Below are 71,505 nucleotides of genomic sequence, written 5' to 3'. Positions count from 1 at the left end.
CACTCTTGGCTGTGAGGGTCCAGTGTCTCCTCACTCTTGCCTGTGAGGGACCTGTGTCTCCTTAATCTCTGCTGTGAGGGTCCAGTGTCTCCTCAATGTTTGCTGTGAGGGTCCAGTGTCTCCTCACTCTCAGCTGTGAGGGTCCAGTGTCTCCAAACTATCGACTGTGAGGGTCCAGTGTCTCCTCTTTCTCGTCTGTGAGGGTCCAGTGTCTCCTCGCTCTCTGCTGTGAGGGTCCAGTGTCTCCTCACTCCCAGCTGTGAGGGCCCAATGTCTCCTCAATCTCAGCTGTGAGGGTCCAGTGTATCCTCAATCTCGGCTGCGAGGGTCCAGTTTCTCCTCAATCTCCCTGCTTTTTAGGGTCCAGTGTCTCCTCACTCTCAGCTGTGAGGGTCCAGTGTCTCTTCACTTTCTCCTGTGAGGGTCCAGTGTCTCCTCTTTCTCTGCTGTGAGGGGTCAGTGTCCCCTCATCTCACTCTCAGCTGCGGGGGTCACGTGTCTCCTCACTCTCAGCTGCGGGGGTCACGTGTCTCCTCACTCTCAGCTGCGGGGGTCACGTGTCTCCTCACTCTCAGCTGCGGGGGTCATGTGTCTCCTCACTCTCTGCTGTGAGGGTCCAGTGTCTCCTCACTTTCGCCTGTGAGGGTCCAGTGTCTCATTACTCTCTGGTGGGAGGGTCCAGTGTCTCCTCATTCTCGGGTGTGAGCATCCAGTGTCTCCTCTTTCTCTGCTGTGAGGGGTCAGTGTCCACACACTCTCTGCTGTGAGGTTCCAGTGTCTTCTCACTCTCAGTTGTGAGGGTCCAGTTGTTGCAATAATCCTGTCAAAATTATGGAAAAATATATCTTAGTTTATTGACAGCAGGAATAAAATCTATCAGTTATCTATGTCCAGCTTGCACTGAACTTTAACAGACCTAGGGCCCAATGTAGGTCGCCAATTACCGGTCGGTAACGGACGATTTCGGCCGTTACCGACCGGTATTTGGGAATTGACATGTAGGTGGGCAAAATGCACAGAATCAGTATATTTACCGAATCGGTAAATACAGATGTAGGTGGCACTGAAAACAGTGCCACAGGCCATTACCTATTTGTTATTTACCATGTAATACTATTACATGGTAAATAACGAATTCCAGTGTACATGCACATCTGTGCATGTACACCTGTGCTATGTGGCACACAGACATGCCCTAAGGGCATGTATGTGCGTCACATGGCACACAATCCAGAAACAGGGGTGCAACAGGGTGTCAAAGTGACACCCTGTCCCCCTTGGCAATTCGGTATTTTTACCGATTCGGTAATTACCGAATCGGTATTTGCCATTGATTCCTATGGGCTTTAAGGCCCATAGGAATCAATGGCAAATACCGATTCGGTAATTACCGAATTCGTAAATACCGAATCATACCGATTCGGTATTTTTTACCGATTTTCTACCTACATTTGATTTACCCGATTCATGAATACCGAATTGGTAAGATTCGGTATTTATGAATCGGTAAATCACATTTACCTACATCTAGGCCCAAGGGCCAGATGTAGGTCGCCAATTACCGGTCGGTAACGGCCGAATTTACCAATTTTCGGCCGTTACCGACCGGTATTGTGCATTTGGAATGTAGGGGACCCAAAAACATCCGAATCGGTAAATTTACCGAATCAGTACATTTACCGAATCGGTAAAGTTACCGAATCGGAAAATATACCGATTCGGAAAATATACCGATTCGCTAAAGTTTCCGAATCGGTAAATTTACCGAATCGGAAAATATACCGAATCCGTAAATTTACCGATTCGGAAACATTACCGAATCGGTACATTTACCGAATCGGAAAATAAGAAATGGTAAAAATGAGTATTTGAGAAGTAGGTAACCTCAGAAATACTGAATTTGCATGAAGTTCGGTATTTAAGAGTCGGTATTTACTATGGATTCAAATCGGGTGGTAAACAGGTGCAGCGTATAAAAAAGGCCCCAAAATGCAACATTTTCACTAGAATGGCGGCATTCTATGTCATTGCGAGACGGCTACGGCTACAGGCAGAAGGAGAGAGGGTCTGGAGGAGGGAGGAGCAGGTGTACAGGCAGAGGATCACTCTATTCCAGCTAACTGAGCCAGAGATCCTACAAAGGTACAGGCTGGCTCCCCAAACTGTCCTGGACCTAATCAGGGACCTTCACCCACTATTGGAATATCCAACCACAAGGGCACATGCCATCCCACCCCATGTGCAGGTGCTGTGCAGCCTACACCTGCTTGCATCTGGGAGTTACCAGAGTGTGGTTGCTGCGGTAGGTGGGGTGTCCCAGAGTTGTCTGTCACGTTTCTTAAAAAAATTCCTTGATGTCATGTTGCAGAGAATGCATTTCTACATCAGCTTCCCTGCAACGCATGCTGAACTGCTAAGGACAAAGACAGACTTTTATCAGATGGCGCATTTCCCAAACATAATTGGCTGTATTGATGGTACCCACATACCAATATGCCCACCGGCTGGCACAGAGTACATTTATCGGAACCGGAAGTCCACCCACACCATAAATGTACAGGTGATCTGTGATTCCAAGTACAGGATCACTGACCTAGTAGCCAAATTCCCCGGGAGTACCCACGACTCATACATCTTCCAAAACAATGGGATCTACGCACGCCTGACAGCGGGGGAATTTGGCAAAGGATACTTGCTATGTGACACACTGTGTGAAACTCCCTTGATACGTATTACAGGTGGATGTGTGTGTGTGCATGTGAGTAATTATTTTTCTCTTACTATTAGGGGACAGTGCATATGCCCTCCGGTCCTTCATCCTCACTCCCTACCTCAACCCTACAACACCAAGCCAGAGGAGATACAACAGGACACACAAAACAACCCGAAACATTGTGGAGCGCACCTTTGGCATGTGGAAGAGCAGGTTCCGCTGCCTCCATAAGAGTGGAGATGCCCGCCAGTACACACCAATCACCTGCTGCAAGATGATTGCAGCCTGTGCAATGCTGCACAACCTTGCGGTCAAGAAGGGCACAGCAGTGGAACTCTCAGATTATGAGGACCATGATGATGAGGAAGCAGTGCCTGAACCACATGCATCTGGAGTTGCAACACCAACTGATGGCAGACACAGACGGGATGAGATCACACGCAACTACTTTTAAGTAAGTAAAGAGACACAGACAGGTGGAGTATGCACCAAATGTAGTTTCATTTGGCAATGAGGTAGGTTATTAAAGCACAACTGTGCAACAAAAAGTATTTAACTGCAATGATGTCAGGCCTGGTTCACCTCACCATGAACTGTAAAAGTCATTTCCTTCCTCGCTTCCCTGTAACACCTGTAGGTTGCTCACCCTGCTCACTGTCTTGCTGGCCTGTGGCCTCAGCGTGGCGCCTGCTCCTCCTTGTTTCAGGGACAAGGGTGCTTCCAATGCTGCTCCTGCTTGTGCTCTCCTCACTTACAGGCACTGCCAGAGCAGCTGTATGTGCAGTTTGGGCATTCAACAGCGCCTCAAGAGCACTGGTCATCCTGCCCATGCCCCTAGTGACCTCATTGGTGTTTTGGGTCATAGCCTCCTGCATGTTACTGCATCTCCTGCATAAGAGGGACGTGGCAGTGGCCAGGTGGTTGATGGCTTTATTTTGGCCATGAGTGCGCTGCCTTTCCTTGCGACTTGCCTCAAAATCAGCGTCTAGTTTGGTGCATAGCAGCTGCACCGAGTGGCTAATTCCGCGCATCCCTGCTGCCATCTCTTTATTGACTTGTACCAGCTCACTGATGCTCTTTCCTATTTCTCCTATGTTGCTGTTCAGGGGCCTCATTTGTCGTTGGCATGCCTGGATGGCTCTTCCCTGCATCCTCTGTATTCTCACCATGCTCCCCTCCAGACCACGGAACACACTCGGACCCTCAACTGTTGCATCTGCTGGCCTCTCCTGGACTCTGCGTCGTCCTGCACCACTATGGGCCACCCCTGCACTGGAGTGCATTGTACCAGAGCTGACATCTGCAGGCAAGTTGTGTGTTTCGTCCCCCTCAATGTCAGCTGCTGCTGACTCCATTTCTAGGAGTGGGGCCACAACATGCCTCCTGCTTGGTTGTGATGCAGGTGTGGTATCATGCTGTGAATCTGGTATTTCCGGGGATGACAGCAACAGAGGGGATTGAGATCTGCCAGGGGACGCCAGGAAATCATGAGGCATGTCTGTGTCTTGTGCTGGAGGATGGCTACTTGATGCACCTGTGTCCTGTGGTACGGTGTGGGTAGTTGGACCTGCTTCCTGACTCTCCTCCCTCTCAGGTGGTGTGCCTTCAGTCTCCTGCGAACGCCTGCGAGACGTTTCACCTGTGGACATATGAGCGTACATTAGCTAAGCGCTACTGTATCACAGTCACTACCATTAAATATGTATCACATTGGCTATATTCTCTATGCTGTCATTTCCTTCACTAGTTGGTTGTTGTGCTCTATGACATGCTATTACATTTCCTGACTACATATCGCATCATGCATTGGCCCTGTATAGTGCTAGCAGTACTGGACTGGGGTTCACTTGGCCACAAAGGGTACAGGTAAGGATGATGGTATGGGGGGAATGCTGTGCATTTGTCTTACCTTTTTTGCTTGCAGCTCTGGCTGAGTTGTCTACTTCTCCCAGTCCGCAGACGCTGTCTGGTTCAATGGTTGAGGCCACCATCTCCTCCAGGTCAGTAAGGGGGGGTGCTGGGTTCTTGCCTCCACCAGTTTTTGATGCCTGCTTGTGATGTTCAGCCAATTTCTTTTTGGTTTGGCTCCTGAGGTCATAAAATCGTTTTTCAGGTCCTCTGTGTCTCTGGTGGTCACCCCAACTGCATTTACTTTGTCCAAAATTTCCAGAAAGATTTTTCTTTTGGCAGATTCTGCCACAGTGAGGGACTGCTTGCCAAACAGTTTGTGGTGCACCTTCACCACCTCCTCAATAAGGACCTGCAACTCCATGCTGCTGAATTTGAGTTTCCTCCTCCTCTCAGGCTGCTCTTTTTCCTTGCTGCTTGCCATTTTACACTTTTAAAAGTGCACCAAACCCTTTCTGCTGCTCAGTGACTCAGCTCAGCTCCATCTGCCTTTCCAGAAGCTTCTAATTAGTTGCAGCTGCCTGTGTAGCCACTTCCTGGGAGGGAGGGGGGTGGGGGGGGGGGGGGGGTGGTAGCACCTGATTGGCTGCCTACTTAAGTTCCACTTTTGTTTGCTTTCCGATTCGGTATTTACCGATTCGGTATTTACCGAATCGGTATTCCCCATGCATTCCCATGGGCCAAAAGGCCCATAGGAATACATGGGGAATACTGAATCGGTAAATACAGAATCAGTAAATACCGAATCGGTATTTTCCGATTGTCCGATACCGAATTTTACCGATTCAGTATTTTTTACCGATTTTTTTTCTACATACCATTTACCGATTCTAAAATACCGATTCGGTAAAATTCGGTATTTTAGAATCGGTAAAATCGGATTACCTACATCCGGCCCCTAGTCCTCCATTACAGCTATTAGAATTTAGAACATACTTGAAGCAAAACATGTCACATGCACTGGCATGCGACCACAGGATTACATTTAAAGAGATATGCAAAATAATAAGAATGTAACACATCTCCCTTATTACAAATAAAACAAACAAACAAAATAAAATCAATTAATATATTTATATATCTTTCAGGCATATTAATGACACGTTTGGTATCTTTAACTTTATGAGCAATAGATTCATTTACAGTCAAATCACTTTGCTTATTAGATAAATTCAACTCATTACTCTAACAAAATAACATTTTGCTAATTTCTTAATATTCCAAAATTTGCCATCTTGTGCCATAACACTATTTGAAAATACTTTCCTTATCTGAATAGAATCACTAAATGTATTAGATCCTTTGGATACTAAACCTGGTCTAAGAATTCTCACCCTCTCTCCTACATGAAATTCTTGAGGTTGTGTGTTCCATTTCCTGTCATACCACACCTTAGTTTTAAACTGCTTATTCTCCACACGTCTGGCCACATCATCAATGTCTTCTTTATTCACCAAAAACTGATTGCATCTCTCCTTTACCCACCATGGTAACATCCTTGATGCAGGATTACAACCTTTGAACAACTTAAAAGGACTCACCTCAGTAGTAGTATGGGGTGTAATACGGTAAGTCCATAACCATTCCCTCAAAGCACTTATCCAATTTACTCCAAACTTGACTGATTCAACCACAAAATTGATCAAAACTCGATTGAATCTTTCAACTTGGCCGTTTTCATGTGGTTTGTATAATGAAGTCAACCTGTGAACAATGTTACACTCCTTAAGAAATTAGGCCATTTCTATAGACGTCAATTGAACACCATTGTCAGAAACGAATACAGATGGACATCCTTCTCTAGTAAAAATGTAATTAAAAAATGTAATAACTGCTTCAGTGGTGGCCGTGGGGCCAAATTTTACTTCAGGCCACTTGGAATGATAATCCACCATTACTAAAGCATACCGTGAAGATTCTGGTGGCATATTGGAAGGGTCTGATATATCAAACGCAATTTTCTCCCTCGGCGCAGAAGGCCATTTAACTGTTTTGAGCGGTGGTACATATACCTTTAACATTCTCTCCTTACACACACATTCTTGACACTCTCTAACCGTCCTATCAATGAATCTGTCAATACCTGGCCACCAAAAAAAGATCTAACTAACCATTTCATAGACGAAATTCCAGGATGAGTGTCATGTGCAACCTGTAAAATGGCCTCCTGCATGCTTTCTGGAGGTATGCATTTGCCTGACTTGAAAATAAATCCACTGTCAAACTCCAATTCATCCAAAACTTTGTAAAATGGCATTAGTTCCGACTTGATATTATCTTTGTTTGGCCAGCCATTTTGTATATAATTTACCAACTCTTCCCACTTGGAATCTTTTTTCACACCTTCTTGCCAATTTGATTCAGTAAATCTTTTAAATCTCTCCTGCAACACATCTTGAATGTCTAACACAACATCACATTCATTAACTACACTGACGTCATCCACTTTGCACGGTAAACGTGACAAACAGTCAGCTGTGACGTTCTTTTTGCCAGGTACATATACCGTGATGAAATTATATTCCTGTAACCTGGATGTTAATCTCGCAATTCTGGCTGTGGAATTCCACCCACCACCAACAGATAAAATATTTACCACGGGTTTGTGATCCGTCCTTAATGTGAATTTGGATCCCCACACATAAAGCCTAAAATGTTCAATCGCCCAAACGCACGCTAGTAATTCTTTTTCTATCACGGCATATTTGCGCTCACATTCATTTAAAGTTCTCGAAGCAAATGCCACGTTCCATTCCTCACTGCCTTCTCTTTGTGACAATACTCCACCCGAACCATACAGGCTTGAGGCAACTGTGATGATACATTCTTTGTTAATTCTAATAGGTTTTAGAGTGGGAGTTTTAACTATGTCTCTTTTAATTTCATCAAAGGCTTGTTGTTGTACATCAGACCATGTATACTCCACTCCCTGCCTTAACAACCTTCTTAACGGTTCCATCTTATTAGCAAAATTCACTAAAAACTGGCTATAGTACTCGCACATGCCAGCAAAAGATAACAATTGATCCTTGGTTTTTGGAACAGGAGCTTTGATAATAGCTTCCACATTGGATTTCTTGGGGAAAACACCCTTACCCGATAGTGTATGTGTTAGAATTGGGGGTCTCTGGTTGGCACAGGTATTCACTTGTGACAAGCAGGGACCCTCTCCTCTAGTCAGGGCAAGGGAACTACCCTTCCAGGATAACCCCTGCTCACCCTCTAGGTTGCGTGGCACGAGCAGACAAGGCTAATCCCCAGGGCGCAAAGTCAGTTAAGCATTTATGATTGCACACAGGAAGAATACCGCTCCCCCACAAAGGGACACCAGACTGTAAATTGTATCAAAAATACGGGTACTTTATGTAAAAGATAGCTTTAATTTCTGCAAGGAAAGAAAACGCTGCGGACCCTGTGTCCTGAAAGAGGCGAGGTGCACAAGTCTCTGTGGTGCGCAGGCAGGGAAAGAAAACGTTACGGACCGTGTCTGGAAAGAGGAGCGAGGCGCACCAGCCTGTAGAAGAGATGTGCGGGGAATTGTGGAGTAAAGCGTGGGGGAGGCGGCGTGGCACTCAGCAGCTTGTACCCCCTTGGGGTGCGGCGCGAATCTGTACGGCGCACCATCTTACGCGTCGGTCTCCACGCGTCTCAGCTGCTGGGCTAATGCGGGGGACTCTAGGCAGCTGGAAGCGGGGAGAGGTAACGTCCCTGATTAGTATTCCAGCGGTGGGGGCTGCAGTGAGGAGCAGGCGGGGAGAGGCAATGTCAGATGTCTCGCTGCGATCCCAGCCTGTCGTTTCCAGCGGTGGGGGCTTCTGGGGGAGTGCGGCTCAGAGGAGAGTGCGAGGCAGGGATCGGGGCAGTCCGGCTGAGCAGGCATGGCTCCTGGAGGGAGCGGTGGGGGCTCAAGGCGGGGGCGGCCTGGCACCGGCTGCCGAGGCAAGAACAGGGTGTGGGGCGAGCCGGCCGAGCAGGCACGGCTCCTGGAGGGAGCGGTGGGGGCTCAAGGCGGGAGGGGCCAGGCACGGGCTGCCGCATCAAGGACAGGGTGCGGGGCGATCCGGCAAAGCAGGCACGGCTCCTGGAGGGAGCGGTGGGGGCTCAAGACGGGAGTGGCCAGGCACGGGCTGCCGAGGGGCCAGTGAGGCACTCCAGAGGGGTGACCCGGCAGCGGGTCAGAGAGGATCAGGCAGAGTCCAATGGTCCTGGGACTCTAGTCAGGGGACCAGCTCAGTTACAGGCCCTTGGAGATTGTCAGAGGCCCCGTGGTTTACAGGAATAAGGCAAGGGGGGTCAAGGGGTCCTTGCAGGTTTCTTCCTGTTTTCTTTGGCAGCAAGGTCCTTTTTCTCCGGCAGAGATTCTACTTTGGGCTGACAGGATCTGAGGTTTTGGGAGCAGGCCTCCTTCTTTTACACAGTGTTTCTTTTGTCTTGCCAGGCCAGGGGGGCCTTTGCATAGTTTCTTTCAGTACTGGAGCACTTTGTTGTGCAGGGTGGGACTTCTACTTTCAGTGTGTGGGGCAGGGCAGCAGACGCTCCGCAGAAGGTGGAGCAGGCATTGAGATGATAAGGACAGCCAGGATCACTTTGTTGACAGTCTCCCCCCTTCCTGGGCTAGGTGTCGGGCAGAGTCATCAGTCGCTCCCACGGAGGTGGAGCCAGCATTGTGGTGGCAGAGCACAGCCATATTCAGAGTCAAGGGGCACTCCCACCACCCACCTTGGTGTCCTCCCTCCATTCACTACCTGTCATCCCTAGCCCTGTCACTCCCACAACCCAGACAGCAGATATACATCCTGGCAGAGGCGGGCTGAAATGGTTAGGCAAGCAAATGCTAACTTTCTAAAAGTAGCATTTGCAAACACAGGATATTAAAATAAACTTTACTAGAAGAAGTATTTTATTATTCTGAGCTCAGACATACTAAATACGACCTCCTACCATGTTCCCTGAGCTTGCTGGGATTATAGGGTGCAATAATTCCAGCAGCCCATCTTGGCCTATGAGAACAGGTAGCCTTACAATAGTGAAAAACGAAAATGGCTGTAATTCACTATTAGGACATGCCACACACATCAGGGCTTGTCCTACCTTATGCTTACAATGCACCCTGCCCTTGGGCCTATCATAGGGGTGACTAATATGAAGTAAAGGGAAGGTTTAGAGGCTGGCAAGTGGGTTCACTTGCCCAGCCAGCATGACAGTACCAGACTGCACGCAGGTTCTGCATGGCAGACCCTAGGCACAAATTTTAAAAGGCTGCTTCTGTGGGTGGCGCAAATAGCGCTGCAGGCCCGCTAGCAGTATTGGCATTCACAAGCCCTGGCACTCCTGGTGCACATTACTGGGGGCTGACAGTAAATCCAATGAGCCAATAATGGAAATCAATTTTAGGTACAGTTTACTTTGGGAGCACTTGCACTGCGGCACGGATTGGCCGTGGCGCAGTGCCCTGAGCAGCGAACACCATCAAAACATCCGAGGCACATCAGAAAGAAGTGGAAGGGAGACTCACACCAAGGTGCCAGGTCTAACAGTATGTCCCAGATATTCGACTGAATATTGAAAAAGTTTGCACTTATGTGCTTTCACTGTTAACCCATTTCTCTGTAATCTTTTACATAATTCTTGCAAATGGCGTTCATGTTCGCTTGTACTTTTTGAAAAAACAAGAATATCGTCCTGAAAGCATTTCACATATGAATCTATGTCTCTAAAGTTATGGAACATAATTCTTTGAAAAACCGATGCGGCGGACGCTAGTCCAAACGGCAAACGTATATATTGAACTAGACCCTGAGGCGTTATAAATGCCGTAAGCTTCCTAGACTCTTCCGTTAACTCGATCTGATGGTAGGCAGATCTGAGATCTAACGTAGAGAAAATGTTTGCACCATCAAAAAATGAAACTAACTCATTTATGTTTGGCAAGGGATGGCAATCAATAACTATGTTGGAATTCAATGCTCTCAGGTCTACACACAATCTTAACTTTCGATCCGGTTTTCTTACTAAAACTATGGGAGATACCCACTCTGAGGACTCTATCGGTTCAATAATTCCTTCTTTCAACAAATAATCTAACATGGTTTTGAGTTCTTCTCTTATGTTGATAGGAACTCCCCTGAGTTTTTGAATAACAGGTGTATGATCTTTTTTTAATATAATTTTATGTGAAATGAGAAATAATTTGGGGCAGAGATCTAAAAATTTCCTGACCCTCTGAGCAAAGACAATGAAGAAGAATGCTCTTTTTCCTTTCTGAACCCATCCTCTCACCATCAATAGTTTTCATGTAGTTCATAAATTCTTCTTTCCATCTTGCCCATGGCATAGGTGGATCACCTTTTACTTGCAAAAATTTAGTTGGAGGATTAAATTGCATCGTACTAAAAAAAACAGTAGAAATATATATATATCGAATAATGTATCAAATAAATTTGTCACATTCAATGGATTCAATGGTAAAACATCTTTCCTCAAATTGTATTTTATATATAACAAGTTTGTCTCATTAATGGATTCAAGGGTTAAATGTCTTTCCTCAAATTGTATTTTATATATAGCAATGCAGCTGGTGAATAATGGATAAAATAAATAAGTTCACTTACATCCGCTTCATAAAAAGAAAGTAGACCGTACGTTATGAATAAAAGCAAAAAAAACAGAAAAAACGATGTCTCCGTGAAATCATCCGGTGACCATAGCAACTGACAAACATTGAAATTAAAATCGCCGTCAGCGTTTTACGCTGTACGTGATGAGCGTGATGAGCGTCTCCACGTATGCGCGTCACAAGCGTACTGATGTCGTCCTGAGCTCTGGCAAGGCTGAAAATTCCAGAAAACAACAGTAAGACGCGCACTTTAAAAACAAACAAACACTGCTCTCCTTTAAATATTCGCTGCGCTCCTTCATGAACGCTGCTCTCCTTTAAGTATTCGTTGCACTCCTTCACAAAAAATAATTAGAAACATTTAAAACAAAAACGAAAAACTGCAGAAAGTCACAAAGTACAGCCGTAGAGCTAATGATGATCACAATTGACGTTAAAATGTTCAGAGTCACCAAAAATTACTGCCGCAGGTGCAATCCAAGCACAATATTACATTTCAGCCACTGGCACAATCAACATGCTTATATTAAAATTTGGTACATACCAGTAGAAATTCACAAAATGAAGAAATACCTCTGAAATGGGTTCAAAACACCACTTGAATTTGTGCTGTAAAGTGGTGATCCCATCCTCGTCGCCAAAATTGTTGCAATAATCCAGTCAAAATTATGGAAAAATGTATCTTAGTTTATTGACAGCACTAGTAACATCTATCAGTTATCTATGTCCAGCTTGCACTGAACTTTAACAGACCCAGTCCTCGATTACAGCTATTAGAATTTAGAACATACTTGAAGGAAAACATGTCGCATGCACTGGTATGCGACCACAGGATTACATTTAAAGAGATATGCAATAATAATAAGAATGTAACACCAGTGTCCCCACACTCTCGGCTGTGAGGGTCCTGTGTCTACTTGCTCTCTGCTGTGAGGGTCCAGCATCTCTTCACTCTTGCTGTGAGGGTCCAGTGTCTCCTTGCATTCTGCTGTGAGGGTCTAGTGCCCATTCTCAAATCTCTCAACCTTGAAGGTTTAGTGTCTCTTCACTCTCAGCTGTGATGGTTCAGTGTCTCCTCACTCTCTGCTCTGAGGGTCCAGTGTCTCCTCACTCTCAGCTGTGAGGGTCCAGTGTCTCCTCACTCTCGACTGCGAAGGTCCAGCATCTCCTCACTCTCAGCTGTGAGGGTCCAGCGTCTCCTCACTCTCAGCTGTGAGGGTCCAGTGTCTCCTCACTCTCAGCTGTGAGGGTCCAGTGTCTCCTCACTCTCAGCTGTGAGGGTCCAGTGTCTCCTCACTCTCAGCTGTGAGGGTCCAGTGTCTCCTCACTTTCAGCTGTGAGGATCCAGTGTCGCCTCATCTCTCTCCCAGCTGTGAGGGTCCAGTGTCTCCTCATTCTCTGCTGTGAGGGTCCAGTGTCTCCTCACTCTCGGCTGTGAGGGTCCAGTGTCTCCTCACTCTCAGCTGTGAGGGTCCAGTGTCTCCTCACTCTCAGCTGTGAGGGTTCAGTGTATCCTCACTCTTGACTGTGAGGGACCAGTGTCTCCTCACTCTCATCTGTGAGGGTCCAGTGTCTCCTCACTCTCGGCTGTGAGGGTTCAGTGTCTCCTCACTCTTGGCTGTGAGGGACCAGTGTCTCCTCACTCTCGGCTGTGAGGGTCCAGTGTATCCTCACTCTCATCTATGAGGGTCCAGTGTCTCCTCACTCTCATCTGTGAGGGTCCAGTGTATCCTCACTCTCGGCTGTAAGGGCCCAGTATCTTCTCACTCTTGTTGGACTTTGGCCCTTCTGGCAGGTTCACCACTAAATGTTTTGCTTTGATATGTGACTTTGTGTTTGTTGTTTTTGGCTTCTGCGCACTTTAACACTGTGTCTCAGTGTAAAGTGTGTGCGCACTCTTGAGTGCGTGTGGTGAGATTGGCCTGCCCTCCCAAAGGAATGCATGGGGAATATGTGTGTCCATGGTAGTTCCTGATGTGTGGGGAGTGCAGGCTCGAGTTTGGTATGTGCGAACTCGTGAGATTAAATGCTGCGCGATGATGTGTGCCGCTTAAATGTGTCTAGTGTGGAAGTGCCACTTCTAGAAGTTGGCATGTCTGTGCAATAAATGTGAAATGACTATCTGGCTTGTGATTGGCTGTAGCTGGCTGGTGTGCCTGGCTCCAGGAGTCAGGATGGGTCTGCCCCGGTGGTGAATAGAGAGATTGACAGCCATATGGGTGGGAGGAGTGCACCTGGGACCTGAATAGGGCTGGGCCTTACCTACACAATGCTGGCTCTGCCCCCTGTGAAGCGACTGATGACCCTAGCTTGTCCTGTGAATAGGGAGAGGGGCTGAGTATTGGACTTGGCCCTGCTGGCAGGTTCACCCCTAAACTTTTTGCTTATTAAGAGGAATTGGTGGTAGTGATTTTTGGTTTCTGCGCACTTTACTCCTGTGTCCCAGGGTAAAGCGCGTGTGTGTTGTGAGGTTGGCCTGCCCTCCCATAGGAATGCATGGGGAATGTATGTGTCCCTGGTAGTTCCTGATGCTTGGGGAGTGCAAGCTCGAGTTTGGTATGTGCGGACTCGTGTGATTAAATGCCGCGCGATGATGTGTGCGGCATGATTGTGTCTAGTGTGGAAGTGCCACTTCTAGAAGTTGGTGTGCCTGTGCAGTGAATGTGCTGGCGTGTGATTGGCTGGAGCTACCTGGTGTGCCTGGCTCCAGGAGTCAGGATGGGTGTGCCCCGGTGGTGAATGGGAGATCTGCATGTTGATAGCTGGGGAGGAGTGCACCTGGGACCTGAATAGGGCTGGGCTTTCCCCCACACAATGCAGGCTCCGCCCCCTGTGGTGCGACTGATCACCCTACCGATCCTGTGAATAGGCAGAGGGACTGAGCAAAAACAAAGTGCTCAGGAACCAGTTGTATCTGGATTACCCCTTGCCTGCAACTTTAGACAAAGTGAGTTTCTGTATAAAAAGGGGCTCTGGCCACATGAATGTTGTTCTCTTATTCCTGATCTGAAGAGGGGGGCCTGCTGCTGCTGGGCACCAGGAGGACCGCCACTAGGACTGCCTCCCTGCCTGGAGGGCCCAGTGAGCTGGCCCCTGGGCACAGCCTTGCCCTCCCCACCACTGCCTACCTTCCTAAAGGACTTTGCCTGGACTTGTGGCTGAGTTTCATTCTAGCGCTTGGGAGTGCTTTATTTTGCCTCTAGCGCTTGGGAACACTTTATTTTGCCACTAGCACTTGGGAGCGCTGTAATTATCCCCCTAGCGCTCGGGATCACTTTCTGTTCACAGCCGGTTCCCCCTCGGCATTTCCCCGCTAGATTGCTGCATCACGGGAGCCCACCCCGTGTTATTTATTATCTATTTTCGAAGGGTGCCCACCCCTCGTCTGCACGGCAAAATCACCGCCGCGGCCCCAAGTCCGAGTTCCACCTGAAGAAGGCAGTCTCTGGCAACACCCGAAGGCCGCGCTGGGATTGGCCCAGCCGGCCGAGCCTCCCGCCGCGTCATTGGTGGAGGGAGCGGAAGTAAACAGGAAGTTAAAACGGCTTGGCGAGGGTCCCAGTACCCGAGGGTAAATTAAATTTTAATAACTGAGCCCCCATCAGTGGTTAAAATAAGTCATGGGGATGTTTAAGGGAGGCGAGTTACTACCTCCTACATCCATCAGTTGGTCGACATGTTTCAGCCAGTGCCTTAAACTAAATTTGGCTTTCCTCAGGACCTTTTTTAAAAAAGAGTGTAGTGCAGGTTAAAAAGGAGTGTAATCCAGGCTATGTGTTACACTCGCTAAGGTGTTTCTCTAAGTGTGAGAGGGGGGATTCCCTTCTCATATATGCGCTTAGATTATGCAGCCAATGCTTCCGGGAGTGAAGCGGTAAGGGGTTGACCAGCTTTCCTGGTCAGAGGCAGCCTTGTACCTGTTGCACCGTCCTCGTACTCCGGTAGGAACCCTCGCCAAGCCGTTTTAACTCACACTTCATTTTACACCTCACACTGCACTCTCAGTAAAATACCAGCTCCGCTGTAATCAGGCGTCACAGCACACCCGGGACACATTAGGTGTCACTGGGTGGGCCCGATGATGAAGCATGCCACCAACCAGGTTGGTGGGTGAGGGCTTCATGAACTCACCAACGAGGTGTCCATGACAAATCTAATCAGAGTCCTAACAATATTGGGTATATTTAAGCTAGTCTCTTTTGATAACACATACAAACTACGGGGACTCAGACTAGCTTTCTAGTCCTCTCTCTCTCTCTTGATACGCGGTTACTTATTTGTTACCAGTGATTACTGGTTGTATGCTCTATTTTCTATTTTATGCTACAGTGATTATTATTCTATGACCCACAAAGTGCTATTTCTAACAAGTATTCTAGTTCTAAAAGTGCTCATTCCTGACAGTGGTCCATGTGGCCCTGTCCCATGTACATAATCCCCTGTAAATTCTGCCCGTGCCTGTTGGCACATTGTAAAGTATGTGTTTTCATCTAATGTGTTTTGGTGTAATACAAAGACTATTTTTATATATAACCTTGTGTGGAGTTTCCTTTCTGGTGGGTCCTGGGTGTTGTTGCTGAGTGCGCGCGCAAACACTTAACTCACATTGCCTCCAAAATTAGCCTTGCTGCTCGCGTCACGTTACCTAGAGGGTGAACAGGGGTTATCTTTGGCGTGTAACTCCCTTGCCCTGACTAGAGTGGTGGTTTCTGCCTGACTTTGGAGCAAGCCTTAGCCAACTGGAAATCCCATTTCTAACACTGAGCACAACAAAGTGCTCCAGAACCAGCTGCGACTGGTTCTCCTCCTGCCCTGCAGCCTGAGACAAAGGATTGAGGTGTATAAAAGAGGAGCTGTGACGCCATGAAAATGTTCATTCCCTGATCCTAACTTGAGGGGGGTCTGCTGCTGCTGGGCGCCAGGAGGAACCGCCACTGGGGACTGCCTCAATGCCTGGAGGGCCCTGTGAGCTGGCCCCTGGGCCCAGCCTTTGTACCCCCGCCTTCCTAAGGACTGCTCCAGAACTTTGGCCTGCCAAGCGCCTGGGGGAGCGCTTTATTTACACTGTTCACGGAGCGCTTTAGTTTTCCTTTTCTAGGGGCCCTGTATGTCTAACCCCCCAGAAGAAGTGGAGTGTGAGGGGGCTTTTGCTGCCCTGTGCTGCCTTTCCTCGAGAGGGAATCCCGGGCCTAGGGATTACCCCCTCCTCTCTCTCTTTCTCTCTTTCTCTCTCTCTCTCTCTCTCTCTCTCTCTCTCTCTCTCTCTTCTTATCCATCTCTCTCTCTCTTTTATTTTCTCTCTTTCTCCCTCTCTCTCTTTCCATCATCCATATATCTCTCTCTCTTCCTATCATACATCTCTCTCTCCATTGTGCAAGGGTTTCTGCATTGCATGGAGTATTGTTTATGTTGGGGTTGGTGGGTGGATGATGCCGGGGTACACACGCAATGGGACAAGTCCCAATTCAATGGTTGCCACGTACCTGTTAATTAGCTACCCTCAAGAGCCACCAAATTCTATTGGGAATGAGAAAGGTTAGTGCCTGATATATACATATAATAGTAACTGGGGTAAGAAATCCCAAAGTCCGATGTACTGTTTAAGCATAACAGGCTATATTTATTTCATGCCAGAAATACAGGTACCCAACGAACAGCTGACACGTCTTTTGCCCAAATGGCTGGCAGCCAAAGGTCTTTCCCAAGGCACAGCTTTTTGCTAGTTGTCATGTAGTTGTCGTGCTTTGTATCTGTCCGAGATACGAGAACGGTCTCTGCGGTCATGAAGAAGGTTGCTGTGAAGGAAGGGTCACCTTTATTAATAAGCAATCATTAAAGGCAGTTTGCTCCTTCTGTGTGTGCTGCAGAATACAGTACATACAGAAAGAGCAAAAACGAGGAGAAATAAAAGTGCTCGTTGCGTCAGTGTAACACCTGCTCTTTAGTGGCGTTAGTTTTTTGAGCTGACTCAGATTTACACATCCCGTTAAAACTGGTGCAGCGTCAAAAAGCAATGGGTGTTGCGTTGGAATGCCCACAGTAACACCCATTGCACCCCCCTCTCACACAGATACCTGCGTCAAAGGGTGCGATATGTACAAAGCAGCATTAAGCCATGCAAAGTGACTTAACACTGCTTTGAAAATATGGAGCGGCGCATTGTGCCACCGGAGCGTCGTAAAAAGTGGCCCTCCAGTGGGGCAATGCCCTTGTAAATATGCCCCCCTCCATGTGTATGCTGAGAGTGCGTTCGCAAATAGCACATGTGCGGTGATAGGACCCTGAGTGTGAATGAACCAGAGCACTGGAGCCAGTTGAACCCACCAGTCTGGTGCAGGCCACTTCACTAGGGTTAATCAATTATATTTTATTGACAACAACAGTTTATCAATCAGGACCAGGTCTCCCAGCTTAGGCTATTTATTTTTCAGACATTTCTGGCTGTATTTATCCATGTTTACATTTTTGCTGATTCTATCTGTGTTTAGCTATATTTATTCTGTATTTTATAAAAAAAATTAACCTTAAATTAGTATTTTTCCACATTTATTAAACTAATAAATAGACCCCCACAGATGGATGCGTGTTTGATTTTAGTGATATAAGAATCCATATATAATGCACTACTCATTCTCAATCGATTCGCATGACTGTTGAACTTGGCCCTTCTGGCAGGTTCACCCCTAAACTTTTTGCTTTTGAATGTGACCCAGTAGTGGTGATTTTTAGTTTCTGCGCACTTTCACTGTGTCCCAGTGGAAAGTGCGTGCGCACTCTGAGTGCATGTGGTGGGATAGGCCTGCCCTCCCATAGGAATGCATGGGGAATGTATGTGTCCCTGGTAGTTCATGATGCGTGGGGTGTGCAGGCTCGAGTCAGGTATGTGCGGACTCGTGTGATTGAATGCTGCGCAATGATGTATGCGGCGTGTATGTGTCTAGTGTGGAAGTGCCACTTCTAGACATGGCTGTGCGTGTGCTGTAAAGGCGCTGGCGTGTGATTAGCTGAAGCTGGCTGGGGTGCCAGGCTCCATGAGTCATGATGGGTCTGCCCGGTGGTGAGTGTGGAGATTAGCATGCTGATGGCTGGGGAGGAGTGCACCTGGGTCCTGAATAAGGCTGTGCTTTCCCCACAAAATGCTGGCTCCGCCCTCTGTGGTGCGTCTAATGACCCTAGCCTCCCTAAGGGTGGTTGAGCACATCAAGGGTGCTCCAAAACCAGCTGCGACTGGTTTCTCCCTCACCCTGAAGCCAGACAAAGAATTTCATGTATAAAAAGGGCCTGTGTCTCCTTGAAAATTGTTCTCTTCCAGGATCCTATCTGAGGGGGGCTGCTGCTGCTGCTGGGCGCCAGGAGGACCGCCACTTGGACTGCCTCCCTGCCTAGGGGCCCAGTGAGCTGGCTCTGGGCCCAGCCTTGCCCCCCCCAATCTTGCTGCAGTCCTAGGAGGACTTTTTCTGGACTGGTGGACCTTTGTTTGCCTATAGCGCTGGGAGCGCTTTATTTTCCCATTATAGCGCTTGAGAGCGCTGTAATTATCTGCTAAGCGCCTGGGAGCGCTTCTATATGCCACAAGCGCCTGGTAGAGCTTTATCGTGTCACTAGCGCTTGGGAGCGCTTTTAATTTCCACAAAGCGCTGGGGAGCGATTTCCGTTCATCGCGGCTGCCCACGCCGCACTTGTGCCAATTCTCGTGCCCACACGGGTGCCACCCCGCCTTGCAGCACAAGAAGAGAGGGAGAGAGGAGCCAGCGCCCGCGCCTGAAGGTGGGCGAAGCCGGCTGGGACAAAGAAGAGCCTCGCGGGCTCCATTTCCGCTGTTCCCCCGCTCGAGGGCAGCGCTGTGCAGCTCCGGTCTCAGGAGCGGACCAGGCCAGAGATCAGCACTAGCGGGGGCTCTCCTGTGTCAAAAGAGCCCCGCTCTCCGCCTGCAGCTTACCTGGCGCGTGACGGACCGGGCTCCGCAGAAGACCTCCGTCAGCCCACGTCGGGAAGAGTGGTGCCTCCCCAGAGGAGACAGACCGGAGGAGACGTCCCCCAGATATCCGTTGAGTGGAGCCCGGTGTTGTTTGGTACAGAGGGGGGCGTAGAGGCACATTGCCGGTGCCCGCCCCCCCCCCGGCTAAAGGGGTACCTGCATTTTGTTTACTTGGAGCCCACTAGGCTCACGGGCAATTGCGAGTTCCGAGTCCCCAGTGGGGGACTCCTACGACGGGGGCATTGAATTCTTTAGAGCCCGAGAGGCTTGGGGCACATTTGTTCATTTCGAGTCCCCCCACGAGGGACTCCAATGATCTAGGGTGCATTTAGGGAGGTAGAGCGACCCCAGCTGGCAGCGGGCCGCTGCCCCCACGGTTGGCAGCAGGTTGCTCGAGCCCACGAGGCTCACAGGGCCACGGGTGTTCCTGGCCAGAGCCTGAGAGGCTCCCACGTGACTTGCCCATTGGATTCAGCTGCCCAGCACTTAGTGGGCAGCTGCCACATGTAGGCTTGGCGCATTTCCTCCTGAGGCGGAAGCCGGGAGCTTGTACTTTACATTTTATCTTTGTGTGTTACGAATATTCTGCTTTTAAAAAACCTTTGCACTTACTTGGTCCCTGATTGCCTTAGGACTTGTTACCCTCGAGCTGACCGTGCAGCCGATTTAGCGCTGCAGCGGAACTGCCGCTTTGAAAACAATTCTTGCCGCCATTGACAGCGTGCTGTGAGGACACGCCCACTTCTAGGCCACGCCCCCCGCCCATCGCTCACTTCCTGATAAACATGTGTTTCCACCGGACGAGCAGCGGGCGCGCCTAGGGCAAGCCAGTCTGCGCCCGTCATCGCCACGACATCGCCTTTCGCCAGTCCCCCTGGTCGAACTTTGACTCAGGTACCTCTTCATTACGATAGAGAACACCTCCTTGCCTTGAATTCTGGGCAGAGATGTGTTGACATTACAGGTACTCTTGGTTACACACGCCTCCAATGTAACTCCTGCCACTTTACTGCTACTAGCCCTCGCTGCACTTTAGGAAAGCGAGACTCCCCTACTACTACCCCCCTCACGATTCTTCAGCTTAATGTCAGGTCTCTCACCAAACATCATCTTGAGGTTAACTCCCTCATACTTGATGAAAACCCAGACATTTTCTTCCTCTGTGAAACTTGGCTACGTGATGGCACATCTGCCATACCCAACCTTACGCTTCCAGACGACTATCACATGTTAACTTTAAATTGTGACGCAAGAGGCGGTGGCATTGCTGTAATTTATAAAAAGCAATTTTCTTGCTCATTCACAAAAGAGGATCTCCCAGGCGTTGAATGCGCTCGCTTTAAAATTACAACCAGCCCTCACTTTGCCTTGGCTGGCCTTTACATCTACCGCCCACCGGGACCAGCTTCTAGATTTATCGAAGCCCTTCTTGAGGTAGCTAACGCACTTGTGACCAAATCTGCTAATTCCACCATATTAGGTGATCTCAATCTTCATTTTGATTTGTCTAACGACTCCACTATTAAAAATCTCCTCGCTGATCTGTCTGCCCTTCAGCTAAATTCCCTAATTCAGGCCCCTAAACATCTAGCCGGACATACCTTAGATCCGGTTTTTACCAACCTTCAGGAAGCTACAAGAGAGCTGCCTATACCTATGGGATGGACGGACCACTACCTCATTAAACTGACTGTACTAGTCAATGGTCGTACGCGTAATATCGAACCAACCCGCCGCCTTAAAAGACCATGGCACAAATTATCCACCAGTGATCTCCACGCCACCCTCAGTGAATTTCATCCGGGGTCAAACCTGGACATTAATAAGACCTATAGTGCTTTTAATGATTGGATTACGGGTGGACTGGACACTCTCATCCCAGCTAAATGGACCAAAGGGCGTACCTTACAATCTAATCCTTGGTACAATGACACCCTTAAATCCATGCGCAAGGACTGTAAAAAAGCTGAGCGTCTCTGGAGAAGAGAATTTAACAGTGATGACAAAACCAATTATATATCTAAACTAAAATGGTATCATAAAGCTATTCGCATGGCACGCGCAGCTTTCTATGCAGACAAAATCACTTCGAGTTCCAACCCTACTAAAATAGTTTTTAAACTAGTTCAAGAACTTCAGAGCACTAGGTCACCCTCCCCCAGTATTTCGTCTGCGCAACAGTGTGAGGATCTCGCCACGTATTTTATAGAGAAAATTCAAAATAGTTACAAAACATTCCCTCAACACTCCCCTAATGCTTTCAACCCCACTGATTGCACCTTTAACTGCACTCCATGAACGCAAATTCCTGACATCGCTTCTGACAACCTTATTAAATTGTGCAGAATGGTGAAATCAGTCTCCCCTGCGGATCCTATGAGTCCTACTCACTTCTTGGACTCGCTTGATTTCCTCTTGCCTCCTATGGCCGCCATACTCAATCTTTCCTTCTCCTCAGCTAGTGTTCCAATAGCCTGGAAACAAGCATGGGTTTCACCCATTTTAAAAAAAAACCACTCTAGATCCATCAAAGCCGGAAAATTTTCGACCCATATCTCTGCTCCCATGGCTGTCCAAACTTGCAGAGGCACATGTTAATAGTATCCTGTCCCAACATATGAACCAGTACAACATCCTTGACCCATCCCAAAATGGGTTCAGACCGGGCCACAGTACGGAGTCCGCCCTCCTGGCTACGTCCGAATATCTCCGGACGATCTTAGATTCCGGTCAAAGTGCTGCGCTGATTCTTCTTGATCTCAGCGCAGCCTTTGACACGGTATCCCATGACATCCTTCTAAAACGTCTGGAGATGACAGGAATTTCTGGCCTTGCCCGTTCGTTCCTAAAGGATAGATCTTTCCGGGTATCAGCTCCCCCATTCCTATCCAAACCCCACCCTTCTACACAGGGAGTCCCTCAGGGTTCTGCGTTGAGCCCCTCCCTTTTTAACCTTTACGTGCAGCCACTTGCAGCAGTGGCCAAAGAATGGGGGCTGACGCTGGTGTCGTATGCCGATGACACTCAGCTGGCCATCACCCTCTCGGAAGGTCCTTCCATCGCGGCATCTAGATTCAGGGAGGGCCTTGCGGCCGTGGCTCAATGGATGACGGATAACTAATTACAGCTTAACGTGGGAAAAACTGAAGTGCTGCTCCTTGGCAAAAACACCAGCCTTTGGAATGAGCACAGGTGGCCGTCATCCCTAGGCCCCACTCCCCCTCCTAAGTCCCTAGTAAAAAATCTAGGAGTCTGGATGGACGCATCTCTCAGTTATCAGACTCATACCAAGCGAGTGGCTGCCACCTGTGTTGGTCTATTGAGGAGCCTTAGCCCTATTCTTGGCTTCTTTGATGCTAAGGTCCGCCAACTTATCCTCCAAGCAACAATCCTTTCTCGCTTGGACTACGCTAATGTCCTCCTCTTAGGCGCCAACAAAGGAGAAATAGCACGACTACAGCGCGTGCAAAACGCGGCGGCAAGAGCTCTGGTCGGCCTTCCCCGCAGTTGCTCGGTTAGGGCTACGATCCGCAAATTGCATTGGCTACCCGTTGACTCCAGAATTCATTTTAAAGCCCTCATCATGACCTTCAAAATTTTTAAACTGGGAAGTCCCACTCTCCTACAAACCCTCCTAACTCATTACGTTCCACGACGTGATCTGCGCTCCTCTAACCAATACTTACTGAACGTTCCCCGCACTAAGCTTTGCCGCATTGGAGGACGCTCCTTTAGGGTCTTGGGAGCCAAGCTTTGGAATGCTCTGCCTCTCCATATCCGCTCCCTGGACAGCCTCCCTACTTTCCGAAAGGCTATTAAGACTTTCCTGTTCCCCTCTGCTTAGTTAATCTTCTTTTCTCCTCTCCCCGCTCAGGTGGGATTCTGTGTTTTTCATTAGCGCCGGGAAGCCTCTTCGCTGGGGCAGCTGTTTGCGCTTTACCAAAACCTTAGAATAGAATAGAATAGAATTTCTTCTTGGCTGCCTACAGCCTGCCCCTGACTTTGGGACACAGGGCGTCCTAGCCCCTACAAGGCCAGTTGGCCTAGGGACCGTCACAGGTAGTGACTTTTGTGAGTTTTGCGCAATTGTTCTTTTGCTGCACCTCTGAATGTGTTGTTTATGCATCATGTGCCTTGTTCCTACACCTCTGAATGTTTATGCATTATGTGTAATGTTCCTATGCCTATACCCCTAAATGTATGGTGATACTTAGGAGGTTGTTTTTCTCCTAGTATAGGTGGTGCTAGGGAGGTCCTGGTTTCCTGCGCAATATTTTCCTAAGGTGGTTAGGGTTGCGAAGGTGGTACTTAACATTTACCAGTGGATACTGGTTGTGTGCTTTATGTTCTAATTTGTGCTACAGTGATTTTATATTCTATGTTCTAAGTGCTAATTTTACCAAGTGCTAAGTTCTAAAACTGCTTATTCCTGACAGTGGTCCAGGTGGCCCTGTCTTGTACATATCCCCTGTAAATTCTGCCCGTGCCTGTTGGCACATTGTAAAGTGTGTGTTTTTATCTAATGTGTTTTGGTGTAATACAAAGGCTATTTGTATACATAACCTTGTGTGGAGTTTCCTTTGTGGTGGGCCTTGGGTGTTGTTGCTGGGGGTGCGTGCGCAAACACTTAACTCACGTTGCCTCCGAGGTTAGCCTTACTGCGTGGCTCAGTGGTTAGAGGCGGCAGACCCGGAAGCTGAGATCGGCCGTGGACCAGGGTTCGATTCCCCACCTCGGCGGGACTCGGGCTCAAAAATTCCACAGACTCGACAATTCTCGCTCCGGTGCCTACTCGACTCACGGGGTCACACTCTGCGACTCTGGGCAATAGCTTGCTTAATCTCCACTACGGCCCCTCGCGGCGGGATGCCTGGCTTTCACCTTGTGGATACCCTGCCGGGGTATCTCACAGGGGAATACCAGGACGGGTTCCCTAAGCAAGCGCCTTGATGCCTTCGGGTGATAAGTGCGCTATATAAGTCGCAATACATTTACATTTACATTTACGTTACCAAGGGGGTGAGCAGGGGTTATCTTGGCGTGTAACTCCCTTTCCCTGACGTGGAAGTGGTGGTCTCTGACTGACTTTGACGCAAGCCCTGGCCAGTCAGGGATCCCATTTCTAACAATGACATATGCATTTTAGCACACACTTGTGCAGATCTGCACTTATTTAATGCTCTGTTAATAAAACCGGTCACTTAAGTGTTGATAACGTCCTTGTGTTTGTGACACCAAATCAGAGCGTACCTGTGGCTCTTCAGCGTGGGCCTCGTGGTAATTGACCGGAGCCGACCCTTTATCCCCTCTCCTGAGGGGGTACCGCTATCCCACTCCACCTCTCGCCGCACCCGCTCCGCGGATGCCGCTTCGCGTGGATAGCGAGGGTCTGCTTGGGTCTTCTTTCCTTTCGGGCACAGGGTCAGAGCTGATTTGCATATAGCCAGTGTCTAACCCAGGGTGGTGTGGAGTGCAAAAAAACGATGGATTTAGGCCCAGATCCTTGTACTGGGGTGAATGTATGACATTGTTCTACATTCTATCCATCAACTGTGTTTTTTGCAATTTTCACCCCGAGTGGGCTGGGTATGCTCAGACGTGAGTCCCAGGCTCTCCACACCACTGGAGTCAAGCTATCCAGGCTGATGAAGGCTGATAGCCAGAAACCGGTCCATGGATGCTTGATTCCGGTCTGGGAAAGATATGGCTTGGTAGTTCGGCCTGGACTGTTCCCATGAGGCACAGGGTCAGAGCTGATTTGCATATAGCCAGTGTCTAACCCAGGGTGGTGTGGAGTGCAAAAAAACGATGGATTTAGGCCCAGATCATTGTACAGGGGTGAATGTTTGACATTGTTCTACATTCTGTCCATCAACTGTGTTTTTTGCAATTTTCATCCTGAGTGGGCTGGGTATGCTCAGACGTGAGTCCCAGGCTCTCCACACCACTGGAGTCAAGCTATCCAGGCTGATGAAGGCTGATAGCCAGAAACCGGTCCTTGGATGCTTGATTCCGGCCTGGCAAAGATATGGTTTGGTAGTTCGGACTGGACTGTTCCCATGAGGCACAGGGTCAGAGCTGATTTGCATATAGCCAGTGTCTAACCCAGGTTGGTGAGGAGTGCAAAAAAACGATGGATTTAGGCCCAGATCCTTGTACTGGGGTGAATGTATGACATTGTTCTACATTCTGTCCATCAACTGTGTTTTTTTATTCTTTCCTTTCGGCCATTGGGAGCAACAAGGACCTCTTGGGAGGCGGAGCAAGTGCCAGGGACTACACCGACCAGGAGCCCCTGTGCAGTGCCGGAAATTGCCGCCGCGACCCCTGGACACCAGGCCCCCTGCCTGGCCAGGTGTAAAAGGCCGGGGGCTCTGCCAAACAGGTGGGACACCAAATCAGAGCGTACCTGTGGCTCTTCAGCGTGGGCCTCATGGTAATTGACCGGAGCCGACCCTCTCCTGAGGGGGTACCGCTATTCCACTCCACCTCTCGCCGCACCCGCTCCGCGGGTGCTGCTTCGCGTGGATAGCGAGGGGCTGCTCGGGTCTTCTTTCCTTCCGGCCATTGGGAGCAACGAGGACCTCTTGGGAGGTGGAGCAAGTGCCAGGGACTACACCGACCAGGAGCCCCTGTGCAGTGCCGGAAATTGCCGCCGCGACCCCTGGACACCACTCCCCCCGCCCGCAACGCCCCTTTACTAAGGGGCGGATCTGCGTAGCGGGACGCGAGCGGGACACCGAGCGAAGCCCGGGCAAAGGGCGGGCAGCCTGTGGCAGTCAGGGGCTGTCAGAGGCTGGGCTGGGCCACCCCCCTGTCATCGGATACCTCAGGTACCGAAGGTGATTGAACACTGGCTGAGGGGCTAGCTACTCCGATGTCCACTCGGTCGGGGAAAATACTAACGGGAGGGGGTGGGGGGGGTCCTGGGAGTACGACGATAGGCACAATGGACAAATTCATCACCAGAGTAGCTGCTGTAATAGAGAAAGAGATTGTGATGACGGAGCGACGTCTTTCACAGGAACTCTTACCGGCCAGACGCTCCTCGCTTGGGGCAATGGCGCTGGCCCAGTCGCCCACCTTTACCCACGCTACTCTCCCTCTCCCTTCGGGCTTGGTCGAACAGCCACGGGTGGCCGCTATTAGAGCAAGCATCGACAGGTTGGAGAGTTTGGTCGCACAATCGCCATCCCATACTGGCAGTCCTGCGGCCTTGGGTCTACGCACCCTAGATCCGCCGCGCCTCTCCATCGACCGGGATTTGCCCTTGCTACACCAAGGTCCTCCACAGGCTCCGACTTTGCCGTCCTTGGTCCATGACCCACCAGTCTGCATAAAAAGGAAAAGGAAAATGAAAAGGGCTGTGAGTTTGCGGAAGGGTGTTTCCACCGCACTGCACAAGCGCTCAAGGAAGCTTGTTGTAAAGGACTTGGCCCCTAAATCAGGCAATGGTTCAGCCTCGGTGAACCCCGAGATGGGAGATGGGCGTGTTTCCCTAGGCACTACACCTGAGGTTGCGCAGGTAATACTGCATGACCCAGCTTCTTTCAAACAATTTGAGGACCTGATTAATTCCCTACTAGTCCCGCTCCTTGACCAAGTTAAGGGTCTGGGGGAAAGGTTAGACAGGTTTGAGCAGACTACACTGGACAACTTCTTCTCATTGAAAACCCTTATCAAACTCCAGTCAAGAGCTAGGGAGGACAGCACGGGCGGGAACATGGGTAAGCGGGTATCCGGTGATGTAGTGCAGGCTCCACCCTCGATAATGACTGCACCTACTACTGCAGTCTGTAAGGACCCAATCATTGCTCCTACAACTCCTACCGTGGCTAATCCTGGGACCATCACCCATACTGTCCAGGTCCATTCAAGCTCCCTTGAAACACCAAAAGCTTCAACTACGAAATCCGGCCATCTTAAGTTGCCAGCTGATGGGGACTCGGCTAAGTCCAAACGATTGGTTCAGGTAGCGGCTAATGGCAGGGGAGTCGGCCCTGCTCCCCAGGCTAAACCCGCTGCGAGCCGTCTGGGAGTTGGCTCTTCAACTGCCATACCGCCGAAAGCGACTCCAAGGAGTCCACCTGTACATCTCCCCCCAGAGTGCCACCCATATGTTGCTGTTCTCATTAATGTCCCCCCTTTGAAGGATGCTCAGCTCGTAACCCACCAGGCCTTAAAGAATAAAACTCTGCACTGGTTGAAATCCAACAAACCGCTACCTGGGGCTTGGAGGGGCTGATTCTTGGAGTACGTAGGGTGGGCTGGGTAGGACATGGCAAGAAACGCCTAGAAGGAGATTGTGTGGTAGTCAACTTTAAAGACAGTAGAGTTGCACACACAATCTGTAACCATAACCATGCAACGGGCAGTCTAGGCATCGATGTGGTGGATTTAACTTATTTCTACCTGTGGCATGTTATGAATTAGATCGGTTCACCCTATGCTGAGTCACAACACAGCTATAGTGGCCGCCCAGAGTCTCCGGCGGCACCACAGTTCCACCCACAGGCAGCCTGGCCAGGTTGGAAGTGGGGCTCTTCGGGTTACTGACTTGATGTTGCCTGTGGGGTGGCCTTGGGGGATTACAAAGCGGGCGGGGTTGCCTCTCCTACTGTACTGTTGACCAGCTCATCCACCCCAACATTAAACCATATAGCCCCATCTGTCATCCGAGAACCTGGTGCGGGGCAGGGTAACAATGGAGAGGACAGTGGACCTCTCGTTCTGGTCAGGGCAGATGTCTGCTGTGATGTCGTGCCCAGCCGCATTCCAGCTGTAACGGATCCAGTTCTTAGGATTTTCAGCTGGAACGTGGCTGGAATTGACAGGAAGCTGGCACTGCCGGACTGGAATGCCCTTGTGGAAGAGTACCCAATCTGCATCTTTCAGGCGACATGGAGCAGGGAGCCCACCCATAAGGTGGGATATTCTTCCTACTCTATCTCTGCTGTCTATCCGGCATCTGGGAGGGGACGCCCCTCGGGTGGCCTCCTCATTTGGGTGGCAACTTCCTTAAACTGTAGAGTCGAGGAGCACCAGACCAATTGTCCTGATCTCCTTAACATTACATTAAAAAGACGCCCGGGGTCGTGCCATCTTGAACATTTATAACATCTATGCCCGGGGCACAAAGGGAGGTAGACAGTCGCCCACTATTGCTCTCCTGGAGGGCCTGCTAAGGTCATCTCCATTTAAATCATGTACCCTGGTTGCGGGCGACCTAAACTGCACGTTCGAGCCCTTGGGCTCGGACAATACCATGGATCTGGAGGAGGAGGACCAAAGGAGGGGGATCCCGGCCTTAGAGCTAACCCCGATCAAGAGGTGGACTGAAGTGGCACTCCAGATTAACACTCTTAGCATGGAATTCGATCTGAGGGCCCTCAATGGGAGGACAAGATCCGATAAGGTGGGAGCCCACACTTATAACAGGCCCAACCACACGTCAAGAATTGACTACATCTTGCTTGACGTGTGCCTATGGAGCTCGGTGAGGGACATGGAAATTATCACGTCCGTTGAGAGCGATCACAACCTGCTCTCTCTCGCTTTGACTCCCTGGTGGTCGGAGGGCAAAAGGGGCCCCTGGCCCGCACCATCGCTAAATTCGGGGAACCATCTGTCTCGAACTGCGGCAGGCGGCTGAAGTGGGCAAAGCTCACCCTAGGTTGCAGCTATAACACTTCTTCTGGCAACAGCCCAATGTAAATTGGACTCTCTCGAGGGTGGGCCTGAGGAAGTGTTTGGGACTTTTTGTGACTTGACCACTGCTATAAGCAAATTGTTTATTGCTCCAATTAGACATACTGGGGTCAATACTCGGGCCCGCCCATTGAAAAGAGAGGGCTGGTATACTCATAAATGTGGGGCTAGTAAGAAAGCACTGGTGGAAGCAGTCAAATCAAAGTCCCAAACTAGGACCAGGTCGGCTAGAAAGATTTACACCCAAACCTTAAAAATAGCAAAAAAGGAGTGGGAGGAAAAGTTCTGGGCGGACCTTTTGCATGCTAGTCAAGGAAAGGATGCCAGGGGCTTTTGGAATCTGGTGGGATCCAGGAACAGACCTGAGGGCACGTTGAGGACTTGTACTATCCCGGCCCAGATCTGGTTTAACCACTTCAGGTCCTTATATTCACCGGTAGAAGGGTCCCTCAATGAGCCATTTTCCCTTGCACTCTTCGCAGAGGACAGCGTTCTCGACCCCTTTACTTCACGGGAGGTTGCGAATGTAATTAAGTCCCTGGTACCCCTGAAGGCAGCCGGTCCTGATGGGCTCCCAGGGGACCTACTTCGAGCCTACCCGACTGAATGGGGTAAATTGGTAACCGCCCTTCTGAATGCCATCTTGGAGGGAGGACCTGTCCCTGAATCTTGGAAAGGGGCAGAGATTGTCCCCATATTTAAAAAGGGATGTCGGGACAACCCTGGGAACTATAGGCCGATAAGCCTGATTGACTCGACACAAAAGGTGGCGGGGAAGGTGATTCTGGGGAGGATTCTTCATTGGGTGGATGAAAACCATATCCTGTCTGATTTTCAGGCGGGATTCCGCTCAGGCACAGGGACCATTGAACAGGTCTTCAGACTGATGCTATTGCATTGGAAGGTGGTGTTGCTGGGCAAAGGCAGTCTTTACTTGGCCTTTATTGACCTGAAGACTGCCTTTGACCTGGTTCCTAGGGAGGAACTCTGGAGGGTTCTACATGGTCTTGAGATGCCCCCCTACATTCTGTCGCTCATGATCAAACTCCACACAGATAATTATGCCCAGGTGCGTTGGGGCCAGAATGGGGAAAAGACTGACAGGATCCCGATCTGCAGGGGCGTCCGACAGGGATGTGTGCTAGCCCCCACACTATTCTCCTTGTACGTTAATGGTGTGGTAGAGCACCTGCTTCAAGAACCAGCAGATGCACCCTCCCTGGGGGGCGTACGGATCCCTACCCTGCTGTTTGCGGACGACACCTTTCTCATTGCCAAGACTCCCAGGGTCTCCAGAAGCTTCTGAATCGATTCCAGGAATTTTGTTCAGCAAGGGGTTTGGTGATTAATGTGGACAAGACTAAATACCTGATCATGCACCCACCACGGAAACTAGGACGTGCTCCAGTCTTGAACTCTGTCCCTCTCGAGAAAGTCTCTGAGTTCGACTACTTGGGAATACGCATGAGCGATGCTATGAGCTGGTCACCCCATATCAACAAGATGGTTCTTAGCCATAAAAGGGTGGGGGGTGCGCTGTTAATGGAGTATCGCGCCTCATCCAAACAGTCCGTGGCACCAGCAATTGACATCTATAAAGCAAGAGGAGTCACTGCAGCGTTATACGGGGCGGAGCTATGGGGTCTCTGTAACTTGGAGGCTCTATCCAAGTCGGAGAGCAAATTTTTGAAAGACCTATTGGCTCTCCCCTTGGGCACCCCAACAGTTCCGGTGTTCTTGGACGTGGGCTGTAAATCAATCAGGGACCAGGCTCGCCTCCGGCCGCTGCTTTTATGGGCCCCCTTATGGAGGGTCCCAGAACTGAAATCCTATGCCGATGGGCTGTCTGAGGTGATGGGAATGGGGGGGCTGGCACAAGATTAAGTGCTTAAGGGATATCAAAAACCTCCTGGGGGAACTGGGTTTGTGGGCTTCTTGGGCTACAAAGTCTGCCCCACCCAAAGCTACCCTGAAAAAACTATATTGGGAATGGCTCTCCTCTCAACTTATCGGTAACCCCCGTCACTGCAACTCCACCGCAGCCTTTCTAAGAATCAAGGACGTGGTGGCCTATGAACCCTATCTGGACTTGATCACCATGCCAGTTGATAGGGCTCTTTACTTTAAGTTCAGAGTGGGCACTCTTCCGATAGGGGTTCTCCTTTCCAGATGGAAAATGCCTGTGCAGCTATCGCTATTTTGTGCCCTCTGTTCTACAAGGCCCGAGACGGTGACACATATCCTTTTTGAATGCCCTGATTATTCCCGTCCAAGGAGGTGTTGGCTCAAACCTCTATTTAGACTACTAGGGACACGCCAGCATTTGGTGGCGTTACGTATCTTATTAACTGACACTTCCCCCCCTATAGTTTGTGGTGTCTCAAAACTTTTAAGATGGGCTTGGTTGATTCGCTCCAAAAGACTGTCTATTTCAATTTAATCCATTTTTAATTAACTTATTTGTATGTATCATCGGTATTTTGTACTTGTTTTAAATTCTTGAATGTATTTTTAAATTGATGATCTGCAGTTTTAAATATGTATGTAATGCTTTTAGGATATATCTGCATATCGAAATAAAGCTATCAACCAACCTTGTGTTTCTGTCTTTGCATTTATTGGCCAAGTAGTCATGCCTGACACCATCAAAATTCACTCACAAAATAAATAAAGACAGAGAAATAGGTGGTGTTCTCTATATATGTACCTCTAAAAATCTGTGAAAGTGGAAAACTGGGAGCCTTGATAATAATACAATAATCTCTGTGTAACCGTCTACAGATAGCTGGAGCCCACCTCAGACCACCCATCACTCACAGACCACACAACTTCACTGTGGGTTCATTAATGATTCTTTATTAACACCACCAGTTTATCAATCATAACATAAGCATCGCTGGGTAACGCACAATGATCCAATGTTGGGCAACAGAAACAAAATATGTTATTTACAAAAGAACAAAACACCATCAGACGCTCTGTGGGGCACACAGAATACTGATCTTGTTTTGCTAAAGTTTTTTAATGCTGAGGCTCTATGTGTGTTATTTACTTCTGCATAACTCATTCTAAAGGAACATGTAGGGCTGGATGTGCCTCCTGCCCTCTACCAACGCTCGCACTATGCTTCTGGGAGCTATATGGTAAATCACACTTAGGGCCTCATTGCAGGGCAGCACCACAAGTCTTCTGGCTGCACTGCCCTACGCCAGCATGAAATGGCAGGAAGGCACTGTTTTCATGAAGTACGGAGCATTCCTGTCCTTTCCCCGTGCGCAGACGCACACAATTTGCTGCCTAGCGCCAACGCAGGCACCCTAGCGCCAACGCAGGCACCCTTGCACCAACGCAGGCACCCTTGCACCAACGCAGGCACCCTTGCACCAACGCAGGCACCCTTGCGCCAACGCAGGCACCCTAGCGCCAACGCAGGCACCCTTGCACCTTTTGTAATTGAGCCTCCGTTGCAGGCGGGATTGTTTTTCTGCAGAAAGGGACACCCCGCACAAAAGCAATCCCTCGTGTTCATTTTCATGCAGATTACCACCCACGCACAATTCTGGAAATACATGTAGTTTTACTTGTGAAATAAATAATGAGGTTTGGTCCACCCCTAATGCCGTCGCACTCTTCAGGAGTGGCACAGACAGGGTGGCAAGGCAGGAGCTTCGCCTGTTCTCCACATCTGCAAGGGCTCAGCATCTGGGACTCACGGCTGAGAGCGAATCTTGCGGAAGATGGACTGAAAAAGAATGATGTAAAAGGGTTAGCAAACAGTCTCAACATCCACACGTATCACAGGGCAGGGTGGGTAGAGGGGGGTGGTCCAGGCGTGGTAAGAGCGGCATAGCCCACCCCCACCAGGAGTTACAGCCACTGGGCAACCACAGGGGCAGGTTTCACAGCTCTGGGCTGACTTTAGATATGAGACCAGCCCAGGCGCGGCCCGTGCAGGTAAGAGCGGAACAGCCCTCCCCTCCCCTCCCCCACCAGGAGTTACGGTCACTGGGCAACCACAGGGGCAGGTTTCACAGCTCTGGGCTGACTTTAGGTATGAGACCAGCCCAGGCGCGGCCCGTGCAGGTAAGAGCGGCATAGCCCTCCCCTCCCCTCCCCCACCAGGAGCTACAGTCACTGGGCAACCACAGGGGCAGGTTTCACAGCTCTGGGCGGACTTTAGATATGAGACAAGCCCAGGCACGGCCCGTGCAGGTAAGAGCGGCATAGCCCACCCCCACCAGGAGTTACAGCCACTGGGCAACCACAGGAGTAAGTTTCACAGCTCTGGGCTGACTTTAGATATGAGACCAGCCCAGGCGCGGCCCGTGCAGGTAAGAGCGGAACAGCCCTCCCCTCCCCTCCCCCACCAGGAGTTACAGTCACTGGGCAACCACAGGGGCAGGTTTCACAGCTCTGGGCGGACTTTAGATATGAGACCAGCCCAGGCGCGGCCCGTGCAGGTAAGAGCGGCATAGCCCTCCCCTCCCCTCCCCCACCAGGAGTTACAGTCACTGGGCAACCACAGGAGTAAGTTTCACAGCTCTGGGCGGACTTTAGATATGAGACCAGCCCAGGCGCGGCCCGTGCAGGTAAGAGCGGCATAGCCCTCCCCTCCCCTCCCCCACCAAGGGTTACAGCTACTGGGCAACCACAGGGGCAGGTTTCACAGCTCTGTGCTGACTTTAGGTATGAGGCCAGCCCAGGCGCGGCCCGTGCAGGTAAGAGCGGCATAGCCCTCCCCTCCCCCACCAGGAGTTACAGCCACTGGGCATCCACGGGGGCAGGTTTCACAGCTCTGGGCAGACTTTAGATATGAGACCAGCCCAGGAGCAGCCCACGCCTGGTCCCTTTATTACGGGCACTGCACTGGCTGCTGTTATGTTTTGGGTTCATAATCCGCCCCTGGCGTAAGGGGCGTGTAGTGTGGAAGTCATGTGACCGCCTATAATAAAGAAAGGCTCCGCACGCACGTACGCCATTCTGAGACGGGCGCACGGAGAGCCAACAAGTTATTTCCCGTGTCGGCATCCTTTATTCCTAGGGCCACGTGTCAGGCCTAGTGCCGATTAGCTAAGTTGGTCCAACCTGTCTGCAGGACACAACAATTGGCGACGAGGGTGGCTGCTGGATCCTCGCTGGGTGAGAGTACCTGCCTCCTGCCCCGTGTGGCGGCCGCGAGCCTGTCCCTCGGCTCGTGGTGCTCGTGCCGTGCGGCGGACCCCACCTCCGCGCAAGCGTGCCTGGGAGGATGGCGACGATTCCGCCCATCGAACCCTTTGTGGTGGAGGGTGCGCCCTCAGCGCTCGCTCCCAAATGGAAGGAGTGGGTGGATAGACTACTAGTGTTCTTTGAAGCTACGAAGACGCACAAGGAACAGAAACGGGCCATGGTGTTACATCTCGGCGGCAAGGACATACACTCCATTGCTCGGACCCTCCCGGAGGCGACCCCCAGAACTCATCACACGCTGATTAATGCCCTCAATGCCCATTTTGAGCCCATGGCCAATCAAGATTATGAACGATTTGTGTTTAGACAAGCGCGCCAGCTGCCCGAGGAATCGCTGGACACATATCACACCAGGCTCAAAAGGTTGGCGCTCACGTGTGGGTTTCAAGATACCACTGAGGAAATTCGGGGGCAAATCATACAGGGATGTGCGTCGGCCAAATTAAGGGAACGGATTCTGGAGGAGTCTGGCAAGCCGCTGACGGACATCTTAACTCTTGGCCGCACGAAAGAACTCTCCAAAGCTAGGGCTGCGCACATGGAAGCTGCGTTGCAGGCATCGGTCAAAGTGGAACCGGTCAACAAGATACAGACACACACGCCCACCAAGTGGCCCAAGAGACCGCCCATTCAGGGTGGAGCGTCGGGACAGTCATGTGGGTATTGTGGAGGTCCGCGACACCAGATGGCAGAATGCCCAGCACGGGGCAAGCGGTGTTCGGGATGTGGCCGGCAGAATCACTTTGAAAAGGTGTGCCGATCGAAGAACTTCCGTAAACCACGCCCCGCTGTGCAGGCCATAGTGGAGGGGGAACAGAGTCGCAGTGACATGGATGATGACAAAGAAGAAGAACGGTCGGTGCACAAGGTGCACATGATTGGCACCGCTGCCCGCCGCACCAGGCCCCTGCCTCAATGCGCCATACAGGTAGCGGACCAAGATCTTATAGCCGTGGTGGACACGGGCGCATCCATAAACTTGATGAGTATTTCCCTCTACAGGACCATGACCACGCCTCCAGCACTGCGTCCCACCCCCATCACTGTCTTCGCGTATGGGCAAGACACCCCTCTCGAGATTAGAGGAAAGTTCAAAGCGGTAATCCGCCATGGGAACAAGACGATCAAAACCAATGTCTTCGTGTCAGAAGAAGGCCAAGGCATGCTGCTGAGTTGCAGAGCGGCTGAAGACCTGGGAGTGGTGACATTCGCCTTCGGGGTCCATGAGGAATCTGTCCAACATCTCCTCATGGAGTACCCGGACCTTTTCGAGGGCATTGGCAAGTTCAAAGGCCGAGAAATTCATCTGCACATTGACCCAACGGTGCAGCCGGTGGCTCTGCGACACCGCCGCATTGCGTTCCATCTACGGCCGCTGGTGGAAGAAGAACTGCACAAACTGGAAGCGGCAGGCATAATCGAAAAAGTTTCGGGTCCCACCCCATGGGTTTCGCCCATCGTGGTCACCCGGAAACCGAAGCAACCCGGAGCGGTCAGGATATGCGTGGACATGCGCCTCCCGAATGCTGCCATAAAACGGGAGCGCCACATCACGCCCACCATAGATGACCTCATCGGAGAGATGGCAGGTGCCCGTTGGTTTTCCAAGCTGGACTTGCGGTCAGGGTACCACCAGTTGGTGTTGGACATGGAGTCGCGCAACATCACTACTTTCTCCACTCACATCGGCCTTCGAAGATACACTCGCCTCAGCTTCGGGATCTCCAGTGCAGCGGAGGTGTTCCAGAATGTCATCCAGGAGCTAATCGCTGGAATACCTGGAGTGATAAATGTCAGTGATGACATAATGATACATGCCCGCACCATCCCGGAGCACAATCAAAGGCTGGCCCAAGTGTTTCGGAGACTCAAAGACGCAGGACTAACGCTCCACCGAGAAAAGTGTGAATTCCTGCGGGACCGGCTAGGGTTCTTTGGTTACGTCTTCTCAGCCGAGGGTGTCAATCCGGACCCGGATAAGGTGAAGGACATTAAAGATGCGCCACCCCCGCAGACCGTTACTGAAGTCCGGAGTTTCCTGGGCATGGTCAACTATTGTGGCCGGTTCATCAGAGACTTGGCTAACCTCACGCTCCCCCTGCGGGACCTCACCAAAGACTCCACTCCCTGGCACTGGGGGCCTGAGCAAGAGAAAGCTTTCCGAGACATCAAAGAGTCTCTGTCCAACAACACCACTCTCGCTTTCTTTGATCCCCGCAACTTCACGCTTATTGCTGTGGATGCGGGGCCTGCTGGACTGGGAGCGGTTCTCATGCAAAGGAAGAGAGACGACATCGACTGGACGCCTGTTGCTTTTGCGAGCAGATCTCTCACGGACACGGAACAGAGGTACTCGCAGATTGAGAAGGAAGCGATTGCCACTCATTGGGGGTGTCGACATTTTCACCTCTACGTATATGGCAAGCCATTCACTGTGGTGACCGATCACAAACCCCTGCTGTCCCTGTTTGCGGGAACCTCATCCAAACCCCCGCCTCGCATAGAAAAGTGGCTGCTTCAACTGCAGGAGTACAACTGTACAATCGAGTATCAGCCCGGAGCCAAGAACCCGGCAGATTATCTGTCCCGACATCCCAGACCAGCCACGGCTGAGGAGATGGAGGAAGCTGAAGAAACAGAGGCCTATGTCAGGTGGGTGGTGGCGCGATCTTGCCCTCGTCCCATCTCTCTCAGCGACATTGTGAGTGTCACAGCGCAGGACGCCTGCCTCCAGAGGGCCAAAGAACTTGTTCACACGACTAACTGGAATCGGGCCAAGGAGGGGTGGAAGATGCTCACGCCCGAAGCTCAGAAAATAATGGAGAGTCTGTACCATGTCCGAGAGGAGCTCAATGAAGATGAGGCCGGATGCCTTCTGCGGGGGCATCGCTTGGTGATACCCTCAGCCCTCACTGATCAAGTCATACAGTTAGCGCACGTAGGTCACCAAGGCATGGTTAAAACCAAGGCACGCTTACGGACAAAGGTGTGGTTTCCTCTGATGGATGACATGGTGGAGCAGGTGGTGAGGGCATGCGCTGCGTGTCAGGTGACGGGGGAAGCTCCTCGGGAAGCCCCGATTGCCGTGGAACCTCGTCCACAACAGCCATGGGACAAGGTCAGCATGGACTTTGGCAGCCTCCCGGATGGGAACTACACGCTGGTCATGATTGATGACCATTCCAAGTATCCGGAAGTGGAAATAATAGCCAGCACCAGCGCAGAGTGTGTGATCCCGAAGGTAGAGAAGATTATTGCCACCCATGGAGCTATGTGCGAAATCCGCACAGACAATGGACCCCCATTTCAAGGACAGGAACTGGCCACCTATCTGTCATCTCTGGGCATTCGGCATCGACGCATCACTCCCCGATGGCCACAAGCGAATGGGGAAGCGGAACGCTTCATGAGGACCCTTAATAAAGTGATTCGCATTGCTCATGACAAAGGACAGTCCGTGGAGATGGCCATTTTCACGTTTCTTCGCAGCTACCGACAAACCCCCCATTCAACTACCGGGATAGCCCCGGCGCATCTCCTGATGGGACGGATTGTACCTGATTCCATTCCTCACCACCCTCAATGGGCCCCTGCCCCCGTGAATGAAGAAATAATTGCCCGCAAGCGAGAGACTGCATTTGCTAAAATCAGCCACAAGAGAAGAGCCATGGTGACACAATTCAGCAGAGGAGATGTGGTGCTTCTCCGTAACAGGGTGACGAGCGGAAAGTTTCGTTTGAATTATGAGAGAAGACCCTGGCGAGTGGTTGGTGTTAAAGGAACACGCATCACTGTGGTCCGCGGAAGGGAGACTGTAACCAGGAATGTGTCGCACTTTAAACATTTCCATGGGGGTTTGAGCGCCTCGGATTCACCACCTCTGGTAACAGAAACTGAAACTGCCCAGGACTTGCCAGGCAGGGAGCCGACGCCCAGTCTCGAGATCACACAGAGTAGCACTCCGAGGGCGGTGATCAAGGAAACAGAAGGCGGTGCGGAGGCCCAGGAAGGGGTGTCAGATCCGGAGGAGCCCGACATGGAGGCGCCTGAGACCGGCTCCGCCCCAGAGACAGACTGTTCAAGCCAGAGGGGCGTGGATCAAAGGCTGAGACGTAACCCGACGCCTTCCTGTCGACTACGCGATTATCTCACGTAAGACTGTTCTATGTATCAGAGTTAAATACAATGTTCCGTAATGTGTCCTACGGGTTGGGAGCAGTTTTTGAAAGTGAACTTGAAGTCTATGAAGATTAGTACAATAGACTACCCCTCAAGACGGAAGGGTGCAGCTGTCTGAGAATTATTGTTTTGAGTTTTTCTTGTTTTAGGAGGAATGTTATGTTTTGGGTTCATAATCCGCCCCGGGCGTAAGGGGCGTGTAGTGTGGAAGTCATGTGACCGCCTATAATAAAGAAAGGCTCCGCACGCACGTACGCCATTCTGAGACGGGCGCACGGAGAGCCAACAAGTTATTTCCCGTGTCGGCATCCTTTATTCCTAGGGCCACGTGTCAGGCCTAGTGCCGATTAGCTAAGTTGGTCCAACCTGTCTGCAGGACACAACAGCTGCCAGTGCGGAAGCGTATCACCTTTAAAATCTGTTGTCTAGCGCACAAAGCGCTTAATGGTAAGGGAGTGAGCTACTTGAAGGAGAAACGTATCCTCTATCGACCTACAAGGCCTTTGAGAGCTACGAATAAGTCTCTTCTTACTATACCACGCATTAAGAAAACGCGTTCAGGTGGCCATGCTACTTCTTTCCTCGCCCCCATATTTGGAACAAACTTCCCCTACACCTCCGCGAATGCACTGCCCACTACAATTTTAGGAAATTATTAAAAACTGAATTATTTGAAACTTTTAGGCTCTTCGCCTTACTTCGCCAAGATATCTCTTTGGGGATGATTCAAACGCATTACAAAATAAATAAATACAATTAAAATCAAATTCAGGTGAGAGCGGTGGTTTGACTCTAGTCTGTCGCCTCCCTCCCCAGCCATCCCCACCGCTCTCACCTGCATGGGCCGCGCCTGGACTGGACTCATATCTAAAGTCAGCCCAGAGCTGTGAAACTTACTCCTGTGGTTGCACAGCGGCTCTAACTCCAGGGGCGGGGGCAGGGCAGTGCAGTTAGACAGGCTAAACCTGGAGTGAGTGGCCTGAGCTCTGGTGAAATGAGCCCAATGGCCTCTCCCTTCCCAACCCCACCCCTAGTAATGGACTGATCTCAACCTCACCCTACCCAGGCAGGTTAAAACTATATGACAAGTTGGTGCCAGAATAACTAACTCAGCAGCACTCTGACTCTCTATATTTAACTCATAGCGCTCTCACTGTCAGTCAATATATCTAACTCGCAGCGCCCTCAATGTCAGTCAATATATCTAACCTCGCAGCGCTCTCACTGTCAGTCAATATATCTAACCTCGCAGCACTCTGTCAGTCAATATATCTAACCTCACAGCCCTCTCGCTGTCAGTCAATATATCTAACCTCGCAGCGCTCTCACTGTCAGTCAATATATCTAACCTCGCAGCACTCTGTCAGTCAATATATCTAACCTCACAGCCCTCTCGCTGTCAGTCAATATATCTAACCTCGCAGCGCTCTCACTGTCAGTCAATATATCTAACCTCGCAGCACTCTGTCAGTCAATATATCTAACCTCACAGCCCTCTCGCTGTCAGTCAATATATCTAACCTCGCAGCGCTCTCACTGTCAGTCAATATATCTAACCTCGCAGCACTCTGTCAGTCAATATATCTAACCTCACAGCCCTCTCGCTGTCAGTCAATATATCTCACCTCGCAGCGCTCTCACTGTCAGTCAATATATCTAACCTTGCAGCGCCCTCACTGTCAGTCAATATATCTAACCTCGCAGCACTCTGTCAGTCAATATATCTAACCTCACAGCCCTCTCGCTGTCAGTCAATATATCTAACCTCGCAGCGCTCTCACTGTCAGTCAATATATCTAACCTTGCAGCGCCCTCACTGTCAGTCAATATATCTAACTCGCAGCGCCCTCAATGTCAGTCAATATATCTAACCTTGCAGCGCCCTCACTGTCAGTCAATATATCTAACTCGCAGCGCTCTCAATGTTAGTCAATACATCTAACCTTGCAGCACCCTCACTGTCAGTCAATATATATTACCTCGCAGCGCTCTGTCAGTCAATATATCAAACCTCGCAGTGCTCTTGCTGTCAGTCAATATATCTAACCTCGCAGCGCTCTGTCAGTAAATATATCTAACCTCCGAGTGATCTCGCTGTCAGTCAATATATCTAACCACGCAGCACTCTGTCAGTCAATATACCTAACCTCGCAGCACCCTCACTGTCAGTCAATATATCTAACCTCGCAGCACTCTCACTGTCAGTCAATATATCTAACCTCCGAGTGATCTCGCTGTCAGTCAATATATCTAACCACGCAGCACTCTGTCAGTCAATATACCTAACCTCACAGCGCCCTCACTGTCAGTCAATATATCTAACCTCGCAGCACTCTGTCAGTCAATATATCTAACCTCACAGTGCTCTCGCTGTCAGTCAATATATCTTACCTCGCAGCGCTTTCACTGTCAGTCAATATATCTAACCTCGCATCGCTCTCACTGTCAGACAATATATCTAGCCTCGCTGCGCTCTCACTGTCAGTCAATATATCTAACCTCGCAGCACTATCACTGTCAGTCAATATATCTAACCTCGCAGCGCTCTCACTGTCAGTCAATATATCTAACCTCGCAGCGCTCTCACTGTCACTCAATATATCTAACCTCGCAGCCCTCTCGCTGCCAGTCAATATATCTAACCTCGCAGTGCTCTCGCTGTCAGTCAATATATCTAAGCAATAGGGAGACATAGGGCAATATATCTAACCTCACAGCGCTCTCACTCTCACTGTCAGTCAATACATCTAACATCATTAACCCCTTTAAGTCACATTGGTACCCACGCAAGGGGCAAATGGATCATGAACCCCTTCCCAGACACTACTACTCACCGCGATGCACATGGTCAGCACCGCTGCCAGGGTCAGTGCTAACAGCACGATAATGGCAATGTGATAGCCCCTCATGTCGTCTCTGTCCCTCCTCCGGGTGGTGTAGGTGGTCGTTGTAGTTGTAGTGGTCGGTGACACTGAGGAGAACGAGGGTAAAAAGTGAGTTAGCAAACGCTGGACTTAAATACTCATGTGTAGTAATAATATTGCTGCTGCTCATAGAATCACTTGGATAATAAATATACCTAGAGACACGCGGCACTCATAATAATACTGCTGACTTTAGAGATATGTGGTAAGTAGTCCTAATAGCAGGGCCCTTGGGGCACTTAGGTAGTAATAATATTAATGCTGCTCACGGACACACATGAATAGTATTAATATTAATGCTGTTCACGGACACACATGGATAGTATTAATATTAATGCTGCTCACCGACACACATGGATAGCATTGATATTAATGCTGCTCACGGACACACATGGAAAGCCTTAATATTAATGCTGCTCACGGACACACATGGATAGCATTAATATTAATGCTGCTCACGAACACACATGGATAGCATTAATATTAATGCTGCTCACGAACACACATGGAAAGCCTTAATATTAATGCTGCTCATACACACACATGGATAGCATTAATATTAATGCTGCTCTTGGACACACATGGATAGCATTAATATTAATGCTGCTCACGAACACACATGGATAGCATTAATATTAATGCTGCTCACGAACACACATGGAAAGCCTTAATATTAATGCTGCTCATACACACACATGGATAGCATTAATATTAATGCTGCTCTTGGACACACATGGATAGCATTAATATTAATGCTGCTCACGGACACACATGGACAGCATTGATATTAATGCTGCTCACAGACACACATGGAAAGCCTTAATATTAATGCTGTTCATACACACACATGGATAGCATTAATATTAATGCTGCTCACGGACACACATGGAAAGCCTTAATATTAATGCTGCTCATACACACACATGGATAGCATTAATATTAATGCTGCTCTTGGACACACATGGATAGCATTAATATTAATGCTGCTCACGGACACACATGGATAGCATTAATATTAATGCTGCTCACGGACACACATGGATAGTATGAATATTAATGCTGCTCACGGACACACATGGAAAGCCTTAATATTAATGCTGCTCATACACACACATGGATAGCATTAATATTAATGCTGCTCACGGACACACAAGGATAGTATTAATATTAATGCTGCTCACGGACACACATGGATGGCCTTAATATTAATGTTGCTCACGGACACACATGGATAGCATTAATATTAATGCTCCTCACGGACACACAGGGATAGCATTACTATTAGTGCTGCTCACGGACACACATGGATAGTATTAATATTAATGCTGCTCACGGACACACATGGATAGTATTAATATTAATGCTGCTCACGGACACACATGGATTGTATTAATATTAATGCTGCTCACGGACACACATGGAAAGCCTTAATATGAATGCTGCTCATACACACACATGGATAGCAATAATATTAATGCTGCTCATGGACACACATGGATGCCATTAATATTAATGCTGCTCACGGACACACGTGGATAGCATTAATATTAATGCTGCTCACGGACACACATGGATAGCATTAATATTAATGCTGTTCACGGACAAACATGGATAGCATTAATATTAATGCTGTTCACGGACAAACACGGATAGTATTAATATTAATGCTGCTCACGGACACACAGGGATAGCATTACTATTAATGCTGCTCACGGACACACATGGATAGTATTAATATTAATGCTGCTCACGGACACACATGGATAGTATTAATATTAATGCTGCTCACGGACACACATGGATAGCATTAATATTAATGCTGCTCACGGACACACATGGAAAGCCTTAATATTAATGCTGCTCATACACACACATGGATAGCATTAATATTAATGCTTCTCACGGACACACATGGATGGCATTAATATTAATGCTGCTCACGGACACACATGGATAGCATTAATATTAATGCTGCTCACGGACACACATTGATAGTAATAATATTAATGCTGCTCATACACAGACAAGGATAGTATTAATATTAATGCTGCTCACGGACACACATGGATAGTATTAATATTAATGCTGCTCACGAACACACATGGATAGCATTAATATTAATGCTGTTCACGGACACACACGGATGGGAGAGGTGTGGCGCAGCGGCCAGGGCGACTGACGCTGGAATCTGGGGACCACGGTTCGATCCCCAGCTCCGGCGGCAGGTCAGCCCAGCACCATGTGACTCTGGGCAATAGCTCGCTTAATCTTCCCGACGGCCCCCAGCGCCTAGAGACCCTTACGGGTGATTGTGCGCTTTACAAATGTGGACTTGACACGGATAGTATTAATAATAAAGCTGCTCACGGACACACATGGATAGCATTAATATTAATGCTGCTCACGGACACACATAGATAGCATTAATATTAATGCTGTTCACGGACACACATGGATAGTATTAATATTAATGCTTTTCATGGACACACATGGATAGCATTAATATTAATGCTGCTCACGGACACACATGGATAGCATTAATATTAATGCTGCTCTTGGACGCACATGGATAGCATTAATATTAATGCTGTTCACGGACACACATGGATAGCATTAATATTAATGCTGCTCTTGGACACACATGGATAGCATTAATATTAATGCTGTTCACGGACGCACACGGATAGCATTAATGTTAATGCTTCTCACGGACACGCATGGATAGCATTAATATTAATGCTCCTCACAGACACACATGGATAGCATTAATATTAATGCTGCTCATACACAGACAAGGATAGTATTAATATTAATGCTGCTCACGGACACGCATGGATCTCATTAATATTAATGCTGCTCTTGGACACACATGGATAGTATTAATATTAATGCTGTTCATGGACGCACACGGATAGCATTAATATTAATGCTGCTCATGGACACACATGGATAGCATTAATTTTAATGTTGCTCACGGACACATATGGATAGTATTAATTTTAATGTTGCTCACGGACACACATGGATAGCCTTAATGTTAATGCTTCTCACGGACACACATGGATAGCATTAATATTAATGCTGCTCACGGACACACATGGATAGCATTAATATTAATGCTGCTCTTGGACACACACGGATAGCATTAATATTAATGCTTCTCACGGACACGCGTGGATACTATTAATATTACTGCTGCTGATTTACACGCATGGATAGTATTAATGTTATTGCTGCTTTTAGAGACGGCCAGACAGTAATCATATTAATGCTGACTTTAGAAATATGTGGGTTATAATGACATTAATGCGGCTCTTAGGAACACTTAAGTAGTAATAATATTAATCCTGTTCACGGACACACATGGATAGCATTAATATTAATGCTGCTGATTTACACACATGGATAGTATTAATATTAATGCTTCTCACGGACACACATGGATAGTATTAATATTACAGCTTCTCATGGACACACATGGATAGCATTAATATTAATGCTGCTCACGGACACACATGGATAGCATTAATATTAATGCTGCTCACGGACACACATGGATAGTATTAATATTAAGGCTGCTCTTGGACACACATGGATAGTATTAATATTAATGCTGCTCACGGACACACATGGATAGTATTAATATTAATGCTGCTCACTGACACACATGGATAGCATTAATATTAATGCTCCTCACGGACACACAAGGATAGTATTAATATTAATGCTGCTCTTGGACACACATGGATAGTATTAATATTAATGCTGCTCACGGACACACATGGATAGTATTAATATTAATGCTGCTCTTGGACACACATGGATAGTATTAATATTAATGCTGCTCACGGACACACATGGATAGCATTAATATTAATACTGCTGATGGACACACATGGATAGTATTAATATTAATGCTGCTCACGGACACACATGGATAGTATTAATATTACTACTGCTCACGGACACACAAGGAAAGTACTAACATTGGGCTCGATTCACAAAAGTGATCTGAGAAAAAATCTTAACTTTACAACTTTCGGTATTCACAAAAGGCCTTTAGGAGTTGTAAAGTTTGGATTTTGTCTTTTGTCTTATGTTTTGGTCTTAAGACAAAATCTTAACTTAAGTTAAACTTAAGTTATACTTTCCCATAGGAAATGCCTTTTTTGAATTGCTAATAACTTTAGCATTGTTTGTCAAATCTTTACAAAACTTTCCTTTCATGGAAAGTTTGGGAATGATCTGTTAAGCGCAGGCAGAGAAAAAGGGGTAAATCCTAAAATGCTAAATCCACATGCATTTTCCATAAACTTTTTTGGAAAGCGAAGGTGTGAAAATGACTGAACGGAATTACACAAAATTTGATAGTAAGCTTTAACTTGGCCCAGAAAGCATGATTTTTGTGAGTTAGTGTGAATCCGTTCAGTACTTTTTGAGAAATTAAGGTTTAAAATATATTTGCATATCTGGATGATTGGGTTCACTAGAATCTCGTGGGAGTTCAGTGGTCTCTCAAATTGAAAAATGAAGCCATCAGATTGGTTGAGGGAATTTTTTCCTGCAGGCCAGTGCCCTCCCGCGGGAGCAAGAGGCTCCTGTGAGTCCGCCCAGAGCTCATGCTCTGATTGGCTGGCCACAACATGAAGAGATAAGTTGCAGCTGCCATTTCAGGACACAGGAATTCATGCAAACTATAACTGGCGCCCTCACCATGCACTGCTAACTAATACCCATATTACATCACTCAAGAGATGCTCTATGACATCATTGATAACGTGACTGCAGCACCTGAAATGTCATTATTGAGGACAACACTGTGCCTGGCCGGGGCCCGAGTTATAGTTACTTTACTGCATGAGTATTTACTTGAGATAACTATAACTAGTGGATTTCAATTTGTTTTTTTATATGATTAAACTGGCAATTGTACCTAACTATAACGTTACTTTAACCTTTCTTTTTTTCAGTGAGTTTCTAAGGCTTTTTCTAATGTAAAATAAGTTATAATTACTCTGGGCTGGAGTCAAAAAGGTCAACTGAGAGGAAAGTGTAACTGTACGGCTTCCGGTGTTCACAAAGGGTATTTATGGGTAGTACAGCTAAACTTTTGTCTCAGTTAAAGTTAAGATTTGGTCTTAAGCTTTACTGAGAAAAAAGCCTAACTTTACTTCTCGTAAATGCCCTTTGTGAATACCGAAAGACGTAAAGTTAGACTTACGGTTCAGTTTACCTTTGTGGATTGGGCCCATTATCTTTAATCTCTACTGTAACCTTTGTTTTTTTTAGTGACTTTCTGTTTTTTTAACATAAACCCATTTATACATGCTATACACATGCACATATAGACATATACACACATACATACATATATACACATACACACACACATGTATTTACACACACACATAGACACACAAGCAGCAATAGGGAGACGCAGGGCATGGCTGAAGGCTGCTACTGTACCTGTAGAGCTGGCAGGAAATAAAGTAATGGGTGGCAAAAGAGTAATCTGGCAATCTGTAACAGAGGAAGAGAAAGTTTATTAGTAACATTTGCATGGGTGGTTTCACATTCTCTCTGTTTCACATACATACTGTATGTGCGTCACAGGACCCAACATTAACCTTAAATCCAGACTGCACCCTAAAAACGCATGACCAGCTTATTCAACGTCTCACCCCTACCCTACACAGTCTTCATCCGTAGTAAAACCACAACGACCGACACCAAACCCTAACACCTAATGCAGATGGTACTCTTAGATCCATTCCGAAGAAGAGGAACAAGACCAGTGAAAGCTAACCGTAAACCCAACATTTACCCAAACCCTGCATCCAAATGTTCCCGTGACTCCAGTCATGACCACTCTTTCTGGGCTGCATGTAGGAGTTTTACACTCACTATCACAAAACCAATAAGCCCAAGTCTACTACTGACCAAAACCAATCATCGTTCATGTGAGTGAACATCTCAGCTGGACACCACTTCTAACCCTAACCCCCACCAAACCCAAGGTCTGCCTAAACCCTCAGTCAGACTGTGCTCCTGATCCCAACCATAACTCTGCCTCCAACCTGACCCTTACTTCAACCACAACCAGTCCTCTAGCCGTGATCCGTTAACAACCTCACACCTAGCGCTAACTTTCACTACTCTACCCTAGCCTTGAGCATGACACTAACCCCACAAAAGACCTCTAAACTATAGACTTTAACTCAGATGAAATTCCAAACCCTCACCCCAATGCTACGCTTCCTCGTCTCTCAGTCTCTCCAACCTGTAACCCTAACCAGTGTCCACAACCGCAAGCCCAGCACCAACAGGAAGTCCTCACACTTGCTGTACTGCTGACATCAGAGCACTTTTACTGTCATGCAGTCAATATATCTAACACCGGATCACTCTCACTGTCACACTGTTTGTGTATGAAACCTCAGAGAGCGCTCACTGTCACACACTGAGTATGTCTAACACAGGATCACTCTCACTGTCACACTGTTTGTGTATGAAACCTCAGAGAGTGCTCACTGTCACACACTGAGTATGTCTAACACCGGATCACTCTCACTGTCACACTCTTTGTGTATGAAACCTCAGAGAGCGCTCACTGCCACACACTGAGTATATCTAACACCGGATCACTCTCACTGTCACACTCTTTGTGTATGAAACCTCAGAGAGCGCTCACTGTCACACACTGAGTATATCTAACACCGGATCACTCTCACTGTCACACTGTTTGTGTATGAAACCTCAGAGAGCGCTCACTGGCACACACTGAGTATGTCTAACACCGGATCACTCTCACTGTCACACTGTTTGTATATGAAACCTCAGAGAGCGCTCACTGGCACACACTGAGTATGTCTAACACCGGATCACTCTCACTGTCACACTGTTTGTATATGAAACCTCAGAGAGCGCTCACTGGCACACACTGAGTATATCTAACACCGGACCACTCTCACTGTCACACTGAGTATATCTAACACTGCAGCACTCTCAATATCACACACTGAGTATATCTAACACTGCAGGGCTCTCACTGTCCCGCAGTCAGTATATCCAACTCTGGAGAGCTCTCGCTGTCACACACTGAGTAGGTGTGACATCGCAGCACTCTGACTGTCACACTGTTTGTGTATGAAACCTCAGAGAGTGCTCACTGTCACACACTGAGTATATCTAACACCGGATCACTCTCACTGTCACACTGTTTGTGTATGAAACCTCAGAGAGCGCTCACTGTCACACACTGAGTATATCTAACACCGGATCACTCTCACTGTCACACTGTTTGTGTATGAAACCTCAGAGAGCGCTCACTGTCACACACTGAGTATATCTAACACCGGATCACTCTCACTGTCACACTGTTTGTGTATGAAACCTCAGAGAGCGCTCACTGTCACACACTGAGTATGTCTAACACAGGATCACTCTCACTGTCACACTGTTTGTATATGAATCCTCAGAGAGCGCTCACTGCCACACACTGAGTATGTCTAACACCGGATCACTCTCACTGTCACACTCTTTGTGTATGAAACCTCAGATAATGCTCACTGTCACACACTGAGTATATCTCTCACTTCAGCGCTCTCTCTCTGCCACAGGTTGTATATCAACTTCTAAAGAACTCTCACCATCGCACACTGAGTATATCTAACACTGCAGCACTCTCAGTGTCACACTGCTTGTATATCACCCTCCAGAGAGCTCTCGCTGTCACACACTGAGTATATCTAACACTGCAGGGCTCTCAAAGGCACACTGCCTGCATATCACCCTCCAGGGAGATCACACTATCACACACTGAGTATATCTAACACTGCAGGGCTCTCACTGTCACACTGCTTACATATCACCTTCCACAGAGCTCCAGGCCCGGACTGGCCGTTGCAGGCACCGGGCAATCCCCCGGTCGGCCGCGAGGGTGGGGGCCGGTTTCGGGCCCCAGGGGGCCGGTTTTGTTACAGGGTCGTTTTTTGCAGCATAGCTGAAAAAACGGCACTGTGACAAAATCGGCCGAAAACCGGCCCTAGCAAAGAGCGCGGTCGCACCCCCTAACCCCCCGGGGGGAGGGGGGGGACGGCCGAGCACTTTGCCAGGGCCGGTTTCGGTTACCAGTCCGGCCCTGCAGAGCTCTCACTATCACACACTGAGTATATCTAACACTGCTGGTCTCTCACTGGCACACTGTTTATATATCACGTTCCAGAGAGCTCTCGCTATCACACACTGAGTATATCTAACACTGCAGGGCTCTCACTGGCACACTGCTTTTATATCACCCTCCAGAGAGCTCTCACTATCACACACTGAGTATATCTAACACTGCAGGGCTCTCACTGGCACACTGCTTGCATATCACCCTCCAGAGAGCTCTCACTATCACACACTGAGCATATCTAACACTGCAGTGCTCTCACTGGCACACTGCTTGTATATCACCCTCCAGGGAGCTCTCACTATCACACACTGAGTATATCTAACACTGCAGGGCTCTCACTGGCACACTGCTTATATATCACCCTCCAGAGAGCTCTCGCTATAACACACTGAGCATATCTAACGCTGCAGGGCTCTCACTGGCACACTGCTTATATATCACCTTCCACAGAGCTCTCACTATCACACACTGAGTATATCTAACACTGCAGGGCTCTCACTGGCACACTGCTTATATATCACCCTCCAGAGAGCTCTCGCTATAACACACTGAGCATATCTAACGCTGCAGGGCTCTCACTGGCACACTGCTTGCATATCACCCTCCAGAGAGCTCTCACTAACACACACTGAGTATATCTAACACTGCAGGGCTCTCACTGGCACACTGCTAGCATATCACCCTCCAGAGATCTCACTATCACACACTGAGTATATCTAACACTGCAGGGCTCTCACTGGCACACTGCTTGCATATCACCCTCTAGAGAGCTCTCACTATCACACACTGAGTATATCTAACACTGCAGGGCTCTCACTGGCACACTGCTAGCATATCACCCTCCAGAGATCTCACTATTACACACTGAGTATATCTAACGCTGCAGGGCTCTCACTGGCACACTGCTTGCATATCACCCTCCAGAGAGCTCTCACTATCACACACTGAGTATATCTAACGCTGCAGGGCTCTCACTGGCACACTGCTAGCATATCACCCTCCAGAGATCTCACTATTACACACTGAGTATATCTAATGCTGCAGGGCTCCCACTGGCATACAGTTTGTATATTTCTAACTCTGGAGAGTTTTCACTGTCGTACACTGAGTACATCTATCGCTGAAGATCTCACTGTTGCACGTCTTGTATACCAATCTCCAGAGAGGTCTTACTGTCTAACACTGAGTATGTCTAACACTGCAGGGCTTTCCCTTTCAACTGTCACTTAATCAGTATATGTAACCCCACAGTGCTCCCACTGTCACATACTCAGTATGTCTGACTTCACAACACCCTCGCTGCTCTACAGTCAGTATATCTGACCCCTTCGGGCTCTCACCAGCAGACAGTCAGTCTAAGGCTGGTCTTCTCAGTTCATTCACTATCCTCAAGGGCTTTACTCTTCTGACAGCTGGTTTCTCCACCCCTTACCAAGCTCCACCTCTGAGGTCTCTTACCTGCTGTCTGGAGGTACACGACCATGAATAGTGCCAGGACCCTGAGGGCGCAGCCGGGTCCCATCCATGCTGGTGCCATGCTGAGTTTTGTTCGGAGATGTCTCAGGTCACACAGTGCGTCTGGGTACCTTAGAGAGAGGTTGTGTGCATCCCTTGCACACCGAAGCCTTTATACCTGTCCGTGGACAGTAAAGAGGGTGTTCCTCACGTTTCATGGACTGGTCATCGAGTAGTTGTCTGCTCCTGTCACTCTCTGTCACTGAGCCACCAGTGCTGCCCGCACATTCCTGGGTGAATTTGTCTTAGATACTGCAGAAGCTGTGATGAAACAAGTGCTTACCCATAAACTTTAATTAGACTTTTATTGGGATGGGAGTGTCCCCCAGTGTCTCAGGATAATGCTCACCTCACTGCTTCCAGGCCAGTGACGAATCCACTGACCCAGGTCTTACCTGGCAGTCAGCAGGGTCAAGTCCAGGTCTTTGGGTAACGCCGCACGTGCTGTCATTCAAGGCGCCGTCTGCACTCTCAGCTGTGAGGACTCTGTCTCAGCCGTGGACGACCAGTGTAACCCCATCTCACTCTCAGCTGTGAGGGCCCAGTGTACCCCCATCTCACTCTCAGCTGTGAGGGTCCAGTGTCCTCTCATCTCACTCTCAGCTGTGAGGGTCCAGTGTCCTCTCATCTCACTCTCAGCTGTGAGGGCCCAGTGTCCCCTCATCTCACTCTCAGCTATGAGGGCCCAGTGTCCTCCCATCTCACTCTCAGCTGTGAGACCCCAGTGTCCTCCCATCTCACTCTCAGCTGTGAGAGCCCAGTGTCCCGTCATCTCACTCTCAGCTGTGAGGGGCCAGTGTCCGCTCATCTCACTCCCAGCTGTGAGGGCCCAGTGTCCCCTCATCTCACTCCCAGCTGTGAGGGCCCAGTGTCCCCTCATCTCACTCTCAGCTGTGAGGGTCCAGTGTCCTCTCATCTCACTCTCAGCTGTGAGAGCCCAGTGTCCCCTCATCTCACTCTCAGCTGTGAGGGCCCAGTGTCCCCTCATCTCACTCTCAGCTGTGAGGACTCTGTCTCAGCCGTGGACGACCAGTGTAACCCCATCTCACTCTCAGCTGTGAGGGCCCAGTGTACCCCCATCTCACTCTCAGCTGTGAGGGTCCAGTGTCCTCTCATCTCACTCTCAGCTGTGAGGGCCAATGTACCCCCATCTCACTCTCAGCTGTGAGGGGCCAGTGTCCTCTCATCTCACTCTCAGCTGTGAGGGCCCAGTGTCCCCTCATCTCACTCTCAGCTGTGAGGGCCCAGTGTCCCCTCATCTCACTCTCAGCTGTGAGGGCCCAGTGTCCTCTCATCTCACTCTCAGCTGTGAGGGCCCAGTGTCCCCTCATCTCACTCCCAGCTGTGAGGGCCCAGTGTCCCCTCATCTCACTCTCAGCTGTGAGGGCCCAGTGTCCCCTCATCTCACTCTCAGCTGTGAGGGCCCAGTGTCCTCTCATCTCACTCTCAGCTGTGAGGGCCCAGTGTCCCCTCATCTCACTCCCAGCTGTGAGGGGCCAGTGTCCCCTCATCTCACTCTCAGCTGTGAGGGTCCAGTGTCCCCTCATCTCACTCTCAGCTGTGAGGGTCCAGTGCCCCCTCATCTCACTCTCAGCTGTGAGGGGCCAGTGTCCTCTCATCTCACTCTCAGCTGTGAGAGCCCAGTGTCCCGTCATCTCACTCTCAGCTGTGAGGGGCCAGTGTCCCCTCATCTCACTCTCAGCTGTGAGGGTCCAGTGTCCCCTCATCTCACTCTCAGCTGTGAGGGTCCAGTGTCCCCTCATCTCACTCTCAGCTGTGAGGGGCCAGTGTCCTCTCATCTCACTCTCAGCTGTGAGAGCCCAGTGTCCCCTCATCTCACTCTCAGCTGTGAGAGCCCAGTGTCCCCTCATCTCACTCTCAGCTGTGAGGGTCCAGTGTCCCCTCATCTCACTCTCAGCTGTGAGGGTCCAGTGTCCCCTCATCTCACTCTCATCTGTGAGGGTCCAGTGTCCCCTCATCTCACTCTCAGCTGTGAGGGCCCAGTGTCTTCTCATCTCACTCTCAGCTGTGAGGGTCCAGTGTCCTCTCATCTCACTCTCGGCTGTGAGGGCCCAGTGTCCCCTCATCTCACTCTCAGCTGTGAGGGCCCAGAGTCCCCTCATCTCACTCTCAGCTGTGAGGGCCCAGTGTCCCCTCACTCTCAGCTGTGAGGGAGCAGTGTCCCGTCATCTCACTCTCAGCTGTGAGGGGCCAGTGTAACCCCATCTCACTCTCAGCTGTGAGGGGCCAGTGTCCTCCCATCTCACTCTCAGCTGTGAGAGCCCAGTGTAACCCCATCTCACTCTCAGCTGTGAGGGTCCAGTGTCCTCTCATCTCACTCTCAGCTGTGAGGGGCCAGTGTCCTGTCATCTCACTCTCAGCTGTGAGGGCCCCAGTGTCCCCTCATCTCACTCTCAGCTGTGAGGGCCCAGTGTCCCGTCATCTCACTCTCAGCTGTGAGGGCCCAGTGTCCCCTCATCTCACTCTCAGCTGTAAGGGCCCAGTGTCCCCTCATCTCACTCTCAGCTGTGAGGGCCCAGTGTCCCCTCATCTCACTCCCAGCAGAGAGGGGCCAGTGTCTTGTCATCTCACTCTCAGCTGTGAGGGGCCAGTGTCCCGTCATCTCACTCTCAGCTGTGAGGGACCAGTGTCCCCTCACTCTCAGCTGTGAGAGCCCAGTGTCCTCTCATCTCACTCTCAGCTGTGAGGGTCCAGTCTCCCCTCATCTCACTCTCAGCTGTGAGGGGCCAGTGTCCCCTCATCTCACTCTCAGCTGTGAGGGCCCAGTGTCCCCTCATCTCACTCTCAGCTGTGAGGGTCCAGTGTCCCCTCATCTCACTCTCAGCTGTGAGGGCCCAGTGTCCTCCCATCTCACTCTCAGCTGTGAGAGCCCAGTGTCCCCTCATCTCACTCTCAGCTGTGAGGGGTCAGTGTCCTCTCATCTCACTCTCAGCTGTGAGAGCCCAGTGTCCCCTCATCTCACTCTCAGCTGTGAGGGCCCAGTGTCCTCCCATCTCACTCTCAGCTGTGAGAGCCCAGTGTCCCCTCATCTCACTCTCAGCTGTGAGGGCCCAGTGTCCTCTCATCTCACTCCCAGCTGTGAGGGTCCAGTGTCCTCTCATCTCACTCTCAGCTGTGAGTGACCAGTGTCCTCTCATCTCACTCTCAGCTGTGAGGGTCCAGTGTCCCCTCATCTCACTCTCAGCTGTGAGGGTCCAGTGTCCCCTCATCTCACTCTCAGCTGTGAGGGTCCAGTGTCCTCTCATCTCACTCTCAGCTGTGAGGGGCCAGTGTCCCCTCATCTCACTCCCAGCTGTGAGGATCCAGTGTCCCCTCACTCTCAGCTGTGAGGGGCCAGTGTCCCCTCATCTCACTCTCAGCTGTGAGGGCCAGTGTCCTCTCATCTCACTCTCAGCTGTGAGGGTCCAGTGTCCCCTCATCTCACTCTCAGCTGTGAGGGGCCAGTGTCCCCTCATCTCACTCTCAGCTGTGAGGGTCCAGTGTCCCCTCATCTCACTCTCAGCTGTGAGGGCCCAGTGTCCTCTCATCTCACTCTCAGCTGTGAGGGGCCAGTGTCCCCTCATCTCACTCCCAGCTGTGAGGATCCAGTGTCCCCTCACTCTCAGCTGTGAGGGGCCAGTGTCCCCTCATCTCACTCTCAGCTGTGAGGGCCAGTGTCCTCTCATCTCACTCTCAGCTGTGAGGGTCCAGTGTCCCCTCATCTCACTCTCAGCTGTGAGGGTCCAGTGTCCTCTCATCTCACTCTCAGCTGCGGGGGTCACGTGTCCCCTCATCTCACACTCAGCTGTGAGGGCCCCAGTGTCCCCTCATCTCACTCTCAGCTGTGAGGGTCCAGTGTCCTCTCATCTCACTCTCAGCTATGAGGGCCCAGTGTCCCCTCATCTCACTCCCAGCTGTGAGGGCCCAGTGTCCTCACTCTCAGCTGTGAGGGCCCAGTGTCCTCTCATCTCACTCTCAGCTGTGAGGGCCCAGTGTCCCCTCATCTCACTCTCAGCTGTGAGGAGCCAGTGTCCTCTCATCTCACTCTCAGCTCTGAGGGTCCAGTGTCCCCTCATCTCACTCTCAGCTGTGAGGGTCCAGTGTCCCCTCATCTCACTCTCAGCTGTGAGGGTCCAGTGTCCCCTCATCTCACTCTCAGCTGTGAGGGTCCAGTGTCCTCTCATCTCACTCTCAGCTGTGAGGGCCCAGTGTCCTCTCATCTCACTCTCAGCTGTGAGGGTCCAGTGCCCCCTCATCTCACTCTCAGCTGTGAGGGTCCAGTGTCCTCTCATCTCACTCTCAGCTGTGAGGGCCCAGTGTCCTCTCATCTCACTCTCAGCTGTGAGGGTCCAGTGTCCTCTCATCTCACTCTCAGCTGTGAGGGTCCAGTGTCCTCTCATCTCACTCTCAGCTGTGAGAGCCCAGTGTCCTCTCATCTCACTCTCGGCTGTGAGGGCCCAGTGTCCTCTCATCTCACTCTCAGCTGTGAGGGTCCAGTGTCCTCTTATCTCACTCTCAGCTGTAAGGGTCCAGTGTCCTCTCATCTCACTCTCAGCTGTGAGAGCCCAGTGTCCTCTCATCTCACTCTCAGCTGTGAGGGTCCAGTGTCCTCTTATCTCACTCTCAGCTGTGAGGGCCTAGTGTCCCCTCATCTCACTCTCGCCTGTGAGGGTCCAGTGCCTCCTCAATCTCTCTGATGTGAGGGTCCAGTGTCTCCTCACTCTCGATTGTGAGGGTCCAGTGTCTCCTCAATCTCAGCTGTGAGGGTCCTGTGTCTCCTCAATCTCTACTGTGAGGGTCCAGTTTCTCCTCACTCTCAGCTCTGAGGGTCCAGTGTCTCCTCCCTCTCTGCTGTGAGGTTCCCGTGTCTCCTCACTCTCGGTTTGAGGGTCCAGTGTCTCCTCACTCTCGGTTTGAGGGTCCAGTGTCTCCTCACTCTCTGATGTGAGGGTCCAGTGTCTCCTCACTCTCGGTTTGAGGGTCCAGTGTCTCCTCACTCTCTGATGTGAGGGTCCAGTGTCTCCTCGCTCTCTGCTGTGAGGGTCCAGTGTCTCCTCACTCTCGCCTGTGGGGGTCCAGTTTCTCCTCATTTTCGACTGTGAGGGTCCAGTTTCTCCTCAATCTCCCTGCTTTTTAGGGTCCAGTGTCTCCTCACTCTCAGCTGTGAGGGTCCAGTGTCTCTTCACTTTCTCCTGTGAGGGTCCAGTGTCTCCTCTTTCTCTGCTGTGAGGGGTCAGTGTCACCTCATCTCACTCTCAGCTGCGGGGGTCACGTGTCCCCTCATCTCACTCTCAGCTGTGAGGGTCCACGGTCCTCTCATCTCACTCTCAGCTGTGAGGGTCCAGTGTCCTCTCATCCCACTCTCAGCTGTGAGGGTCCTGTGTCTCCTCATCTCACTCTCAGCTGTGAGGGGCCAGTGTCCCCTCATCTCACTCTCAGCTGTGAGGGTCCAGTGTCCTCTCATCTCACTCTCAGCTGTGAGGGCCCAGTGTCCCCTCATCTCACTCTCAGCTGTGAGAGCCCAGTGTCCCCTCACTCTCAGCTGTGAGGGCCCAGTGTCCCCTCATCTCACTCTCAGCTGTGAGAGCCCAGTGTCCCCTCATCTCACTCTCAGCTGTGAGGGTCCAGTGTCCCCTCATCTCACTCTCAGCTGTGAGGGCCCAGTGTCCCGTCATCTCACTCTCAGCTGTGAGGGCCCAGTGTCCCGTCATCTCACTCTCAGCTGTGAGAGCCCAGTGTCCCCTCATCTCACTCTCAGCTGTGAGGGTCCAGTGTCCTCTCATCTCACTCTCAGCTGTGAGGGCCCAGTGTCCCGTCATCTCACTCTCAGCTGTGAGGGGCCAGTGTAACCCCATCTCACTCTCAGCTGTGAGGGGCCAGTGTCCTCCCATCTCACTCTCAGCTGTGAGAGCCCAGTGTAACCCCATCTCACTCTCAGCTGTGAGAGCCCAGTGTCCCCTCATCTCACTCTCAGCTGTGAGGGCCCAGTGTCCTCTCATCTCACTCTCAGCTGTGAGGGTCCAGTGTCCTCTCATCTCACTCTCAGCTGTGAGGGTCCAGTGTCCTCTCATCTCACTCCCAGCTGTGAGGGGCCAGTGTCCCCTCATCTCACTCTCAGCTGTGAGGGCCCAGTGTCCCCTCATCTCACTCTCAGCTGTGAGGGTCCAGTGTCCTCTCATCTCACTCTCAGCTGTGAGGGCCCCAGTGTCCCCTCATCTCACTCTCAGCTGTGAGGGCCCAGTGTCCCGTCATCTCACTCTCAGCTGTGAGAGCCCAGTGTCCCCTCATCTCACTCTCAGCTGTGAGGGCCCAGTGTCCCCTCATCTCACTCTCAGCTGTGAGGGTCCAGTGTCCTCTCATCTCACTCTCAGCTGTGAGGGCCCAGTGTCCCCTCATCTCACTCTCAGCTGTAAGGGCCCAGTGTCCCCTCATCTCACTCCCAGCAGAGAGGGGCCAGTGTCTTGTCATCTCACTCTCAGCTGTGAGGGGCCAGTGTCCCGTCATCTCACTCTCAGCTGTGAGGGACCAGTGTCCCCTCACTCTCAGCTGTGAGAGCCCAGTGTCCCCTCATCTCACTCTCAGCTGTGAGGGGCCAGTGTCCTCACTCTCAGCTGTGAGGGCCCAGTGTCCCCTCATCTCACTCTCAGCTGTGAGGGCCCAGTGTCCTCTCATCTCACCCTCAGCTGTGAGTGACCAGTGTCCTCTCATCTCACTCTCAGCTGTGAGGGTCCAGTGTCCCCTCATCTCACTCTCAGCTGTGAGGGTCCAGTGTCCTCTCATCTCACTCTCAGCTGTGAGGGTCCAGTGTCGTCTCATCTCACTCTCAGCTGTGAGGGCCCAGTGTCCCCTCATCTCACTCTCAGCTGTGAGGGCCCAGTGTCCCCTCATCTCACTCTCAGCTGTGAGGGTCCAGTGTCCTCTCATCTCACTCCCAGCTGTGAGGGTCCAGTGTCCTCACTCTCAGCTGTGAGGGCCCAGTGTCCTCACTCTCAGCTGTGAGGGCCCAGTGTCCTCACTCTCAGCTGTGAGGGCCCAGTGTCCTCTCATCTCACTCTCAGCGGTGAGGGCCCAGTGTCGTCTCATCTCACTCTCAGCTGTGAGGGCCCAGTGTCCTCACTCTCAGCTGTGAGGGCCCAGTGTCCTCTCATCTCACTCCCAGCTGTGAGGGTCCAGTGTCCTCTCATCTCACTCTCAGCTGTGAGGGTCCAGTGTCCTCTCATCTCACTCTCAGCTGTGAGGGCCTAGTGTCCCCTCATCTCACTCTCAGCTGTGAGGGTCCAGTGTCCCCTCATCTCACTCTCAGCTGTGAGGGTCCAGTGTCCTCTCATCTCACTCTCAGCTGTGAGGGTCCAGTGTCCCCTCATCTCACTCTCAGCTGTGAGGGCCCAGTGTCTCCTCATCTCACTCTCAGCTGTGATGGCCCAGTGTCCTCTCATCTCACTCTCAGCTGTGAGGGCCCAGTGTCCCCTCATCTCACTCTCAGCTGTGATGGCCCAGTGTCCTCTCATCTCACTCTCAGCTGTGAGGGCCCAGTGTCTCCTCATCTCACTCTCAGCTGTGAGGGTCCAGTGTCCTCTCATCTCACTCTCAGCTGTGAGGGCCCAGTGTCCCCTCATCTCACTCTCGGCTGTGAGGGCCCAGTGTCCTCTCATCTCACTCTCAGCTGTAAGGGTCCAGTGTCCTCTCATCTCACTCTCAGCTGTGAGAGCCCAGTGTCCTCTCATCTCACTCTCAGCTGTGAGGGTCCAGTGTCCTCTTATCTCACTCTCAGCTGTGAGGGCCTAGTGTCCCCTCATCTCACTCTCGCCTGTGAGGGTCCAGTGCCTCCTCAATCTCTCTGATGTGAGGGTCCAGTGTCTCCTCACTCTCGATTGTGAGGGTCCAGTGTCTCCTCAATCTCAGCTGTGAGGGTCCTGTGTCTCCTCAATCTCTACTGTGAGGGTCCGTATTCTCCTCACTCTCAGCTCTGAGGGTCCAGTGTCTCCTCCCTCTCTGCTGTGAGGTTCCCGTGTCTCCTCACTCTCGGTTTGAGGGTCCAGTGTCTCCTCACTCTCGGTTTGAGGGTCCAGTGTCTCCTCACTCTCTGATGTGAGGGTCCAGTGTCTCCTCACTCTCGGTTTGAGGGTCCAGTGTCTCCTCACTCTCTGATGTGAGGGTCCAGTGTCTCCTCGCTCTCTGCTGTGAGGGTCCAGTGTCTCCTCACTCTCGCCTGTGGGGGTCCAGTTTCTCCTCATTTTCGACTGTGAGGGTCCAGTTTCTCCTCAATCTCCCTGCTTTTTAGGGTCCAGTGTCTCCTCACTCTCAGCTGTGAGGGTCCAGTGTCTCTTCACTTTCTCCTGTGAGGGTCCAGTGTCTCCTCTTTCTCTGCTGTGAGGGGTCAGTGTCACCTCATCTCACTCTCAGCTGCGGGGGTCACGTGTCCCCTCATCTCACTCTCAGCTGTGAGAGCCCAGTGTCCTCTCATCTCACTCTCAGCTGCGGGGGTCACGTGTCCCCTCATCTCACTCTCAGCTGTGAGAGCCCAGTGTCCTCTCATCTCACTCTCAGCTGTGAGGGCCCAGTGTCTTCTCATCTCACTCAGCTGTGAGGGCCCAGTGTCCTCTCATCTCACTCTCAGCTGTGAGGGTCCAGTGCCCCCTCATCTCACTCTCAGCTGTGAGGGTCCAGTGTCCCCTCATCTCACTCTCAGCTGTGAGGGTCCAGTGTCCCCTCATCTCACTCTCAGCTGTGAGGGTCCAGTGTCCTCTCATCTCACTCTCAGCTGTGAGGGCCCAGTGTCCTCTCATCTCACTCTCAGCTGTGAGGGTCCAGTGCCCCCTCATCTCACTCTCAGCTGTGAGGGTCCAGTGTCCTCTCATCTCACTCTCAGCTGTGAGGGCCCAGTGTCCTCTCATCTCACTCTCAGCTGTGAGGGTCCAGTGTCCTCTCATCTCACTCTCAGCTGTGAGAGCCCAGTGTCCTCTCATCTCACTCTCGGCTGTGAGGGCCCAGTGTCCTCTCATCTCACTCTCAGCTGTGAGGGTCCAGTGTCCTCTTATCTCACTCTCAGCTGTAAGGGTCCAGTGTCCTCTCATCTCACTCTCAGCTGTGAGAGCCCAGTGTCCTCTCATCTCACTCTCAGCTGTGAGGGTCCAGTGTCCTCTTATCTCACTCTCAGCTGTGAGGGCCTAGTGTCCCCTCATCTCACTCTCGCCTGTGAGGGTCCAGTGCCTCCTCAATCTCTCTGATGTGAGGGTCCAGTGTCTCCTCACTCTCGATTGTGAGGGTCCAGTGTCTCCTCAATCTCAGCTGTGAGGGTCCTGTGTCTCCTCAATCTCTACTGTGAGGGTCCAGTTTCTCCTCACTCTCAGCTCTGAGGGTCCAGTGTCTCCTCCCTCTCTGCTGTGAGGTTCCCGTGTCTCCTCACTCTCGGTTTGAGGGTCCAGTGTCTCCTCACTCTCGGTTTGAGGGTCCAGTGTCTCCTCACTCTCTGATGTGAGGGTCCAGTGTCTCCTCACTCTCGGTTTGAGGGTCCAGTGTCTCCTCACTCTCTGATGTGAGGGTCCAGTGTCTCCTCGCTCTCTGCTGTGAGGGTCCAGTGTCTCCTCACTCTCGCCTGTGGGGGTCCAGTTTCTCCTCATTTTCGACTGTGAGGGTCCAGTTTCTCCTCAATCTCCCTGCTTTTTAGGGTCCAGTGTCTCCTCACTCTCAGCTGTGAGGGTCCAGTGTCTCTTCACTTTCTCCTGTGAGGGTCCAGTGTCTCCTCTTTCTCTGCTGTGAGGGGTCAGTGTCACCTCATCTCACTCTCAGCTGCGGGGGTCACGTGTCCCCTCATCTCACTCTCAGCTGTGAGGGTCCACGGTCCTCTCATCTCACTCTCAGCTGTGAGGGTCCAGTGTCCTCTCATCCCACTCTCAGCTGTGAGGGTCCTGTGTCTCCTCATCTCACTCTCAGCTGTGAGGGGCCAGTGTCCCCTCATCTCACTCTCAGCTGTGAGGGTCCAGTGCCCCCTCATCTCACTCTCAGCTGTGAGGGTCCAGTGTCCTCTCATCTCACTCTCAGCTGTGAGGGCCCAGTGTCCCCTCATCTCACTCTCAGCTGTGAGAGCCCAGTGTCCCCTCACTCTCAGCTGTGAGGGCCCAGTGTCCCCTCATCTCACTCTCAGCTGTGAGAGCCCAGTGTCCCCTCATCTCACTCTCAGCTGTGAGGGTCCAGTGTCCCCTCATCTCACTCTCAGCTGTGAGGGCCCAGTGTCCCGTCATCTCACTCTCAGCTGTGAGGGCCCAGTGTCCCGTCATCTCACTCTCAGCTGTGAGAGCCCAGTGTCCCCTCATCTCACTCTCAGCTGTGAGGGTCCAGTGTCCTCTCATCTCACTCTCAGCTGTGAGGGCCCAGTGTCCCCTCATCTCACTCCCAGCTGTGAGGGGCCAGTGTCCCGTCATCTCACTCTCAGCTGTGAGGGGCCAGTGTAACCCCATCTCACTCTCAGCTGTGAGGGGCCAGTGTCCTCCCATCTCACTCTCAGCTGTGAGAGCCCAGTGTAACCCCATCTCACTCTCAGCTGTGAGAGCCCAGTGTCCCCTCATCTCACTCTCAGCTGTGAGGGCCCAGTGTCCTCTCATCTCACTCTCAGCTGTGAGGGTCCAGTGTCCTCTCATCTCACTCTCAGCTGTGAGGGTCCAGTGTCCTCTCATCTCACTCTCAGCTGTGAGGGCCCCAGTGTCCCCTCATCTCACTCTCAGCTGTGAGGGCCCAGTGTCCCGTCATCTCACTCTCAGCTGTGAGGGCCCAGTGTCCCCTCATCTCACTCTCAGCTGTGAGGGCCCAGTGTCCCCTCATCTCACTCTCAGCTGTGAGGGTCCAGTGTCCTCTCATCTCACTCTCAGCTGTGAGGGCCCAGTGTCCCCTCATCTCACTCTCAGCTGTAAGGGCCCAGTGTCCCCTCATCTCACTCCCAGCAGAGAGGGGCCAGTGTCTTGTCATCTCACTCTCAGCTGTGAGGGGCCAGTGTCCCGTCATCTCACTCTCAGCTGTGAGGGACCAGTGTCCCCTCACTCTCAGCTGTGAGAGCCCAGTGTCCCCTCATCTCACTCTCAGCTGTGAGGGGCCAGTGTCCTCACTCTCAGCTGTGAGGGCCCAGTGTCCCCTCATCTCACTCTCAGCTGTGAGGGCCCAGTGTCCTCTCATCTCACCCTCAGCTGTGAGTGACCAGTGTCCTCTCATCTCACTCTCAGCTGTGAGGGTCCAGTGTCCCCTCATCTCACTCTCAGCTGTGAGGGTCCAGTGTCCTCTCATCTCACTCTCAGCTGTGAGGGTCCAGTGTCGTCTCATCTCACTCTCAGCTGTGAGGGCCCAGTGTCCCCTCATCTCACTCTCAGCTGTGAGGGCCCAGTGTCCCCTCATCTCACTCTCAGCTGTGAGGGTCCAGTGTCCTCTCATCTCACTCCCAGCTGTGAGGGTCCAGTGTCCTCACTCTCAGCTGTGAGGGCCCAGTGTCCTCACTCTCAGCTGTGAGGGCCCAGTGTCCTCACTCTCAGCTGTGAGGGCCCAGTGTCCTCTCATCTCACTCCCAGCTGTGAGGGTCCAGTGTCGTCTCATCTCACTCTCAGCTGTGAGGGCCCAGTGTCCCCTCATCTCACTCTCAGCTGTGAGGGCCCAGTGTCCTCTCATCTCACTCTCAGCGGTGAGGGCCCAGTGTCGTCTCATCTCACTCTCAGCTGTGAGGGCCCAGTGTCCTCACTCTCAGCTGTGAGGGCCCAGTGTCCTCTCATCTCACTCCCAGCTGTGAGGGTCCAGTGTCCTCTCATCTCACTCTCAGCTGTGAGGGTCCAGTGTCCTCTCATCTCACTCTCAGCTGTGAGGGCCTAGTGTCCCCTCGTCTCACTCTCAGCTGTGAGGGTCCAGTGTCCCCTCATCTCACTCTCAGCTGTGAGGGTCCAGTGTCCCCTCATCTCACTCTCAGCTGTAAGGGCCCAGTGTCCCCTCATCTCACTCCCAGCAGAGAGGGGCCAGTGTCTTGTCATCTCACTCTCAGCTGTGAGGGGCCAGTGTCCCGTCATCTCACTCTCAGCTGTGAGGGACCAGTGTCCCCTCACTCTCAGCTGTGAGAGCCCAGTGTCCCCTCATCTCACTCTCAGCTGTGAGGGGCCAGTGTCCTCACTCTCAGCTGTGAGGGCCCAGTGTCCCCTCATCTCACTCTCAGCTGTGAGGGCCCAGTGTCCTCTCATCTCACCCTCAGCTGTGAGTGACCAGTGTCCTCTCATCTCACTCTCAGCTGTGAGGGTCCAGTGTCCCCTCATCTCACTCTCAGCTGTGAGGGTCCAGTGTCCTCTCATCTCACTCTCAGCTGTGAGGGTCCAGTGTCGTCTCATCTCACTCTCAGCTGTGAGGGCCCAGTGTCCCCTCATCTCACTCTCAGCTGTGAGGGCCCAGTGTCCCCTCATCTCACTCTCAGCTGTGAGGGTCCAGTGTCCTCTCATCTCACTCCCAGCTGTGAGGGTCCAGTGTCCTCACTCTCAGCTGTGAGGGCCCAGTGTCCTCACTCTCAGCTGTGAGGGCCCAGTGTCCTCACTCTCAGCTGTGAGGGCCCAGTGTCCCCTCATCTCACTCCCAGCAGAGAGGGGCCAGTGTCTTGTCATCTCACTCTCAGCTGTGAGGGGCCAGTGTCCCGTCATCTCACTCTCAGCTGTGAGGGACCAGTGTCCCCTCACTCTCAGCTGTGAGAGCCCAGTGTCCCCTCATCTCACTCTCAGCTGTGAGGGGCCAGTGTCCTCACTCTCAGCTGTGAGGGCCCAGTGTCCCCTCATCTCACTCTCAGCTGTGAGGGCCCAGTGTCCTCTCATCTCACCCTCAGCTGTGAGTGACCAGTGTCCTCTCATCTCACTCTCAGCTGTGAGGGTCCAGTGTCCCCTCATCTCACTCTCAGCTGTGAGGGTCCAGTGTCCTCTCATCTCACTCTCAGCTGTGAGGGTCCAGTGTCGTCTCATCTCACTCTCAGCTGTGAGGGCCCAGTGTCCCCTCATCTCACTCTCAGCTGTGAGGGCCCAGTGTCCCCTCATCTCACTCTCAGCTGTGAGGGTCCAGTGTCGTCTCATCTCACTCTCAGCTGTGAGGGTCCAGTGTCCTCACTCTCAGCTGTGAGGGCCCAGTGTCCTCTCATCTCACTCTCAGCGGTAAGGGCCCAGTGTCGTCTCATCTCACTCTCAGCTGTGAGGGCCCAGTGTCCTCACTCTCAGCTGTGAGGGCCCAGTGTCCTCTCATCTCACTCCCAGCTGTGAGGGTCCAGTGTCCTCTCATCTCACTCTCAGCTGTGAGGGTCCAGTGTCCTCTCATCTCACTCTCAGCTGTGAGGGCCTAGTGTCCCCTCGTCTCACTCTCAGCTGTGAGGGTCCAGTGTCCCCTCATCTCACTCTCAGCTGTGAGGGTCCAGTGTCCTCTCATCTCACTCTCAGCTGTGAGGGTCCAGTGTCCCCTCATCTCACTCTCAGCTGTGAGGGCCCAGTGTCTCCTCATCTCACTCTCAGCTGTGATGGCCCAGTGTCCTCTCATCTCACTCTCAGCTGTGAGGGTCCAGTGTCCCCTCATCTCACTCTCAGCTGTGAGGAGCCAGTGTCCCCTCATCTCACTCTCAGCTGTGAGGGTCCAGTGTCCTCTCATCTCACTCTCAGCTGTGAGGGCCCAGTGTCCTCTCATCTCACTCTCAGCTGTGAGGGTCCAGTGCCCCCTCATCTCACTCTCAGCTGTGAGGGTCCAGTGTCCTCTCATCTCACTCTCAGCTGTGAGGGCCCAGTGTCCCCTCATCTCACTCTCGGCTGTGAGGGCCCAGTGTCCTCTCATCTCACTCTCAGCTGTAAGGGTCCAGTGTCCTCTCATCTCACTCTCAGCTGTGAGAGCCCAGTGTCCTCTCATCTCACTCTCAGCTGTGAGGGTCCAGTGTCCTCTTATCTCACTCTCAGCTGTGAGGGCCTAGTGTCCCCTCATCTCACTCTCGCCTGTGAGGGTCCAGTGCCTCCTCAATCTCTCTGATGTGAGGGTCCAGTGTCTCCTCACTCTCGATTGTGAGGGTCCAGTGTCTCCTCAATCTCAGCTGTGAGGGTCCTGTGTCTCCTCAATCTCTACTGTGAGGGTCCAGTTTCTCCTCACTCTCAGCTCTGAGGGTCCAGTGTCTCCTCCCTCTCTGCTGTGAGGTTCCCGTGTCTCCTCACTCTCGGTTTGAGGGTCCAGTGTCTCCTCACTCTCGGTTTGAGGGTCCAGTGTCTCCTCACTCTCTGATGTGAGGGTCCAGTGTCTCCTCACTCTCGGTTTGAGGGTCCAGTGTCTCCTCACTCTCTGATGTGAGGGTCCAGTGTCTCCTCGCTCTCTGCTGTGAGGGTCCAGTGTCTCCTCACTCTCGCCTGTGGGGGTCCAGTTTCTCCTCATTTTCGACTGTGAGGGTCCAGTTTCTCCTCAATCTCCCTGCTTTTTAGGGTCCAGTGTCTCCTCACTCTCAGCTGTGAGGGTCCAGTGTCTCTTCACTTTCTCCTGTGAGGGTCCAGTGTCTCCTCTTTCTCTGCTGTGAGGGGTCAGTGTCACCTCATCTCACTCTCAGCTGCGGGGGTCACGTGTCCCCTCATCTCACTCTCAGCTGTGAGAGCCCAGTGTCCTCTCATCTCACTCTCAGCTGCGGGGGTCACGTGTCCCCTCATCTCACTCTCAGCTGTGAGAGCCCAGTGTCCTCTCATCTCACTCTCAGCTGTGAGAGCCCAGTGTCCTCTCATCTCACTCTCAGCTGTGAGGGTCCAGTGTCCTCTCATCTCACTCTCAGCTGTGAGGGTCCAGTGTCCCCTCATCTCACTCTCAGCTGTGAGGGTCAAGTGTCCCCTCATCTCACTCTCAGCTGTGAGGGTCCAGTGTCCTCTCATCTCACTCTCAGCTGTGAGAGCCCAGTGTCCTCTCATCTCACTCTCAGCTGTGAGGGTCCAGTGTCCCCTCATCTCACTCTCAGCTGTGAGGGTCAAGTGTCCCCTCATCTCACTCTCAGCTGTGAGGGTCCAGTGTCCTCTCATCTCACTCTCAGCTGTGAGGGCCCAGTGTCCCCTCATCTCACTCTCAGCTGTGAGAGCCCAGTGTCCCCTCACTCTCAGCTGTGAGGGCCCAGTGTCCCCTCATCTCACTCTCAGCTGTGAGAGCCCAGTGTCCCCTCATCTCACTCTCAGCTGTGAGGGTCCAGTGTCCCCTCATCTCACTCTCAGCTGTGAGGGACCAGTGTCCTCTCATCTCACTCTCAGCTGTGAGGGCCCAGTGTCCTCTCATCTCACTCTCAGCTGTGAGGGAGCAGTGTCCCATCATCTCACTCTCAGCTGTGAGGGGCCAGTGTAACCCCATCTCACTCTCAGCTGTGAGGGGCCAGTGTCCTCCCATCTCACTCTCAGCTGTGAGAGCCCAGTGTAACCCCATCTCACTCTCAGCTGTGAGGGTCCAGTGTCCTCTCATCTCACTCTCAGCTGTGAGGGTCCAGTGTCCCCTCATCTCACTCTCAGCTGTGAGGGCCCAGTGTCCCGTCATCTCACTCTCAGCTGTGAGGGCCCAGTGTCCCCTCATCTCACTCTCAGCTGTAAGGGCCCAGTGTCCCCTCATCTCACTCCCAGCAGAGAGGGGCCAGTGTCTTGTCATCTCACTCTCAGCTGTGAGGGGCCAGTGTCCCGTCATCTCACTCTCAGCTGTGAGGGACCAGTGTCCCCTCACTCTCAGCTGTGAGAGCCCAGTGTCCCCTCATCTCACTCTCAGCTGTGAGGGGCCAGTGTCCCCTCATCTCACTCTCAGCTGTGAGGGCCCAGTGTCCCCTCATCTCACTCTCAGCTGTGAGGGCCCAGTGTCCTCTCATCTCACTCTCAGCTGTGAGGGTCCAGTGTCCCCTCATCTCACTCTCAGCTGTGAGGGGCCAGTGTCCTCTCATCTCACTCTTAGCTGTGAGGGTCCAGTGTCCCCTCATCTCACTCTCAGCTGTGAGGGTCCAGTGTCCCCTCATCTCACTCTCAGCTGTGAGGGGCCAGTGTCCCCTCATCTCACTCTCAGCTGTGAGGGTCCAGTGTCCCCTCATCTCACTCTCAGCTGTGAGGGCCCAGTGTCCCGTCATCTCACTCTCAGCTGTGAGGGCCCAGTGTCCCCTCATCTCACTCTCAGCTGTAAGGGCCCAGTGTCCCCTCATCTCACTCCCAGCAGAGAGGGGCCAGTGTCTTGTCCCCTCACTCTCAGCTGTGAGGGCCCAGTGTCCCCTCATCTCACTCTCAGCTGTGAGGGGCCAGTGTCCTCTCATCTCACTCTTAGCTGTGAGGGTCCAGTGTCCCCTCATCTCACTCTCAGCTGTGAGGGTCCAGTGTCCTCTCGTCTCACTCTCAGCTGTGAGGGTCCAGTGTCCTCTCATCTCACTCTCAGCTGTGAGAGCCCAGTGTCCCCTCATCTCACTCTCAGCTGTGAGGGTCCAGTGTCCTCTCATCTCACTCTCAGCTGTGAGGAGCCAGTGTAACCCCATCTCACTCTCAGCTGTGAGGGCCCAGTGTCCCTTCATCTCACTCTCAGCTGTGAGGGTCCAGTGTCCTCTCATCTCACTCTCAGCTGTGAGGGGCCAGTGTCCTCTCATCTCACTCTCAGCTGTGAGGGCCCAGTGTCCCCTCCTCTCACTCTCAGCTGGAAGAGCTCAGTGTCCCCTCATCTCACTCTCAGCTGTGAGGGGCCAGTGTCCTCTCCTCTCACTCTCAGCTGGAAGAGCTCAGTGTCCCCTCATCTCACTCTCAGCTGTGAGGGCCCAGTGTCCTCTCATCTCACTCTCAGCTGTGAGGGGCCAGTGTCCTCTCATCTCACTCTCAGCTGTGAGGGCCCAGTGTCCCCTCCTCTCACTCTCAGCTGGAAGAGCTCAGTGTCCCCTCATCTCACTCTCAGCTGTGAGGGGCCAGTGTCCTCTCCTCTCACTCTCAGCTGGAAGAGCTCAGTGTCCCCTCATCTCACTCTCAGCTGTGAGGGCCCAGTGTCCCCTCACTCTCAGCTGTGAGGGCCCAGTGTCCCCTCATCTCACTCTCAGCTGTGAGGGCCAGTGTCCCCTCATCTCACGCTCAGCTGTGAGGGTCCAGTGTCCCCTCATCTCACTCTCAGCTGTGAGGGGCCAGTGTCCTCTCATCTCACTCTCAGCTGTGAGGGCCAGTGTCCCCTCCTCTCACTCTCAGCTGGAAGAGCTCAGTGTCCCCTCATCTCACTCTCAGCTGTGAGGGGCCAGTGTCCTCTCCTCTCACTCTCAGCTGGAAGAGCTCAGTGTCCCCTCATCTCACTCTCAGCTGTGAGGGCCCAGTGTCCTCTCATCTCACTCTCAGCTGTGAGGGGCCAGTGTCCTCTCATCTCACTCTCAGCTGTGAGGGCCCAGTGTCCCCTCCTCTCACTCTCAGCTGGAAGAGCTCAGTGTCCCCTCATCTCACTCTCAGCTGTGAGGGGCCAGTGTCCTCTCCTCTCACTCTCAGCTGGAAGAGCTCAGTGTCCCCTCATCTCACTCTCAGCTGTGAGGGCCCAGTGTCCCCTCACTCTCAGCTGTGAGGGCCCAGTGTCCCCTCATCTCACTCTCAGCTGTGAGGGCCAGTGTCCCCTCATCTCACGCTCAGCTGTGAGGGTCCAGTGTCCCCTCATCTCACTCTCAGCTGTGAGGGGCCAGTGTCCTCTCATCTCACTCTCAGCTGTGAGGGGCCAGTGTCCTCTCCTCTCACTCTCAGCTGGAAGAGCTCAGTGTCCCCTCATCTCACTCTCAGCTGTGAGGGCCCAGTGTCCCCTCACTCTCAGCTGTGAGGGCCCAGTGTCCCCTCATCTCACTCTCAGCTGTGAGGGCCAGTGTCCCCTCATCTCACTCTCAGCTGTGAGGGCCCAGTGTCCCCTCATCTCACTCTCAGCTGTGAGGGGCCAGTGTCCTCTCATCTCACTCTCAGCTGTGAGGGCCCAGTGTCCTCTCATCTCACTCTCAGCTGTGAGGGCCCAGTGTCCCCTCACTCTCAGCTGTGAGGGCCCAGTGTCCCCTCATCTCACTCTCAGCTGTGAGGGCCAGTGTCCCCTCATCTCACTCTCAGCTGTGAGGGCCCAGTGTCCCCTCACTCTCAGCTATGAGGGCCCAGTGTCCCCTCACTCTCAGCTGTGAGGGCCAGTGTCCCCTCATCTCACTCTCAGCTGTGAGGGCCCAGTGTAACCCCATCTCACTCTCAGCTGTGAGGGCCCAGTGTCCTCTCATCTCACTCTCAGCTGTGAGGGCCCAGTGTCCTCTCATCTCACTCTCAGCTGTGAGGGTCCAGTGCCCCCTCATCTCACTCTCAGCTGTGAGGGTCCAGTGTCCCCTCATCTCACTCTCAGCTGTGAGGGCCCAGTGTCCTCTCATCTCACTCTCAGCTGTGAGAGCCCAGTGCCCCCTCATCTCACTCTCAGCTGTGAGGGCCCAGTGTACCCTCATCTCACTCTCAGCTGTGAGAGCCCAGTGTCCCGTCATCTCACTCTCAGCTGTGAGGGTCCAGTGTCCCCTCATCTCACTCTCAGCTGTGAGGGCCCAGTGTCCCCTCATCTCACTCTCAGCTGTGAGGGCCAGTGTCCCCTCATCTCACTCTCAGCCCTGAGGGCCCAGTGTCCTCTCATCTCACTCCCAGCTGTGAGGGCCCAGTGTCCTCTCATCTCACTCTCAGCTGTGAGGGCCCAGTGTCCCCTCACTCTCAGCTGTGAGGGTCCAGTGTCCCCTCATCTCACTCTCAGCTGTGAGGGTCCAGTGTCCTCTCATCTCACTCTCAGCTGTGAGGGTCCAGTGTCCTCTCATCTCACTCTCAGCTGTGAGGGTCCAGTGTCCTCTCATCTCACTCTCAGCTGTGAGGGCCCAGTGTCCCCTCACTCTCAGCTGTGAGGGTCCAGTGTCCCCTCATCTCACTCTCAGCTGTGAGGGTCCAGTGTCCTCTCATCTCACTCCCAGCTGTGAGGCTCCAGTGCCCCCTCATCTCACTCTCAGCTGTGAGGGGCCAGTGTCCTCTCATCTCACTCTCAGCTGTGAGAGCCCAGTGTCCCGTCATCTCACTCTCAGCTGTGAGGGTCCAGTGTCCCCTCACTCTCAGCTGTGAGGGCCCAGTGTCCCCTCATCTCACTCTCAGCTGTGAGGGTCCAGTGTCCTCTCATCTCACTCTCAGCTGTGAGGGCCCAGTGTCCCCTCATCTCACTCCCAGCTGTGAGAGCCCAGTGTCCTCTCATCTCACTCTCAGCTGTGAGGGCCCAGTGTCCTCTCATCCCACTCTCAGCTGTGAGAGCCCAGTGTCCCCTCATCTCACTCTCAGCTGTGAGGGTCCAGTGTCCTCTCATCTCACTCCCAGCTGTGAGAGCCCAGTGTCCTCTCATCTCACTCCCAGCTGTGAGAGCCCAGTGTCCCCTCATCTCACTCTCAGCTGTGAGGGTCCAGTGTCCTCTCATCTCACTCCCAGCTGTGAGGGTCCAGTGTCCTCTCATCTCACTCTCAGCTGTGAGAGCCCAGTGTCCTCTCATCCCACTCTCAGCTGTGAGGGTCCAGTGTCCCCTCATCTCACTCCCAGCTGTGAGGGTCCAGTGTCCTCTCATCTCACTCCCAGCTGTGAGGGACCAGTGTCCCCTCACTCTCAGCTGTGAGGGCCCAGTGTCCCCTCACTCTCAGCTGTGAGGGTCCAGTGTCCTCTCATCTCACTCTCAGCTGTGTCCTCTCATCTCACTCTCAGCTGTGAGGGTTCAGTGTCCTCTCATCTCACTCTCAGCTGTGAGGGGCCAGTGTCCCCCCATCTCACTCTCAGCTGTGAGAGCCCAGTGTCCCCTCATCTCACTCTCAGCTGTGAGGAGCCAGTGTCCCCTCATCTCACTCCCAGCTGTGAGGGCCCAGTGTCCTCTCATCTCACTCTCAGCTGTGAGGGCCCAGTGTCCTCTCATCTCACTCTCAGCTGTGAGGGCCCAGTGTCCTCACTCTCAGCTGTGAGGGCCCAGTGTCCTCTCATCTCACTCTCAGCTGTGAGGTCCCAGTGTCCCCTCACTCCCAGCTGTGAGGGCCCAGTGTCCTCACTTTCAGCTGTGAGGGCCCAGTGTCCTCTCATCTCACTCTCAGCTGTGAGGGGCCAGTGTCCTCTCATCTCACTCTCAGCTGTGAGGGTCCAGTGTCCTCTCATCTCACTCTCAGCTGTGAGGGCCCAGTGTCCTCACTCTCAGCTGTGAGAGTCCAGTGTCCTCTCATCTCACTCTCAGCTGTGAGGGTCCAGTGCCCCCTCATCTCACTCTCAGCTGTGAGGGTCCAGTGTCCTCTCATCTCACTCTCAGCTGTGAGGGGCCAGTGTCCTCTCATCTCACTCTCAGCTGTGAGGGGCCAGTGTCCTCTCATCTCACTCTCAGCTGTGAGGGTCCCAGTGTCCTCTCACTCCCAGCTGTGAGGGCCCAGTGTCCTCACTCTCAGCTGTGAGGGCCCAGTGTCCTCTCATCTCACTCTCAGCTGTGAGGGGCCAGTGTCCTCTCATCTCACTCTCAGCTGTGAGGGGCCAGTGTCCTCTCATCTCACTCTCAGCTGTGAGGGCCCAGTGTCCTCACTCTCAG

General features: G+C 51.5%; 1 protein-coding gene across 1 annotated transcript; it reads right to left on the bottom strand.

Annotated features, from left to right (window-relative positions):
* Window positions 1-32,369: 32,369 nt before the first annotated feature.
* On the bottom strand, window positions 32,370-51,016 carry LOC144752952 (uncharacterized). Its single transcript, XM_078640763.1, has 4 exons — window positions 50,890-51,016; window positions 46,722-46,775; window positions 41,166-41,302; window positions 32,370-32,665 (listed from the first exon to the last, which is right to left on the bottom strand). Exons 1-4 carry the CDS (start codon window positions 50,966-50,968, stop codon window positions 32,633-32,635), a joined length of 303 nt encoding a protein of 100 aa, XP_078496889.1. The 5' UTR covers window positions 50,969-51,016; the 3' UTR covers window positions 32,370-32,632.
* Window positions 51,017-71,505: the final 20,489 nt, after the last annotated feature.

Source organism: Lissotriton helveticus, chromosome 5_1 (genome assembly GCF_964261635.1).
Source record: "Lissotriton helveticus chromosome 5_1, aLisHel1.1, whole genome shotgun sequence".
Classification (NCBI taxonomy): domain Eukaryota; kingdom Metazoa; phylum Chordata; class Amphibia; order Caudata; family Salamandridae; genus Lissotriton; species Lissotriton helveticus.
This window is presented reverse-complemented; position numbering and strand designations above follow the sequence as displayed.

Coding starts and splice junctions, on each gene's coding strand:
- LOC144752952 (XM_078640763.1), bottom strand. CDS start 50,968: ATGGCACCAGCATGGATGGGACCCGGCTGCGCCCTCAGGGTCCTGGCA. Junction 41,303..46,721: donor ATTTCCTGCCAGCTCTACAG/GTACAGTAGCAG, acceptor CGTTCTCCTCAG/TGTCACCGACCACTACAACT. Junction 32,666..41,165: donor TGCTGACCATGTGCATCGCG/GTGAGTAGTAGT, acceptor ATTCTTTTTCAG/TCCATCTTCCGCAAGATTCG.